Source organism: Eleginops maclovinus, chromosome 10, assembly GCF_036324505.1.
Source record: "Eleginops maclovinus isolate JMC-PN-2008 ecotype Puerto Natales chromosome 10, JC_Emac_rtc_rv5, whole genome shotgun sequence".
Lineage (NCBI taxonomy): Eukaryota > Metazoa > Chordata > Actinopteri > Perciformes > Eleginopidae > Eleginops > Eleginops maclovinus.
The window spans coordinates 13,457,337-13,529,425 of record NC_086358.1 but is presented as its reverse complement, the minus strand read 5'-3'; the positions used below and the strand labels follow the sequence as shown (position 1 = coordinate 13,529,425).

Sequence of the window (72,089 nt, the reverse complement as noted above, 5' to 3'; positions counted from 1 at the left end):
TCTCTTTTGTGTATGGATTAAAAATCATGAATTAGTTTTGGAGCATATTGTTGAACTTTGTTAAACCAGGCTAGCCGTTTCCCCCTGCTTCCAGTCTTTATGCTAAGCTAAGCTATTCACCCCTGACTCGGGCACTACACTTCAAGCCTAAACATGAGAGTTTCTTTAAAGCTTTAACTTATTGTTTTCCTTAAGTTTGCTTTATTCCCTCTGTGAGTCCATTAAACAGCCAGTCTGTGTGACAGTGAGAAAGAGTGTGATGCTTTTGGAAAGCCCCTGCTTGCCTAATGTTTGGATTAATTAGAGAATCTCATCCCCTGACGTCCTCTAGGAGGACACACTTTATCACTCTAGTCTGTGTCTGTTTACCAAAGGAGACTAAGCTACCCCGAGCTGACAAAATGTCCTCTCCTTCCCTCCTTCCTTCGCGTTCCACTGGAGTAATTGAGCAATTAAGCGTGATTGATTGATCGAGGAGAGTGAGAAGAGGGAAATCTGCCCGGGGACATCCAAGGAATCTATACAGTAGCTTTAAATTAGCGCGAGAAATGGCAGCCAGACATTTGAGTGCAGTGTGGCTCGGGAGTCCACAGCTTAGAAGACAGATAAGCAAAATGAGACAGTGTGTTTAACACTGTGTGGATGTGTGTGTGTGTGTGTGTGTGTGTGTGTGTGTGTGTGTGTGTGTGTGTGTGTGTGTGTGTGTGTGTGTGTGTGTGTGTGTGTGTGTGTGTGTGTGTGTGTGTGTGTGTGTGTGTGTATGTGTGTGTGTACTGCCCATGAGAGCGAAGACCGATGTGTGGTTTGGCAGGGAGAAAAGAGGAAAGGGGATCCAAAGTGTAATTAGTCTCTGAGCGATAGCAAAGCAGGGTCCTGTCCTCATCATGTTTTCCCAGGAATATTCCAAACATAACGTGCATTTCAGGCAGATACCACTGTTTTATGTTAAATTCATGTGATATCAGATGGCAGGACGATTTTTTCTTCCCGCATAGACGACCTTAGGCTGTCATCCCGACTCTAGCGGACCTTTTGAGGTCATAACTGACGAAAAGCGACAGAAGATTTACAGTTCCATTTGTTTTTTATTCAACACTTCCATTTTTTCCCCCATATCTGTAACGGAATGTAGTCTACACATGTCAGATTACATGGAATTTTCATTACCATAAACACAGTTGAGGTATCGAAAGCATATCCATTAAATGGGATCTTGTCTTCAATATAATCTCATTATTTTTGCCTGTTTGGTGAAAGGTAGTAATAAAAAATCATATGAGGAGTTTAGTGGCGTCATGTGGTGCAGTCATGTTTGGTATTTTACTGTTGCCCCAAAGAGAGCCCACTACTAGTAAATGGGCTTTTAAATGTACACAAGATTATCTTTAGGGATCATTCTGAGCCCCTTCCTGCACATATGGCTCCTTCCTGTTCTTTTCCAGCCAATTATTGATATATGAGGGTATTAAATATGACACCTGTGTCACAGACAAATCCCCCGTACTAGGGTTCAACCATCGTTTAACCGGCGCTAGTTTATCCGCCGCTGGTGGCAGCTGCGTGACAGAGATTACCTCCAGGTCTTCAGCCCACCCAAGCAGAACAATATCTATACATTAGCTGTGCCTCCATGGCTGCAGCTACACACACATGCACACATGAAGACAAATGGCAACACCATCATTTTGTTCTTAAAAATCTCCTTTTTTGAAATGAAGCCAAGACTCATTTTTTTGTAGGATTTACCTCAAAAATCTATCTTCAACAAGACATTAACAGTGGGGAGGAAGGCTAGAGGATGAGTTATTTTACATGAAAACGTTCCTGCACTCATGGAAACACACACAGGCACTTACACAAAACCAATTATATCTATTATAGCATGATTCCAATAAGCCAGCAGAAAGAGCGAAGCTGACAGAGTTGTTTTGTAACGATCGCACTTGCAGCAACAATTCATTTTCTCTCAAAGTGGTAATAAAATGGTTATAAAAGCAGTGGACAGTTGGCGTTAAGCATGTGTCAACATCTTTTCTGAGACTGAATTAAACATGAGAAAAGGGGCTGAGTTATTCATGAGCTGGATGGAATAACCGAGGCATGGTTCAGACTCATCGGCGTGAGGATGTGCTCGTGTGAGTGTTTTAGCATGCATGCGATGTCTATAGAGCATAATCAATATATGACACAGTCAGCTCCAACACGGATGCACGAATCCTGGGTAGACTATGTCCTCCCCTTTACATTACATGTGATACATGATCAAATATTTATACAAAGATATTGTGCATTGAAGTTTGATATGAAACATTTTAATGAAATCAAGAAAACATCCCATTTGTTTGATTGCCTATCAAAGTGTTGGACATTTTTAGGTACAGACTGTATATATATATGTGTGTTTTTATTAATAGTTTTTTACACTCATATTAAACACAGCTGCTTTGTCTGAAAGCACAGCATAAATGTAATTACTTTTGCACAAAAGTTAAATAATAAAACATTTTTAAAAAAAAGGAATTATAGTATGTTAACATAGAGAAAAAATAAATAGAAATACCTTAAAAGTAATAGTTTTGTCAAAATCCAATCAGTAGAGCACAATCACATTGGTAACTAAAATAAACATCACATCGGTTTGATCATAGCCTGTTTTAAAATGAAGTTTTGCTGCATTTTTAGCTTTATATTACCATTGGCTAAAACAAATTTTCACTGCAAAGAAAACCTAACATTTTTGGCTTTCCCAATCCAAGACATAAGCAGGTATCATGCACTCTACATGAGACAGGAAATCTAAATTGGCACAAGTTTCGAATAGCCATCCAGGCCTTGTCAATATTATACTTTCAAGTACATTTCCTCCCTAAAGGCAATAACACTTTGTGCAAGCAAGGTACCAGCGTGGGAGGGGTTCTGTTAACAACTCCTTAAAACACTGTCATTCCTGCCTTAAACATAACTGTCTCCCAAACCCCTTGTTTCCTTACCTAAACCTCTCCCATCCTCCTTTTGAACGTGATTCAAAACCACTGGCTGACTCCTCCAGCACCTGATGACGGAAGTGTGTAGGGACTGGCTGGAATTCCAGCTGCAGTGAAAGAGTGCACTGCCTAATTAAAAATACTCAGCTGCTCCAATGATACCCAATCATGAAGAAGTTTACCCCAAGTTAAACATTGACGTTCTTTCCATTATTGCTCCCAAACACACTGCTAAGTTTGTCCAAAATGTCCATAAAAGGAGATTAAGTGACCATACATAATGTCCTCTTGCTTTGTCCTCAACGCAGAGAGGTGTGACCTTTAGATCTTATTTAATTGAGTTTTGCTTGAATAACTTCCAGTAAACACTTTGTTTTTGGAAAACGACTCCAGCAATGTTAACTCCCTTATGACAGGAAATGTTGCAAAGGCTGACCATCTGAAAGATAAACAGTTGACTCACCATCTATCTCTTAGAAACAAGCAAATATGTTAACATGTATACAAAAGTTTAAATGACAGAATGGGTTAATAAAAGCATCACCCCCTGTTTCCCCTCCAAAGAAAAACACCACCCATGGGAAAAACAAATCAACGTGTTCTCATACATCTGCTGCTGAAAAAGCAGCGGTGCTCTGGGTGAAATTAGAAACACTTGTCTTGAGGGAATAAAATCCTTCATGTGTCTTGACGGACATTCCTCACACTTAGCAGCAGAGGTCAACGCACATCTTAACAAAAAATATGAACCACTGTCTGTGGTTTCCTCTTTTACTCCCACAGGGGTTGTGTACAGGCCAGTAAAGGTCCTCAGGGCCAAATTTTCCCACCCAGAGGCATGCTGTTGGTGCGTCGCAGGAGGGAATACATTCACACTGCGCATTCATTTTGATGATGTAGATATGGAGAAATCAAATTTAGTTAGCGAGATGGCTAATTAAATTTTGTAGAGGGAAATCTAGGCTTTAATTAAATTAAGTGACTAAACGTGGGTTCTACCAGCCAAGGAGGCATTTTATTTAGCTTATTTTGGATTCACAACCTCTTTCAAGCTATGTGCAAGCAGGACCATCCTATTCGTTCAGTGTTCGAAGATTTTACATCATTTATCTGTTTTTAGGGAAAAGCCTGCAGCAAAGATTAAGACAAATGATTCGACGTTATTCTTCCTCAGATCTTAATGATACCACATTTACCAGAGCACAATATCTCATTCAGATGAAGGAATGCAAAAGAGGAATTTTTCATAAATTCAAGCATCATATTTTCTCATTAACTTGGCAGCAGGAAACTACTGTGAGCGCAGGTGTTTTCAACCTGCCGGCAATTCTTTAAAAGAAAACTTTTCACAATCAGTACAAAGAGTAACGAAAGCCCCAGACTATCAAAAGTGTCTGCATCGTGCTTAAAGGTATCCAGCTGGTGACAATGTGGCACAGGGGAAATACACACACACGCACGAACGCACACTCACACACACACACACACACACACATGGAAAGATGGCTTCTCAACCTGGCTACCACATCTAGCACACAGCTGTTTTTCATTGTGAGGTCAAAACATGTTTTCCATTTTAGTTTAAATCAAATTAGTCCTACAGTATTTATGGGCCCTTCAAAGTACGCACACACCTGAATCCTGACAACAGAAATGTTAACTACAACACATGCACACACACACACACACACACACACCACCCACACACACACACACACACACACACACACACACACACACACACACACACACACACACACACACACACACACACACACACACACACACACACACACACACTTTCTATCCCACACAGGGTACTTTTGAAGGTTGACTCACTTTTAAATAGACTATTGTGTTATGTACATTCTGCTGTGTCGACATTCTTGGGGTACGTTCTTCTCTCCCCATCTGGAATTGTAGACATCCTTTTCACATCCCTCACTTAATTCACAACTCCAGGACAGCATGTATTTCTGAGTGTTGTTTTTCCAGGAATGCTGAAGGTTTAACTTATATTTGTGGCGCATGAGACCCTCACAACAGCTCCAAAGTCCTATAAAATATCCCGGGATTCCTGAGTACGGAATGTTCATCTATTCCTCTTGATTTCCTCCCACCTCAAGAAACAGTCCTGCGAATGCCATGTAATGACTATTCCACCTGGCACAAATGTTCTCAAAAGAAACAGAATGAAGTTGGGAAAGAAAAAAAATAAATCAGCGTGATTAGTTGCGCTGAGGCTGATATAGCATATACCCGTATTGGGAAATTCCTCTGGATTTTCTCTAAGTTTGAATTGACGTTTTTGACTCATCCAATAAGGGAAATTTTGGGAAGGATAGAGAAAAACAAGATGACAGAGTCTTTATTTTCTGTTGCAAGCTGCAGGCGTTTGACTGACACCGTATGGGCAACACACCGTCAGTGTTTTCCTCGCCCTTCACAGAAAGACCTGTTTAATATTCTAAAGTGGCCAAGTAAATATTTGACATAAGGAAGCACTTGATTCGGGCAGGACGATTTAAGTCAGACACCGGATGGGAAGGGGACATGAAAGAGGCCCTTCATGAATCCAACTGGCCCCGGGGTCAAGTTTCAAACAACCCGTCCCGTCATCCAACTAACTCACACACTCTCTTGGGTGTGTGCGCACGCATTGGATGCACAACAAGCACATTCACACACTGACAAGCATGTGTAAAATGTTTAGTGTGGGGACATGTACCTCATAACGCCCGGCGATTGGTAGTTTATTGAAAAAACTCAGGAATTCAGCCTAATGAAAGCTTTAATGCTCTGTAAACGAGGTGACATGAAGCCAGAGGTCTTTTGAAAGACAAAGACCTTACCATCACACACAAAGCCTTACAGACAACAATTTACCTGGGGATGGAAACTCTTTTCTTTTAATTAACACCTAGATATATAAGAGGTGCACTGCTGGAATTCAGTGATGCTGCTTAACCAGAAGAGATAAGCAAATGTTCAGAACATGTTTATCGTAAGCTTGTATGGGTTTGCTTACTGGAATTGTTTCCCATTGGGATGAGAATATGGAACATTGAGCTTAAAGCTTCCTCAAGCTGCAGTCACGGAACCATTGCTGGGTCTCTTTTAAATTCAGTCCTCAACAAAATTCTACCTGCTAATAAGTCCAGCATATATTGCAACAAAGTCAGCTTAATTTGATCCAATTTACAACTGATTGATCTGTTGCTGTTGGTCAGCTCCACAGTATGACATCATTACTTAATTAGAAAATGGGCTTTTGTCTCTTTTATTGCCCCCAAGGGTTGGTTGAGAGACACCTGTTATATGTACAGTCTTGGTGTCGCTGCCCTGCTATTTAATATAATAAGAGAAGAAAAATGAGAAGGAGAAAGTTGATTTTACCCACCTGTATTCCAAATTGCCTTTCCGAGTTCTCTTTCAGCGCCACATACTGCACAGATAATTCCTTCTTATGAAATGTTTTTGGTTGAAAAGACATTATTGACCACAGATCAGAGAAATGTGGCACCATGCAGGAAATACAGAGGAGTGGCGAGGGCATGGTTTAAATGAGAAAAGCAAAATGAATTATGCAAGTCTCTCACACATCCACCTTCTTCCTCATTATGTGGAGCCATCTGAGTGGTAATTAAATTCATGCCCTGATAGGATTTCCTCGTTTTCTGCCACCATGCTTTTCTTCCACACTTTGTCATTCTGGCACTTTCCAAAAAGGGTAGGCGAGGTGAATGTAACCATTTACGGAACAGGCTTTTGGTCATATTATTTTTCTTACTTTCAAGATGTGATTTTTTGAAAACAGTTTAAGGTTCAGCAATACTGGAATAATCTTTTCTTGGTCTTTGTAATACGGGCAGATTGGGCCAATAGAAAATTTGCATAAACCCTTGTTCCAATGCATTTAAGTTGTTGTGATTTATAATTTGGTTATAACATTTTTATAATTTAAATGTTGTCATCATTATACATTGGATTATGATAACTGTAATTGGAGAGTGTAATCCCTAACCCAATACTGTAAGTGTTGGTGGGTGGTAGGGGGGACCACCTCCGCAGAACAGGCGGCCCAGGCTTTCATGATAATGTTAGGAACAGCTTTGTCCCTATAGATAAGAGCAGCATCCCGGAATGTTCCATATTCTTCTGCCTTACAAGACCCTTTAGAGCGCAGCTGCCAAGACTCTGTCATACAAGCAGCCATGCACACTGACCGGCAGTCAAGAAGGTCCTCCTCTGGCCTCGAGGATATCACACGGTTTGTAAAACTTACTGGTTCCTGCTTAGAATAAAACATTTTCTCAAAGAATAAGGGACGGTTCATGTTCATTACAGAAAGAATGTGATGGGGATATAAAAGGTTAAAAATTCTGTAGGTTCAAGCCAATTTATATGGCAGAAAGGCTGTTATAGGACTTTACATGGAACTCAGAATCTACAACAGGCTAGAACGATCTTGCTACGAAGATTTCAGCTGGATTCTATCTATCAGAGTCAATTATTTTCAAGATGTTTTAAGATTTGGTTTTACTTTGTTTTGTTTGTTTAACAACCAGTTTTTGTTTCAAAAATGTACACTGGAGTTGCAGCGAATGCAATAGTATAGCAGGACTGGGTTAGGGTTTATGATTAGGTCAATCGGAAATTATTTCCCACTCATACCAATAAATGTCAGACAGACTGGGGACAATTCTCAATAGATTTTATGGTATTGTTTGTTTTGGTATCCATAGATCCACCATCTGCCAGTTAGATTCAGTTATTCTTCATAAAAGCAGTTGCCATAAAATGAAGAATAAAGAATCAGACCATTAAAACATTTTAGTTTAAAAATGCAAGCATTGTTTATCTAGGGTGGTCATGTTTTCCCATTCACTCACAGACTTCTGACTACAGGAACCATGCGGCGAATCTGCATATGATGGTAAAAAGTGCCTAGAAACCCAGAATTATTTCAGCAGGGAGGAAGAGACAGTCCATTTCGTAAATTGACTCCTTCACGAGATTGCGGTCTTGCAATATCCCACCTCCCCCATGTCCTCCTCTGTTGGGACATACAAACCAAGCAGGAAACAGATCCTGTGAAGACAGCCATGGATTTATGATGCGGAGGCAAGTGCGACTGAACAAGGCCTATTCCCATCTGGGCTGGGAGCCACTGCTGTACTTGGGGATTTATGACAAGGATGACACAGCTGATTACTCTCGGTTACTGAAGAGAATTGGACATGGACAGGCTCCAAGAGAGTTTAGTGTGTGTATTTGTGTTTATGAAATGGAAAATGGAAGCACAGTAACCCAGTTTTCTTTGACCTGTTCTTCATTAAACCTCAATGACCTCCATCACCAAAGTTTCCCATGGACAAGCGTAAACTGCAAAATGACTTGCGGTAAATCAATGATTGAATGAAGGGAAAGAAGAATAAAGAATCAATAAATAACCCACCCAGACTGATGGAAAAAACACACCGAGTGTTGCATATGCCGTTCCTGGATGTGAAGAAATGTGGAGACTTTGCTCGACCCCGTAAACCGCATGTGATGTGGACATTTCCTTATTCCTCTTGACAAATTTGTGGGCTTGGCGTTACGCTGCGGCCAAATCCTGGACTTTGAGAGTTCAGCCAAACTAAATACTTGCTGTACATTGGCTGAGGAGTAGTTATGACCCCTTTAACCCTGTCTGGAGCATGCTTCTGGAATATGGTCCCAGACACACTTTACCAGCAAGTGTCACCTTGACCGATGCCAAATGAAATGGCTCACCGCCCATTTGCCAGCCGCTGCCACCAAACCGAGATACAGTAATAAAGTCGAAGGAAAGAAACGCTCTCATTTTCACCCGCTCAATAAAACCCCATGAGGTCAAGTTCAAGTGAAAACAGCAAATAAGAAACAAAGTGAAGCCAGATGTTTGTCTGTTTTTCTTGAACTAACTTTTGACAAATGTAATAAGATTCAATTTAGATCAGCATGTATGCCAGTCTGGGCATCTTGGGTATTATTAAAAAAGAACCACATGTTCCACGACTCCATCATAAACCGGGGTGACACATCTATATTTCCTCTCGGTTTAATGTTAGGGGGAAGTGGTTGAAGCATGTCAGCGGAGACAAAGGACAGACGCATACATTGCTCTACATCAACTTGGAATAAGTGTGGTTTTCTCACAAACCTCTTGCCCCTCCCAAAGCCTACTTTTAGGCCTTTGGGACGCATAGAGACCATTCCATGGGTCCCATTTCTCTTAGCTGTTTGGATGAGACTTTGGGTGAAAGGGGTTGCTCTGTGTGATTGATGAGCCATGGCCAATTAGAGGCTTAGCCTTGGAGGCCCACAAAGACAACCGTGATCTCAGACATAAACATTGGCAGCCATAGGGCTTGAGGATACCTGTTGTCCATAGAAAGAGGGCAGGACAACAAGTTCTTCTGGAGGTTTTGAATGCTTCCCCGCTTAAAATATCTTTTAAAAGAAGTCAGCTTTTATAAGAGAGCAACAGTCTGTCCCAAAGGGAAATTCCAAGGGTGATGTAAGTAGCATGGTGCCATCCCAGTGGGGGTAAGTGTGGTGGGGGGCTGCTCCATCTGACACCCCGTGTCTGACGAGCAACAGGGCGCCAGCCAGGGGCTCATTAGACAAACTGTGACAACAAGATGTTGCCCTTGAAAATCAATTATAAACAGAAGAGCGTCTCTGCATCTGTTTCTGCTTGGAGTTATGCGGCACTGTCTGCCTCTTTCTGTTTTGTTAGAAGGCCTGACTCCACTGCCGTTCAGATGGTCATCCCTGTGGTATTAGGGATGGCACTAAAGCCTGTGGGACAGTGCTTGTAAATCACAGCAGATGAACTGGGGCGATGACAGGTCTGGGAGGCCTCTGTTATTCGACCACCATTTATTGGGGCTTCTTTGGAGGGGGGGTGTCTCATTATATGTTCTTAGTTCGTTCCCCAGCATGAGGCGTGTAAAAGTAGCTTTAAAAATGATTTTTGCAAGGGCCATATGTGGGTTGTTTGCATGGCGTAATAGGGCCTTTGCTTATTAATGTCTATTAATGACCCTTCAGCACTTTGCTTACACAACCTGGGGCCCGTGCTACCTTCAATTGATTCAACATGTCACCTTTTCACCACTAAGTGCCAGGGAGCTGTGTTTTAAATAGAAAACTGCGTAATTCCTGGACCCTTGAAATTGCTAGAGAGACCCGTTTTCCTCTCGGCAGACCAACTTCACAGTAAACTTTATAACCAGAGATCCTAACACTGTGTATGCCCATCAATCTTACTGCCATCTGCTTACCACTTTCCAATGATTTGTCTTTGCTCTCTATGAAAGTAAAATATGTGATTATGAATCAATTTAGCTAAGATAACAAATCATTTAAGCGTTCATTTGTTATTTTGTAGAAAAAAAAGATATACTTTACAGCAGTCTTCATTTGTAAGAACTACCAGCCCTAATATATTAAATGTTGACTATTCTTCACACCACGTCATATTTACTATAACTCAAAACAAAAAACACAAGTCTACCATTGTCTGGCTGACATCAGAATGCTTTTACTCTGATAAACTCCATGTCGTCACCATCTCACAACACAAGGCTCCTCTTCTTTTGTGTCTCTTTGTTTCTCTCTAGAGAGGAAGTTTACAGCCATTTCATTTTTTTCCAAGATGCAGTGAAAGGAGCGTGATAAAACGCCCACATGCTGAGACCACCACCAGTGGTAGGATAACTGTGAAGTTCTTTGAAAAGAGCGCTTTGGGTCAAACAGGCCTGGCAAACTCCTCCTATTTTTACTGGGCCATTCCTCTCCATTTTGTCCATCTGTTATTCAGGTCCTGTCTTTTGATCCACCTTATGGACAGAAGGCCTTAAAAGCCAATGTGCCTTTGTATTTACTCACTGGACTGCACCATGCAATTGTGTCCACACAAGTACAGCTTCCTGACTTTAGGAACACCTTTAACTCAAATATGTACTAGTAAGGAACACACAAGTCAACACAACATTATATAGCGGAAATGCATTAGCTCCAATTGCCAGACTATCGGCCAGTCAGAGTGATACGGATGGTACCACGGAATTAATTCCCCAGAGCAAGTCCAACTCACACTCATTGGCTGGGGCTAGACTATTCCTTGATGCAATAAACAAATATTATTCCATTCCAGTCTAGAGGCGTAGTGGCAGCTGCACACTTATGAATGAGCCTGTCTGTTATTGTGAGGCCCTGACATTCTGTAAAGGATGTCAGTCATCTGTAGTGGTAGCTTACAGATTGCTATACAAAAGATTATGGTTTGACGCAGTGCCCTGTATAGCCATAAACTTGGCAGCTTTGATCCTACACTCAGAGACTGTATTTCTGCGGCCTTGGAGAAGCAAATTGAACAAAAACACGTAACACTGAAACACTACCGGGGAAATAAATAATATAGTGTGAAACCAAGCAATAAACTTTCTTTTTCAGCACTCACATTATAACCAAAGCTAAAGCGGTTGACCGGGTCATGGCGGAATGAAATCTTGCACACAATGGTTATCTCCTGTAATAAAGGTGCTCTTGTGCTGGATCTCGGATGGCCTCGTCTGTATTGTTGGCATTCACTATCCCCTGCATCTTGATGGTGCATGGAGATTACACCATGTAATCTTAGCAGGGGAGGAGGAGCTGGCAGTGGAAGGGAATGAACAAGATGAATCAGGAGAATTGGATGCTACTACAGTGGATATGAGCACTATGACCATAAAACAAACAATATATGTTGTTTGATTCTGTGTGTTTGGAATACCGCACAATGAACCACATGGCAATTGCTAAATGAGATTACCTGTGTATTTTTTTTCCCGTATATAAAATATGGCCTTTACAAACAGAGCAGCCAAATAATTGTCTTCCTGCATCTGTTAAATGTTATTGTTTGAGGAAATGAAACACTGACAATCATAATGTTTCATTATCTTTGTTTGAATAAAGCCATGCAAAGTGAAAGCAGTGGAGAGGATATTAATCAGAGGGTTTCCATCTTGTTGACCATGGCAGCCAGGGCCAACAAGATGATCATACACATAAATAACAGGCCGAGCAGCGGGGCTGGTCAGAGGACGTACAAGGGCAGGAGGCAAAAGGCCAGACATTGAATTAGACCGCAGCTTTGAGTTAAAGGAATCCTGTCTTCAACTCAGATTTACTGGATAGTGAAAGAGGTTTACTGGTAACCTGACTTCTGAAAAAAATGTATAACTTTAAGCGGTGTTTCTTATAAATAAACAGGAATTTTTACTTTGACTGAGCTGAACAGATCAATGTTCCTTTAAAGGATCCTTGCTGGAAATACAGTGGCTTTGTCTTGAAACTAAAGTAGGTCAAGGTATCACTACAATAAGATGCAGACACAATTGTCTTTTCCCACTGTTAGGGCCATGTTGACTTAATTCAGTTTATTTTCTGAAGTAAAAGTATCAATTGCACACCATTAACATACTGTTACAAGTAAAAGGTCTTGCATTGAAAATGTTACTTCAAGTATTAAAGGTTAAGGTAGTAAGATGGTCCCTGTGACCGCTATACTATTACATGAATATAATTTGATTATAATCACTTATGCATAATGTGCATTTTTTAATCCTCTAATAGGTTGAGGTTAAGTTTATTTTGAACTATTTTGTATCATACGGATTTTTTTCAGTTATGCATTATTTTGCTGATTTAAATTATCATGAGGGATATTTAGCAGATCTTCAAAGTGTACAGGCATTACAATCTTTAAATCTTTAAAGGTGGGAGAAAGTATATGTTAATTAAATTGAACTTACATAAAATCAACTAAAATAACAATGAAACAATAAACAGCGGCAAGTATATGGAATAACTACAGTATAAAGAACACTTCAGTTGGCTATTCCTGCTTCAGAATAAGTGGAATATCATCAAAATGCATCTTTATATATAAGTCTGTGACATTACACATATTATATTTTCTTAGGGAAAAATGTGTTTTTTCTTGGCTATTGTATGTCTTTAAAATTATTTTAATGAAATCTACTAATGTATTATTCATTATTTTTTAAGCAGTACACGTATCTTAATTTTACAAAAGTGTATATTATTAACACACAGTCTTAAAAAATGATTAATTTACATATTATTATCATTTTAATGGTTCTTTTTTGAATAGTTTTCTGCCTGTTGAAAGTGCATATGCAGCGCAGAACGTACAGCACGCGACTGTTGACGTTTCGTTCCCCGGAAGTGTTTCTCTTTATCCAACGAGGTCATAATGGCGACTCGGTGCATGTGAAAGGGTCGAAACAAGAGCCGGCTTAATGAGAGAAGAACATGTATAAAACGCCATGTTGCAGACTGTCAGGTAACACAAGAGGCAATGTGATATTTCGGTTTACATACAGCTGAATTTCGAAGTTATATTAGTTTGCGTCTGCTGAAGGCAACCTTTGAAACTAGGGCGGAAGCAAAATGCTAACTAGCACCTAGCTATCCGGATAGCACCTAAGATGTTTGGCAACATGCTAACAGTGACCTTAAATAGAAGTCAACTGTATCTGTACACCTGCATTTGCTAATGACTGACTGGCTTGATAACGACAACATTTCGGCTATTTTATATTCAAAAGTGAAAAGCTAAGGTACATAGCAATATTGATGTTATAACCTAACGATATGATAAGAAACATGGTGTATTTATCCTGTATTATTAGCTGTATCTATACTTATGAAGTCACAATCGGAAGAGTAGAGCTTTATTGATACTGAATTGATCAAATCTGACAGACAGAAACTGGGTATAATGCACTGTAGTCGTTTTTTTTGTTGGTATGATCATTCTCTGATTTACACAGTTTTGTGTGCTGCTTATAGTTAAAGTCGTATACATTATTTTTGTCTTTCTGTATCCAGTGTTTGTATTCTTACCATGCACTACCTTTACTTGATTTGATACTGTACATGCATATTTATAATGTTACCCAACCTAGATTAGTCAGTTATTTGTTTACATACATTTTTATGATTCATAATGTTTTAATATATTTTATACTTATGGATTTGCACCTTATTTGCATTCTATTGTTATCTGGGACTTGTATGTTTTGACCCTTTCCACTCTTCGTTGCAATCGCTGCTAGGCAGTTCCCTTAACCTCTCTCCAAAAGTTTTATCTTACTTACTTGGATCTGTGTTTTTGTCTTGTTTCTTTGTTTATGTGCGTTGGTTTTATTGAGTTAAACTAATCAGCACTATTTATTTTAGTGACTAAACATTGAATTTCACTTACCTTTTTTTAGGTTTGGTTGGTCTAAGCGTGAAACGGAAGTTAGTCCTAAATGTTCCTCAATGTAACCAGACTGCTCGCAACCTCATTCAGCTGCACAGAAGGGATCCATCAAACTGGCTGACATATCAGCACCTGATCTTCCTGAAACGCCAGGTATTTTGCACTGGACACAATATATAATTAGAATTTTCTTTACCATTTATCTGAATATATTATCCCATACAGCATCTTGTGCATTTGGTTTTCCTTTCAGTATGTAACAAAGAACAACAGTGAGCTTCACCAACGTGCCATCCTGAAACACACCCCCGCCCTGACCCTAGTGGATGAGCAGGATGACACCATTGAAAGACAGGTGCAGAGAATACCAACTATTGATCCTGTGGACAGACATACTGTGTCACAGCCAGAGGATGTCAACAGTGAAGCACAGCCTGGGATATCCACGCTGAAGCCCATCACAGAAGATGCAGCAGAACAGAGAGATTCTGTGTCCATTACAGTTGGGATGTCACATGAGACTCCCCATGTCCAGGTGGAGACGGATCAAGCAAAGGAGGCACGTCTAGACAGGCAGTGGAGGCAGATGAAGGTCAATGTGGCTGACTTGCCTGATGTCTACGCCAAGCTAGCCAAAATCAAACTCACAGGTAAATGATCTTATAAAAGGAACTGTTTACATTTGGAGGCTGATGCAAGCAATAACCCGAAATGCATCGAGTTCTTCATTACTACATATACAGACAAACCTTCTTATTTATCATGTACAGATTAAAACTGTGCGACAGGGTTTATTCTTTGTAATAACAAGTACAGGATGTGCTGGGAATCGCACACTAATTCACTGCATACTATATACTCAATCAGATTGTACTGCATATTTAAGTAGCAATTAAGTATTCCATTACCATCACTGTAATAAACTCATGCGGTACAGATTATCTGCATTACATCACAACCACTGTCCAAGCTACCATTCATGACCTATTTTTGAATCACCCTTCCAACTCAATATAATATTTTCCAATGGCTAATTATGAAATCATGTGCCTCAGGTTCCGTCATTAAACAGTCTGAAAGCTGCAGTGCATTCTGGGGCAGTTATGTGTAGTCTAGTAAGATACTCATACTGAGTAATTCTTGTTTATGTATCCAGAGATGTCTTTATAACTCAAACCACATGCAGTTGGACCACACTTCCAACTCCATTTTACATGACACCTACTATCAATAGCATATTAGTGTGCGATATTTGGAGAGACCTTTGTTGTCCGAGGCTTTGGGCATCGTCACTGGAGAGGAGACCTGCAACACATGGGACATCTGTCACGCAGTGGTTTAAGGATCATCAGATCAGGGGACAAGGGAAGCACAGCTTCAATCCCACCTCGACCGCCACTGCAGTCAACTGATGTTGTATCCTTTGGCAAGACACTTCTCCCTAAACGGCTCCTGTTGGTATTGAATCAGAAATCCTTTATTAGTTCCACAGTGGGGAAATTTACATTTGTTACAGCAAAAGTGGCATACCAGGTAAAAAAAGTCATGCAATAAGTAAGGGATAGTGTGCAGCGAGGCGGTCATTATGGGGAAAAGAACACCCGACAGGCTGATCAGGGGAAAAAATCCTCTGTTCCACGGCGCACCAACAGCTGAAACTGCAACAACAGCTTTACGGCAGCACTGATACTTCCTGTCTGTCTTCTGGTGATTTATCTGACGTCCAGCGCTCCTTCTTGTAATATCTTTTCCTTTCTCTTTCATGATCCTCCTTAACAACGGTAAATAAGTCTTTTATAGAGCGTTCTTTACTACTGGATTAACAACGTGTAACATGTTCTGAATTGACCAATCAGAATTGAGTATTCAACTAAGCCATGTAATAACACGGAATTAGCTAACATTGCCCTCAGTATTCAATGTATTACATGGATAATATATGCATAGAGATGCACTTCATGCTCAGTAAACAACCTGATTTTGAAATAAACTGAGAAATATGCTTCTTTCAATTGAGTTTTGCTGGGAACAAACAGATAAATAGTACATTTTATGGATATATCAGGGTAGTGTTGTTTATTTAATTGAGTGCTTGCTATTGTGTTGTAGGGGTTGCACGCAGTCAATAGTTCAAAACGACTTAACTTGCACTAAAACAGATGATATTCTGCTAGCTTCTCCTGTTTATATATAATTAGGCTCCTACAAAAACAAAGCATAGCACTGTGTTCTTTTTTTACTTTAGGAAGTAATCCTGCTTTTTACTGCTGGTTTAATTTGCTGCTTGCTCTGTGTTTTCAGCGCTGGTGGTGACGAGTGCAGCGGCCGGCTTCGCAATGGCTCCAGTGCCATTTGACCCTCTCCTCTTCTTCGTGTCTTCTCTGGGAATAGGCCTCGCCTCTTGCACTGCCAACTCAATAAACCAGGTCAGTTACCATCCGAAAGAGGTCACACAAGGCCATGCATGTTTATTTCGGTATACAAGTGTTTGTTTTGTTTTGGCTCTTTGCACACCAGGGGTAGACCTGAAAACAACACAGGTCCTTGATAACGTGTTGAATATCACTTACTTTTCACAGTTTGACTTTGAAGTTTAATAAAGGGCTCTTACACACACTGTCATGGATAAGTTTCAGAAGGATGGGACCTACTGCAGGAGTATCTAATAAACTGGTAATAGTGTACACAATAAAACAAAAGCGTGCCTTGGGTAATTGTTTCAAGAATCACAGTAAATAGTACAGATGTTTCTGCTCAATAATCTGTTTATTTTTAAAGCACCAATTTCCTTTTCGGAAGAAAGTAATGGAGAATTGTCTCAGAGCTGGCAAGATATCTGATGCTCTTTATAATGTGTAATCGATTTTTTTTGACATGTTATACAAACAAGAAAAGTGCTTGTTGACAGACACACATGTGCAGTGTTCCTCATAGTAATGCCTCTGTTCTGGAAAACCAGCACCAGCACATCCCCCTTTTTGACCCGTTTTACATTCCTCTTGTGCTACGCATCCTTAAAATGCATCGAGCAGACTGTAATGCTATTATTATTTCCTCGCTGAAAGCTTTTTTTCGAAGCTATAAACAAAGGTGAGCTAGTGTGCAGAGACACTTAGAATGCCTGGAATAAGTAGAGCCGAGGGTTGACGTTGTAGATAGGAATTTGCTCCGTGACTCAGGAATATTAGTATAATGGGCGACCTCTCGCTCAGCCTTGGATTGAACTCTTCTTAATAGTGTTTCAGTCTATAATTTAGCAAGGGCCTTTATTACACTGCAGGTTCCTGCCCTTAGGGCCCAAGCCCCGCCTCCCCCTTACCCTCAACGGCAACTGCGGCAGCAGCTACTAAATGCCTAAGCAAGTCTTAGTTTAGTAGTGACACTGATCACCATGGATTCTGTAACACAACTACAATCTGACACCCCCTGCTACTGGAGTTTGGATATGAATGTGCAAATGTTTACAGAGTTCAGTTTTTGTTTCACCCTGAATAGTGTCAATCAGGCTGTCGCTCGGGTTAAAGTTGTTTTGTTTCTTCGGTGGCCTGAACCAGAGCCGCGCTCCAACTCCTCTGTGCTCCTCTACCTCCCACTGAGCAGGTGTGTAAATACCCTTCAGGTATTTGAAAAATGTTCCCCTCTCCTCATGCTGCCTCGTAGACTCCAACTCTAAGACATTGAGAGCGCTGAGTGATGTAAGAGGGGGCTGCCTCTGACCGGACCCTGGGTGTCCCTTTATCTGCGGGCCCACGCTCACATCAGTACTGTCAGTCTTCATTTTCTCCAGCCAGAGGTTAGGATACGACACAGCTTCGTATTTCATTGGAACATTGTTGTTTGCCTTTCAGTGCCTCTCTCTCGGCCTCCTTCCGGTCAGGTTCAGTTTCAAACCTACAGTGAAGGTGAATTTTAGAGCCCAAATTCTAGTTGCAAATTAGATAAGGAAATGCTTACTCAGGGCGCCTATCAATTTGGAAATCAACAGTTTCTATCTTCTCCAGGCCTTTTGTAAAAGCCACATTTTTTTAAAGTCAGTTTTATCAATTTAATTTGAAGCGGAATTTGGATAAATAAAACAAATCTCGCAGGCTTTAATTGTTGTTTTCACCTTCTTGCTGTGTCACATTTCCAGTTCTATTTTAAATAATAATATGTCTTTATTTATACAACCTGAATGCTCCAGTAATAATTCTTTAGTAGGAAGTCATGAAAAGTTAATGTGTTTGTATAAATGTCAAAGGGTCTACATGAGAAGGTTATGGATGGCAAACACTTTACTTCATTTTTGCAATATGTGTAAAAAAAAAAAAGATCTCTCTTCAACAATTGTGTTAGCACAAATGGCCTTGTGTATGCATTAGCCAGACATTCATCAGTGCCTATTCTGTTTGAGGCCGAGAACTCCTACTTTTTGTGTGCCTACCCTGGTACGATTCACTCAGCTTCCTTATCCCTGATTCTATAGGGACATTTAGCGTGTCATGAGACTCTTAATTGCCAAGACTAGGAGATGGGATTATTGTTTCAGAGATATAAGCCACCTGTCTTTCAGTGCGGCCGACTTTGAAGCATGTTAGTCATGCGAGGGCACATTTGAATTTTATTTGAAGGTGTTTACGGTTAGGATGAACATCATTAGGAAAGTAAACTTACTTGTATTTGGTAGTGTCTCCATTTGCTTGTCTGGTATGAAAAGTATGTGCCTTTTGTACATACGAAGCAGTGGTTATTGGTGTTTTGTATTGTAGTCATTTTCAGCAGTGTAATTATACACACAGAGGCCCAGGGGATGTCATGTGTGACAGATAATTGCCACTGTGGTGGCACTTTGCAATGGGTTAACACACTCTGTCGGCTCTTGTGTCAAAGACACACCCTCACCTGTGTGTAACAGTTATCATGACTTTGGTTATCTGTTTGTTTTTCATCATCCTGAAAAGAAAAAGTAGAATGGAGAAGACAAACATCATCCCTATGGATCCGCTGCCAAGGGTTTTTTAATTAATTTTCTTTGCATTCCCTTTCATCTTATAAAACTAGGCCTTCACCATTAGCGTGGTTAGTTGTGATCAAAGCTGTATGTTTGTTTTAATGAAATATACACCAGCTTGATAATCAAAGTACAGAAAGACCCTCCTGAAAAACACGTCCTTTGGATTCTACTGCTCCGGTCTCCTATCCCTTAATTCCCGGGCATCTAAAGAGGCAGAGGACACTGCACGTATGTGACCACACAACTGCCAAATTACCTTGAGGGTGGAAGAAAAACAGATTAAGGGAGAGGAAAATGCTTTGGCTTATGGAAGTGACAGTCGAGACCATCTGTGGAGCTGTCAAAAGCCAAGGCTGCTCTTTGTCCCACTGGAAAGTTCCCGTAGGGCAAACAGAAATGTTGTGGTTTCCCTTTAAAAATGTAACTCTATTTAGGAAACTGACGGAAGGGTGTAAGCACTTGGAGGCACGTAACAATGGCATTTCACCGTCTCGAGTTTCGTACCACAGACAAAATACTTAATGCTGTCATGTCTGTCCAACAATCACAGACGAGTCAGCTCCAGCACACCGGGATGTAATTATCTGAGCTTCCAGTTCAAGTATCTCTCATGGGTTGGCAATTATAAACTTTTCCTGCCATGTTTTTGTTTTGCTTACAACTCTTGTGCTTGGACTGCCTGTGAGGGTGCTCAAAATACTAAGACTGTAGAAGGGCTTCAATTTATAATCTTATTTATTATGAATCAATCTGCGGATTGTTATCTAGATTATTTGGATAATCGTTTTGTCTATAAAATGTCAGAAAAATAATTCTATCCTAGTTTTTATAAGTTCAAAGACATTCAGTTTAATTATATAAAACAGAAAAGCAGGAAACTTCCAAATCTGAGATGTTGAAAACAGCATTTTCAGATATTTTTCTAATAAAATGATGAAAGATTCTAAAAATATAACTTGCATATTTCTGTCGATCAAGAAATCCATTAGTGATCTATTTCTTTTGACTCGACCTACTCTGAGAGAAAACAGCTCAACGGTCTCAAAGTATTACCAAAGGTTTTGCTACTGTGTTCCTTCTGTTACTGCTGGATAGAATCCCGGCTAGTTTTAATGTAAAAAACTGCTGATCGGGTCTTCGCGACCCACACCACGCCTCCGCAGGTGTTCCAGCCGTCATCACCTCCCAGTCTGGCCACTACTTCAGCTAATTGGATAATTGAGCCAGACCAGAGTTTCTGGCTTGAGCCTAAAAGACTAAAAGACCTCAGGGAAGTCTCAGGTCCCCAGAAATGTAAACAAGACCTGATACTGCCTTTTGCTGTCAAACACAAACAGCTCGCTTGTTTTGACAGCGGCTTTAGTGTAAGTCACACCAAGTCAGCGCGCGTGTGTTTGTTTTGATGAAAATCCAAGACGGCTCGTTTTGTGGCTGCCTAGTGTCACCGCTTCATTCGTGACCGTGACACTGAGTCTTCTTTTGTGTCTGTGTCTCTCCTGTGGTGAGCTGTCTGAGGCTGGCACGCATAAGCTAGCCCCCAGCCTATCCACTCCACGCCCTTCTCTCTCTGTCCTGTGCAGGCATGCATTATTTACCCTCCTGCATGCCGCCTCCTGCGCGCGTCTTGGTCAGCTCCTCGGTGTATAGGTGCACGACTGAACATAGAGATGGAAATGTGTTTTAATGAACTCATTCAACCTTTTTAAAAGATGAATGTATCAAGATAAAATGTTTGGTTCTCTAAACTCAGTTGTTTGTTGGGAGCATGGTAGGAGAATAACCACTTTTTGCAGTACACCAAAGCTCTATAAAAACATTTTATTCATGATTTCTGAATTATGTAAAATATTTTACTCGGAATCATGGAACAGGTCTAAATTTGCCAGGACTAAGATAATAATCGTCTCTTTAGACACAATGCAAAGCCATCATATAATGCCACGGTATCTAATGGAACATCATGCCTTATACTACCCTGTTCAAGTTCCTCACAACCTAATGATACCACAGCATACTATTTCAAGGACATGCTTTTACAAAGCTGGCTGACACATTTGGAGGTCAGATTGGTGAGCTGACACCTGAAATGTGATGTTAATTGAGCCTGGAAATTCCCTCCTGTTGTTTTAATGGCTGTCAGAGTTAATGAGATGGCGACATGCTAACCCAAGTCTGTTTTTGTGCCACAATTCTTTCTGCACATTAAACAAGCTGCAGTACTCTATTTTGTATCCCTGTTACGGCTACATTGTGGGCAACAACATTGTTTTGATATCAGCAGAAGCCGAGCTAGTCGAAGTTGTCCGTTGTTTGTTGGTATTAATGTGTCCCTTCATGGGAGGATAGTTTTGGGTGAGAAAGTACAGTTTTTTAAGGGGACTTTATTTCAACAATATCAAATGGATATTAGAAAGGGAATTATGACCTCTCTAAAACCTTTGTCCACTTCTGTCGATAAAAAGTATGAACTATCGAGGGTACTTCTTGAGGGAGGTAAAGCACATGTAGTGTAAAACATGAATCTGTTTTTTGGTTTAATTAGGTGAAATCAAGAAAGGAAAAATGTGTTTTTATAATGCAGTCAGAAAGTGTTAGGACGATCACAAATGTTTTATAGTTTTTGGTCTTTAGACGTCGACATCTGCAGCTAATATCATTTGAAATAAGAAAAGACTCATTAATAACCCTAAAGCTGACTGTCAGCTTTTGTTTTAAACCATTTACATTCATATAAAATGAACAATGTTTGAATTATAGCTCATTTTTACACAGTTTCTTTAGTATCCACGAAGTAATCAAACATCAACTTAAAAAAACTCAACTTTTTAAAACCCCTTCTTGTAGAATGATCAATGCAATTATAACATCCCTGAAATGATTGTGATGTCATACATGTTATCAACAAATGGCCAAGATTCGAGTATAGATAATAAAAGTATAACACCAATCACATATTTCTTTAAATCCGATATTAAGACCGATATGTGTTTTGACTGATTTGGACAGACTCCAGATGTACATATTCGTCCATCAGCAGCGCAGTAGGTGGTAGCAGTCCCCCTCAGGCTGGGTTGGCGGCAGAATTGCTGCGCCCCAACAGTCAAGGCTGCCACACCAATTTTCCAGGATGGGGCTCCTCTCATTGTAGTTTAAGGCACCTCACATAACATGGTACCTCTTTAGAGGATCATTAGTTGTAACAAGACCTCATAGCTTCTAAAACCCCAGCAACCATTGTGCCCTTCGAAGAAAATGAAACCCTTCCACCACTGGATTTGTGTCTGTTCCCTGCTGGGAAGTAGCGACAGAAGATATGCTTTCAAACGGTTGCTACAGAATACCTCCAGCATGATGACATTGCCATCCTTTTTTAGGCAATTTATTTTCATTCTTCTTGAGAATTACCCCCCCCAACATTCTCATACCAGAGTCTATTTGATGAGTTGCATTGGATACCTTCAAAACAAACCCTTTATTGTGGGTGTAGCCTACTGTGTTTGTTTTTCTTGTGTGGAAAGCTTCAAAGGTATCATGAGACAGATGAAGTTGTAAAAGTATCAGTGCTTGTCATATTAGTTCTGCTGGCTATGTACAGTAATTGATTGTTCGAAAATGCGTTTGTCTTTCAAAGGATTATGTTTTGGCCGTTTTTTTTCAAGGACGCTTTCTAGAGTTAACGGTCAAACTCATCAGAGGCTTAGCCAAATCGGCAATTAAACAAAAAAGAGGTCCCTTCCTTAGCGCAGATGCTGCTCTTAAGATCTTGTTTTCCGACAGCTTACTTAAAACAAAAGAGCAAGCTGAACTTTGACATGGATAGTTTAGAGTTTTTTTGTTTTGAGTGGCCTCCTCCAAGCTGTTGGTTCTGCCTGGGAGAAGGAATGGAAATTCCTTTTTTAATTGCCTTAGCAAGATGGCACGAAGGGGACACGATGGGTGTCTCTGTGCTGGATTAAAATGAATATTTAACTAGACAGTCCTGTTTAATAGTTAATTTCTTTAAAGGCTTTTGTCTTTGTCAACCATGGGGTGCCAATCCATTTCAAACTGTACAAATGGTTCTCTTTCAGCGTCCGACAGCAGACAGATGCTTTCCTCTGATAGTCATGAAGGGTAAATCCATCTATTGTATACCCCCAAGATAAAGCCTGAGGGAGCAGATACTGTTGCCAGGCAAAGTGTTAGTTAAGCATAGATAAAAAGATATGGATATGCTGGTTTCCAATTGGGTCTTATATTTAATGGGTGTTTTTAATGTACTTTCCTTTTTTTTTTTTATTGGCTGCAACTGAAAACAGTTGTTTATCTTTTATCACTTTATTTTGATTTTGGCTAATTCTGTTCTTTAAACAAGTGAAATGTGTTAGAAACAGTTTAATAAAAAAACAAAAACTTACAGTTGTCTCATAATAGACTTATAAAATATATAAAACTATGAACTAAAGCTCAGTATTTAAAGACTGCAAAGTTAGACCTTGAATACCATAATATTGTACTATTTATAAGGACGTATCATTCTGAAATTAAAGTGTATTGGTTGTCATCCCCTGACAAGTAAATCAGAAATAGCAGTGCATCAAAGCAAGTTCTGGTTGTAAATATTTTATTGTTATTCCATGAAAATAGTGATGGTCCCCCACTTAAATTTTCCCCTTCCTCTTCATTGGGCACATAAGATAACTTTAGCTAGCCTCAACGATACAAAAGGCAATACTACAAATGGATTGGCACAGTCTTCGTTTTTGTTTACGTGTCTTAGAGAGTATTAAACGAGTACAAGATGTATAACATGTATTGCTTTAAAAACACTATCATTTGTACATACCATTATCACTACTATCTTTTTCTCTATCCTAGCTCACTCAAGTCTTTGCATACACACACAGGGAGTCCTTAATTCAAAAGAAGAGGAAACGTGGCTTCTAATTGGAGTTGTCCACAACATGTCGTCATCTTTTTTGAAGCGTACACTTATTACTCACACGCAAAGGTTTTCTCTGAGCTTTCAATGCCACAGCTTGTTTGGGAAAACACACGTCGCCACAATAGAGCTGCCGTGACCCGAGGGCTTGAACATGACTGACTGATGGGCAGGTGGAGCCACTCCTCTCCACCTCCCTGATTAGCCTTTAGTTTTTCACAAAACACTGTGATTATGGGCTTCAACAAGGCAACCTGCAGACACCTTTGAGACTTGAGTCACAGGTGTGGGGGGGGGAAACCACCCACCCACTTCAGCACTGTCTGGCACCAATGAACCTTTCTACACCTCACGCTGCATTTGGCAATGGCTGACCTCACACAAGCTGAGTAAATGTTGTTACATAAACTGGAACACTCCACTTGGTGTATTTTCTTCTCTCGTACTTGTTCATGCTTGCGGCAGTCGTTTCTGCAAGTTAAAAGTGGAGTGTGAATATTTACGGTAAACAGGTGAGGACCTTATATTTTAGAATTTGTCTTAGAAAAACGTTTCTTAACTACCTGTAGTGAAAGCCGCTTCTGTGGGTGCTGTCAGTGTCTGTGTCAGTTTCCTTAGACCATTCTGGACCTGCGCTCCCACTGAAACAGATAGAGGCATTTCAGCACCTCCAGCATGCATTGTGGAGGTATCAGTGAATGGAGACAGTCAGAGTAGAGGCCCCTGTGTGTCTAGAGGACAAACGGTTCTTCTGAGAGTACTTTCACAAAAACATTAAGGATCCCAAATCTTTGGAAAGCTCACTTTGATTTAAAGGGCTGTGATGCATGTATTAAGTATTGACCATCTTGCATTGCTTATTCCTTTTACATGTATTTTTCCTCACTGTTTGACTATGGATTTTGAGTGATGATCCCTGATAATCATAAACAGATTAATTGACTTCCATTATTTACTATTAATACAACACAAGTGACACATATTTAGAAGCATCTTGCATGGGTTTCCCTTTAACTTCATAGAAGTCAAACTGCTTCCATGTGCTAGATTTTAAGCCAAAGAGCACCAGTCTGACTGTATCGTGAACACAGAGCACATGTTTACCTCCGTTGCATTTCACCCTCCAATCTGTTGAGCCATAAGGAAAGTACCGCCTTACAAAACAGGTTACTAGCAATCCTAATGTGGAGCATTGGGTTTTACATTTCTGATCGTTGACTTCCGTGGAAATAGACGTCAAATCTCAAGAGTACACTGCGATGTATCTTAAGAAATAAATGTTTTCCTCGCACCCCTATTGCGTTGCTTCAGATGCACTCTTTTTAGAAATGTCCCTTACTGCTTCCCATCAATCCTTTGCAACTGCTGAACATTAGCAGACTGGGGCCAGAGGTTTGAATGCCTGTTCAGTAGATGTAATAACGCTGGGTATTGCCAACCATTACTCCAAATGGTTTTGGTTTAGTCCATCAGCTCAAAATTACCCATTATGAACCAAAAAGTATTATGACCAAAAAAGCAATGATGCAGAATGTCTTTTGTGAAGCTGATCCTAGGCAGATGAATACATACTGTGTTTTCATATGCGTCACAGATTTTAATGCAATGCAGTACCAGAGAGTAGAATAAAATGACCTGCCTTTGTTCCGCTGAGCTGAAAGCTAATATTTATTTGGCCTTATTCGGCTTTGTTGCTAAAGAGATAATTGCACATGAAATACATAAATGAACTAATAAACTTTCCTTGAGAGTATTTAACCTCCCAAAGCTTTTTTTTTTTTTTTTTTTGTAGCTAAACAATGAACAAATAGAAATGTTTATTCTGCAAGGCTGACGGAGTTAAAGCAGGAAAGGACTTGTATTAAGGGGCATCACGTTTATGTATTGGTTTACGATCTACCGTTTTTCCCCCCTGAAAACTTAAGTTTGCCCTCTATCTGAAGGTAACTTAGCCAAAGGCAAGTAGGAACACTCTTTGTAATGCTGAGATCCGTGGATAATTAACAAAAGCAGCCCTGTTTATGGCGTGCCCGTGAGCCAACACTGAATGCTAATTTGATTCAAACCGAGAAGCTTTTGGGGCAAGGGCATCTTTGCTGGAAAACAAAATGGTTACCGACATGCACCAAGTCTTTCCCTAAGCCTTGGGTGCGTCTCAAATTCTCCAAAACTCGGGTTTAAAAGTCAAGTGTAATTATTTAGCTGAAAATCACATGGTTTTGCTATAGAGCTCTACAATCTCTGGAGTATGTGACTGTCCTTTTCTTTAATACAACTGATTAAACGCTTAATGGCACATGTAGGGCAAATGGAATTTTCCATGGCTGAGAAAAGCATGTAAATGTTACTAGTGACTGTTAGTTAAACCTAGATTAGCATGTATGTGGTCTTTACGCATCTTATAAAGGAAAAAAAGTAAAGTGTTGTTGGTTATTTCCAATTATTTGACTGATTTATATACTTTTAGTCTCCATCGCTTTTGGTTCGTTAGTCTAAAAAAGTCAAATCTGAGCTCCTTTTGCTACACTATTGCAAAGTGCTGTTTATTGCCTTAGCATTATGAAGACAACCCATCTTGACCATGTACGCCCAGTAGTTTGAGAATTGCTTTCAGCTTGTGCTCTCATAACTTGAAATTATAAGAAGGGCTCTAGCCTGGTCTTCAATGACTGTTATTCAGACTGAATTTCCTGAATCTGAAGTGCCTTCCCAGTCCTCAATCCTTCATTATGTAATCACACAGCATGCGCTCAACAGTTGCAAAAAGCCATAGGTGATATTTAGCAGACAGAAACGGTAGTGTTTTGTACGCCTTTCCTCATAATAGTCACATTTTCAGGCAGAGATAGTCTAAGTCTAACTATTGTCACCATGTCAAGGCTGTTCAGTGTTGGAGCCAGAGGATGCATATATATAATGGTTTTGAAAGCTTTTCCATTATAATGTAGCAAAACGTTTACTGCAGTATATGAATCAATGTCAATATGTCATTGAAATGGTGATTTAATACATGGGAACTCTTGGAATCTAATCGGCTACAGCTTTTTAGAGGTAAACCAGCCACTGTATCACGTCCTGTTACTGGTGTAATCTACCCTTTAATGCATATGCATACAGGATAAAGGTGTGTATGAAACGGGTGCACCTGAGGTGATTAGATAAAGCACTGCCTGGACAGTATGCATGTTTCATTAAACATGCTCCAGGTAACAAGAGCAGATGGTACGGTCCGGCTTATCAAGACTGGAAAGGTAAAAGGACAGTCACTGCCCTACTTTTATTCAGTTTCAACTTATATTTGTTGAATATATTTGGGTGGCTTATCAAAACTCCCTTTATGTGCAGACTCCTGCCTTTTTGAACATCCCTTTTTAAAGTTTTCCAGCAATGCACATCCATTGCCCTTTTTAAATTGTTAGGCGGCACTACAGAGCGCAAACGGCTTAAGAAGTCTGCCTTTCTGTCTCTTCTTCTGATGCTCTAACAGCATGTTGTTCCACCTGTTCTCCTCCGCCCGCTCACCTGAGGAACACATCCTGCTGGGTTGGGTGTGGACCTTTTGTCTGCCTCTGTGTCACTGCGGAGGGTTAAAAGGATCTTCAGCGTTATGATGACATGGCAGTCTGCGAGACTCAGTCATGTAGTAACTGTTGATTACCGCTGACAGACCAAAGTGTGTGTCTGTGGGGGTGTGCAGACTGAACACACTTACTAACTCTGCTTCTGATGCCTGGCTCAACCTATCTACTCTTTATATGAGGCAGTGATTTTTTTGCTTTGCGGCTAACCCCACCTGAGGATCACAGAGGGATTGTAAAACCACACTCTTTTTATCTATATTTGTTTATGTCTGCTGCATAACATTACTTTACTCCTCTATGCGGAGCGTCTTAATTACTATTTTCTCCTACCTTTAAGCCAGCTTTTAGAAGCGCTGCTGCATTGTCAGCCCACAAACAAAGGTGACGCAGCTTTTGTAAGTGTGGCTATTTAACTTGACTCCGCTTTGAAGTGGCCTCTGTCATTAAGTCTGTGCTATTTTACAGTTACTCTCAGCCCCTTTTTGAGTCATAACTACTGAAAATAATCAGATTGGAGTCCACAAGTTTATTTGTAAGCTTTTTTTCTACAACCATCTTGGAATGATCTTGCGACGCCCGGTTGAGAGCCACTGTCCTTCACAAGTTCTGTCTAAAACTGCATACTTTGTTGTCCTCTTCATGAGCATATTTTACCGAGTGATAAAGCAGACCTTGTATAATTATTCAGGTCCAATTCATGTCGCACTCATCCTCTGTGGCATTATCTACCCGCCCACACACCTCCATCACAACAGCCATGAACATGAACACACAAAAAAGGGCCTTGAAAGGCAACACGTGTTTCACTCTGAACACCATTAATGTCACCATACAGTCATTTATACAAGCAGGAGGAAGTAACCACTGCCGCGTCCCCTTTCATTGTACACCCACACAACTGTAATCAGTTTGAGGATGATAGACATCGGGGTGCGTGCGTGCGTGCGTGTGTGTGTGTGTGTGTGTGTGTTACTTTGAAAGTCTTTGTTTCAGTTATCCAGATCCTGGGTATTAAAACATTTCCGCTGTGCAATTGTAGTGGTACTAGGGGAGGAGAAAGAGTGGGGGGGTCTTTCTTCTGCTTGTAGACCTTTTATCTGAATGCTTCTCTTGCAGTAATTGCCTATGAGGAGACAGGCCGGGTAAGGAAAGAGTGGCTCCAATTTCAACGGACAACCATTTTTAATGCCTCTTTACCACTTCCTGATATCTGTCTTGGTTACATCCTTTATACAATGTGCTGTACATGGATATATTTATTAATATACTTAGCATTAGGGAGGCAGAAAGAATCTTGCCTAGAAGCAAATGCTAGAATACTGACTCGTTGTCAGGCTCCTAGACCTTTAAAAATGTTTTTAAAAAAGTTTGAACTAGACTGCAAAAGTTACAGTTTCAGATATTTATATATATGCACATTTCTTTTAAATGAATAGCCTGACCTGCTATTATTTGTATAATATATTCATGTAGTGACCTGCTTATTCCAAATTGTTTGCCAATTTTCTTTCCTAAAATGAAACTAAACACAATCATTTTTTAAAACTTTCCTTTGAACTGTATTTCAATATTAAAACATTAAATAACATATATTTTCTTCAAACTGCAGCAACTACACCTTCTCTCTCAAACAAACCTCAAAATAATAGTGCTCCAGGTTATTAGACAAAGGCATTTCAACGGGAAATACATTGCAGTATCTCCCACTTTATCTCACATTTCCTGGCGGCTCAGCGGTTACTGGTGCCAAATTAATCAGTGCATATGCAATATTTGTTGAGAAGATTTCACTGTTGTCCTTCAGTTTTCTGTGATTTATTTAGAGTAAAGTAGTGTCTCTCCCCCGTTCAGACACACTTGAAGCTGGGTCACGCCACATCCTGACAGGAAGAGTTTCTGTTACATTCACAGGACAGATGGTTGACAGCTCACTTCTGGAACCCGTTGAGAAACTAACTGGTTGCCTTTCCACATGAGGGGAGAGTGAGAGTAGATGGTGCAGAGAATATTGCAGAGAGAAGGATGGGTCTCCGGGGTGGGCAAAGCTCTGGCAGTAGAGGAACTTCACACAGTCTCCTCCCATTTGTTCCAGCAAACAAGATTTCAACTCATGGATAAATTATTTACTCCTGCTTCTTTTTGCCACTATTTACTCGCTGTGCACTTGCCTTGAGTGTAGCATTTGTTCAACCTACATATTAAAATAGTTTGATATTTTCCTTTGTGTTTTGTGTCACTCACCAATGTGAAACTATAAAGAAGGAAGAAGAATATACCCTTAATCGTCCCACACAGGGAACATTTACATTCTACATTTGACCCATCCTAGTGTTAGGAGCAGGGGGCTGCCATTATGTATGGCGCCCGGGAAGAAGTGTAGGGAACGGTGCCTTGCTCAGGGACACCTCGGCAGCACTTGGTCTTTTGGGGATTTGAACCGTTGACCTTCTAGTGACCAAGCCAAGCCCTACAGAGTTCACCACCATCGCTCAGAAGTCTGCACATTGCAAAGATGTCTTAAAATAAGCTTATAGACTCAACCTCCACTCCTTTGTTTAGTTTTTTAACATAGTGACATCACTATGTAACAAACTCACGTTTCTATTGGTTAGCGCTCCAACATATTGTGTGTGATTGGCTAAGGGGCGGGACGTATCTAAGCGGTTGATCAATCGCAACAGCCGGTCAGCTAACCAATCAGGCAGGCGGTATGAGAGAAATTAAAGATTATTTTTTACATTGAAGCATGTAAACATGTCCCAATAGAAGCACAAAATACTAATGTCAACCTGAAAATGAGTAAAATAGAGCCACTTTAACTTTATATTTAATGACATCATATTATCCATACGGTTTTGTGCGATTTCAAAAATAATAATAACAAAATGCTAGCAAATGTGTGGTTTAATATAGGGGTGGTACCAATCACACTCCAATATTTACAAGGAAATGTATTTTTATAAATATAAGTGTTACTTCACCGCAGACCCCGTAGAGACAAAGCTACCAAAACAAAATGTCTTTGCACGTAGGGAGAATAATATAATCTTATTGGGCTTCATGTGTGTTATCAGATGTCTAGTTTACACAGCATGCTGGTGAGGAGAAAGGAAGAGAGAACAATGATCCTGATTGAACAACGTGAAGCCTGTCACTTTTTGTTCACTCTCTTGGACCTGCAGGATATTTCCAGGAGCAACCTGTGACCCATGTCCCAGCATGCTTACCAAAGGCCAGAGATTCAAATGGATAAAACTAACGAACAGAAAGGATAAAAATAAGTTTAGTCTTAGTAGACCTAGAGTATGGCAAAGGTACATAGATAATGCATTTCCGAGTTTGAGGGATGAAATGTTTGGTAATCCAATTAGATTTTCTCCTAATGGACCGGGTGTCTCGTATCAAATTTGGAGTTATTGCAATAAAATAAAACATTACCTGTAAAGGGCTAAATTGTCTTATTTGTTCTTTACTGAGGTAACAAATCCATGGAAAAACAAAAAAGGGAATTTAAAGAAATAATTCTAACATATAAGGTTATCTGCTAAGACTGTATTTGCCACATCACATGCAGATTCAATAAAAACAAAACATTTGATCACATCTTGAGCGGACACAATTGTAAAACCCTTGAGTATAGAATCAACTATTTAGATCAATTTAATGGATCTCCAAAATGTTTGTGTTTTTTTCTCAGAAGTGCGTATCCTCTTTTGAGACTTCTTTCATTTCAAATAGTGAGTTTACCCCAAAACAAGTTAAATATTTATAGTACGATTTATTGAATTGAACCCTTTGCGACCCTTCTTTTTACGATGCATATAGTCTTGACTGCCATCATGTCGTTTTCTTAACAATGTAGCTTATCAACAGCTTTTTTTAATGACAAGTTGACTTGTTTTATTGGTAGGTATTTGAACTTTATCCCAATTGTATATTCTATATCCCTAAAAGGTAAAGCTATGGATAAGTTGGAAAAACTTAGGCTACACAAGGAGTCCTTTACCTCAGTATGTGTCGTCTTCTGAGGCCCTCATTTTGATTTGAAAGGCTTGTTGAATGAACCCGTCCAGATGAAGGGGTGCATTTTGCCACGGGTCACTGCCGCAAATACAAATCTGTCAGAGGTGCTGATGGCTGCTGTCATGTGTGAGAACAGTGAGGGCCTTCATACGTATCCACTCCTTATCACTTCTTATTTCTATTGAACGCATTTTCACCAAGATTTTCAGGACCAACGGTGTCTGAACAGTACACACACACACACACACACACACACACACACACACACACACACACACACACACACACACACACACACACACACACACACATATATACATCTTCACACTCGTTCCAGTGTCCTTATCGTCAGACACAGCTGCGGAACAAAAATCTAAACACTCAAGTTCTCTCAAACATACACACCGTCATGCACATGCCTCTTTTTCAACTTCACCCCAACTGTCAAGATCCTGTCAGTCACATCCTCACAGTTATTTGCAAATGCCCAGCGATGGCGGAAAGGACTGTTTATGTCTGTTCAAACAAATGACCACACACACAATACATAGTCCTATGTATTGACCTTTTACTGATATGTTTTCCCACAGTATGCGGGAATGAATAGAAGGCAGTCAAGTGTGTGCAAAGTAATCAGGAACTGGAGTGAAAAGCCCTCATTAGTAAGAACGTTAACTTATCTCCCTCAGACTACAGATATGGCCCGCCAGCACTCCAACAAAGGAATTTATCTTGTTTGCACAGTCGATATGTTTACAGTAGAGGGGAAATGTTTGTGCCAGCCAGCATGGCCCAAACCACTTTATACAAATGAAGATTAATACTGACACTCAAAGTGGCAAATCGATGGATTTAAGGTTAGTTGACCATAAGTGGTAAGTGCACTTTCAGTGACTTTAAACAAACATACCTTCATATGAAAAATCTCTCCATAAGATCTTAAAGATTTGCTGCCAACCACCAAGAGTTTGGCTTGGATTCCAAGTCCTCCTTCACACTAGTACGCACTATGACCTGGTCACTACGTAGCGTGAAGGATGGACATAGGGATATGATCCAATACACAAGGCAGTCTACTGAACTACGGCATCACTTTTAAAAACTAGGAGCATATTCCCCCAGGTCTTAAAGCGCCAGTGAGTTAAAACTGTCGTCTCCAACGGACATAAATAGATTCCTACACCTTTAGTTGCGCTCTGCCTTTGATCAGAAGAGTTTTAAGAAAAATCCTCTACTTCTACCATGTCAAGCTTCATCTTTCTTTCCCCCCTGCTCCCTCCGTCTCTACACGGCCAGGCAATGTGGGTTTATCATGCCTCTGCTGCCCTAATCCTGCACGTATCTTCACAGAAAAAGGGGCAGAGGCAATGGTGGTTCGCTCAGCATTAATAAGCTGATTAACATGAGGACAGTTTAGCACTTCACTGTCCCGCACTCGGACCATCAATCAGGAGAGACGCTGTGCCAGGTGGAGCGCTGCCAACGGCTCTAAACAGATCATTGTAAAGAGAGGAAGACTCTCAGACTCCATCCACCGTTTGGTCTCACAGAGAAGTGCCGTCTTTACAGTTCTGCCTTGAAAAACAGCAATGTAGATTTACCTTGGTTAGTTGCTGCTTTTGAAAGTCTGAAGCAAAATATCTATTGATTCTGTACAGTACACAAACCGTAGTCACTCGCAGACATTAACATGCAGGCCTTTGCCAACAATTTACATGCACAAAAGCCTAAAACACCCTATAGGAAAGGAAAAACCCCAAAACACATAATGGGGCCCCTTAAAGCAATTTCTTTACTTTTAAAAATGATTCCCTTGAATCAAACTGTGCGAACGATTAGAGCTTTTCATGTCTAGTCACACCAGCAGATCCAGCCCTATCATTTCATCACATCAAAGGATCACAGAGGGCGAGGAACCCCGAAAAACATCTGCCAGCTGTCCTCATGCAGCATTCCAGACACAGACACATGTCTCCTGTTTTTATCTTTCACCTCCACCACAGATAGTGTAAACTAAATATTGCTAGGCTCTCCGTAACAGAAATGAAGTGATGGAGATGTCGTCAGTGCTGTTATTACTGGAGCTTTACTGCCAACATCCAGTTTCTAGGTTCATTTCTGTATGATGACCTGAATGTATTTTGTATTCACTCTATTTTTAGCAACCATATGGTCTTGCCTAGGTCATTTCACCTTCATGTTTTTAGCATAAGGGGTTCACGGTTAGGTGCACAAGTTAAACATATTTTAGCTTTTTTACATGTCGTCTCTCTTACGTGTTCTATATATATATATATTTTGTTTTACCTTTTTCCAGATCAAAAACCTTAAACTGACACGCACGCAGGTTCATGCTAACAGTTTAAAGTACTTTGGAGGTGTTTTACAGGTTCTTCAGGGGTAGCAGTATAAAATCAAAGCATTGTTCACATAGCTCCAAGACTGTTCGTTTGACTCTGGAGACATCAGAAACATTTGAGGCAGAACAGTCCCACTGCTACCATAAAGACAGCTCAACATGACCTTAATGGCAGCGTTTCTTAGTGTTGTTACTAGTCAGGTTGCGTGGCTCGTCTGTTTTGTTCCATTTCTTTTCTTTCATTTGACATCAAATCGTTCTGCCAGAAGCATTGAATTGACTTCTGAGGAAAGCTTAATCTATGTAAATCTTTGACTGCTTGTTTGTCAAGTGCTTGATCAGAGACAGTTCACCGTTGCTGTTGAAGAGGGGCTTTGAGAGCTCTCGTGCTCTTTTGAGCAGAGTTGGCACTCATCAGGGGCACCACCCTCACCCTCACCCCCACCCCTGCGGATGTTTGAGTGTGCCATTCAACTCCAGTGTGCAAACAGGTGACGTTCTGACAGGTGATGATTTGGTCCTATTGTTGTGTTTAGCCCGTGCACCTGGGTTTCTGTCGGCAGAGCGAGAGAGACGTGCTGTTTAGGCCAGCTGATGTTCCTGTGAGCCAAAGCCAAACAGCTGCTCTGCTGTGTGTGTTCCTGTGTTGAGGCACACTCCGGACTCTCCAGTAAACACAACAAATGTGTAGTTACCGTGTCGCTCCTCTCAGAACTTCTCTGCACTTCCTATTGTTGTTTTAGCTACAGTTAGGTGTGGGGTTTTCATTGTATTCTATAAACTACTGACAACATCTCTCTTTGTTGGAATTCAACTGCCACTGGAATGGCTGCCATACAGGTAGAGATAAAGATTTAACAAAAATGTGGAGTGGTCTCTTCATTTTTTCCGGAGCTGTATATGCACACTTTAAAGTAAGTAAAGAAGAGTAATAGTTTTTATTAAATGTGTTTAAATGGATCAACTTTAATGATGGCAAGCAAACATCTATAATCATTTTATTGCCAGGCACGTTCACACCAGGGGTGTCCAAACTAAGGCCCTCAGCAAATTCTAAAAGTGTAATGGAATATATCTTGAAACTTGTGCTTGTCTTATTATGTACTTCTTAAATATGTATGTGAAGATATACTACACAGTAGCATTCATGTTAGTAAGCCCACTTTTCAAATACATTCCGTAATTTAAAGTGAAAACATTTTTAACAAATCTTAGTTGAGTAAAAAAGCCCAATAACTTATTTGCTTAACAAGCTTGAAATAGAGCTTTCATCTTTCTCCTTATTATAAGCAATCTGAGGCTTCTGTGCTCAGGGATGAGCTGCCAACTAAATAAATTCAACTCCATGGGAAGCTGTGATGTAAGCTGTTTCAAGCATCAAGTATCAAGCATAATTTACTTACATTTGTCAGATTGTACTTACTTATAACTTAGATTATGAGGCAATATTGTTATATCAGTTGTAAAAGAAGATAAAACGTATAACAATTATGAAAATAGAAACATCTAACAAATAAAAAAAACACTAATCAACCTTAAAGAGAATAAATACTGAAACCGCCAAATATAAATATACAAAACAAAACTAGTTGAAGGAATATATGACACATGGCTTGAGAGTTGGGATAGGAGCTCCTTGCAATTATTCAATTTTTTATATTTCCATTTGTATAATGAGTATTTATATGATGTGTCGTCACAAAAAGTATAAATCTGTCAAATCCTCAGTCTTGTTTAATCTTCTTAATGTTCAGTGGTTATACAAGCCAATTTCATAAAGTTTTTACACTTTTTCTCGAAATTACACAAACCCTTAATGTGTCGCCATAAATCATATCATGACACAAAGCCAAGTTGTCCTCCATAGATTCTACACAAGGAAGAAAGGAAATGCCTGCCTGTTATCAATTGAGCCCTGGTGGTTGGCGGAGGCTCACGTTCTGTCTTTGATAGCTCGGAGGATCTGGCAACCGTATACGCCCCCGCTCCTCTGCTTCTCACTTTGGTCTCGCCTGTTTTCCATCCTCATCTGGTGGATAATTGTCCCTACAGTTGTGTGTGTGTGTGTGTGTGTTCATAATTGATAGCAGCAGCCAGACTCTCCATAACTTCCGGTTCCGTCCCCCAGCTGCCTCTGTGTACATGAAGGTCGCTTTAGTCAGATATATCATGGTCTGTCAGTGAGCTTTAGGAGCAGACACATTGGGTTACAGACAAACAAACAACTGTCTGATTGCAAGGACATTGTGCATGTGTCATCACAATGAAAACTAAACTCAAGCATTGGTATATTGTAAAATATACACTGACACTCCTCTCTTTTATTATTCGATACAAAATACTATTTTTTTATTTCATTTTAAACTTTTGTTTTAATTCAAATTTACAAACAAAGCAACATTTATATTTATTTGGGGCTTTTGCAAACTTTTAAAATGTGCATCTGTATTATAAAGTTAAAACAAAAATCTCTAATTTCTTTACATTTTTTGTAGTCTTTGTTGATATAATGTAAATGTTGTTATTAATTATCATACTTACCATTTAATATTGTAGTATTTTATTACAATTTGATGATAATACCATTGAGTAATGCATTGTTAATGTACATACGTCAGCAGAGCCCTACTGGAGATGCTTGAGCCTGATGCTTTATGCTATAAACTCCAAATGTTTTGACAGCTAGTGAAGTTACCTCGACTCATTGCAGGTGAAGACGTGTCAATTTAAAACATTTAACAGACCTACCTGTAGCAACGCACGTGCATGTACACAAAAACACAAATGGCCTAATTATGAGTGCCCTCACTGTAACACATGGCAGCGCCGGGCGGAAATAATGACACGGGCTGAGAGGGCCGCTGATGCAAACCAGATGAGGCACTCCGACTTAAAAGGCAAAGAGGGAGGAACGAGAGCAGAGCTGGACTAACTGTGAAATGACAGCGGCAAACGCAGTAGGGGGGTGGGGGCTGAGTGACATTCTTATTAAATCATCCGAATAAACACGCAGCATCTTCACTCTGAACTTGTGTTTAGACATCCTTTGGACACTCTTCAAATTCTGTAATTGTTCCTTTAATTACCTTACAGGTGCCTTTATACGCCTGTGGGGCACAATACAAAGGGAACACTTTTTTTTTTTACTTATGGGATGATGTTATTAAACTAAATGGATCCTTTTATGTGAGCGTTGCTGCGGGGAGTTTGGCCCCGGGCTGGCCCCCGAGGCCTGCTGCAGCACCGCTCTGCTCTGGCCACAATGTGCATTTTTCTCTCATGCGGCCCCTGACCTCTTGACGCATTTCCTGACCCAGGAAATAGAATTAACACCTCAGCCCGGGCCTCGGGGTCCCACAGCCACGTACACAGCTGTCCGTTCACTCGGTCCAGTCCAGTCAGAGTCCGGCTAGCTAAGTGCTAACACTAAAACTGAGCCAAAAGGCAGAAAAGGGAAGAAAGTTTATTGTTTTTGGTGCGTATGGGAAGAGCTTATTTTACTGCTACCTTTGAATTTATTTGGGAGCTTGGAGGGTTTAAGTGCCACCTCAATAAAAACATTAACTGAACCAAATGAGGAGATGTGTTTACCAACTGTGGACTATCAAAGGCTCGGTTTGTCATATTGCACATACTAATGTATCTCTTTAAAATATGTTTGAAATGTGAAATGATGGCTGTACTTTCTCGCTGTTATCGACTTCTGGCAAGGAATCCAACCCAGAAAAGGGCAACATGAAATGCAAAGACGGAGTAGGTTGGAAGTATTTATCCCACTCTGCTCTGAGAGGTTCAGTGTCCCTCTGAAAACCACATCTAAAAGAGCACATTTCTACTAAAGATGTTTGATCTTTCCGTTGCTGATTCATATTTAGATCCTAACTCCAAGCCTCAGTCACCCTTAATGGTGCAGCCCTCTCCATAATGTTCGTTATAAATAAAAATCTATACATGCATTGCCATTCCACCCAAGGTTTTTCAATAATATTGTGGCTTTCCGATGTCACGAGCGCAGTAAATCTGGAGACTTGGGTTGAAGAAGAGAAAAGTGGATTATCTGTTTATTACATATTTTATGCGGGCCATATTTCCATAGAGATGGTTCTCGATACTCCGTACTCCTAAGTGCTTTATCTGTTTTCTTCATTAGTCAAAGGCTCTCTTATGCGGGCGAGCAAACACACGCTCGCACACACTCACTCGCACACACACAGATTAGCTAGTTCCTGCGTTTAAGCACCCCATGTGTTTGCATTTTAGTCACACATTGCCAATCTCATGGGAGCACTTTGAAGCATACTCCTCCAGAGCAGATCATAAAACAGGAGTATAAGTAGTTTTTCACATAGTTGTGTCCCAGAGCAACCCCACCCTCCCCCAACCCACACCTCGGTCTCCACCTTCCACCTCCATCCGTTGACTCTCTACGTGCAGGGCGAGCCTCTGCTACAACCGGCTCCCCTCACATTGTTCCTCTCCAGATGTTGCAAAGAACTCGCACAGGCAGCCCCGGCGGAAGTCCTGTGATCGTTATAAAGTTGATTTACATTTCTGTGGACGTTAACACGGCCGACATCGGAAGGAAATGCATCATTTATCACAGCGGCTGCTTTTCTTCCATTCACACCTTTTATCCATGTTTGCATCTGCAGAATGATTGCGCTATAAATCTTTGCTGTATTGTTACTCAGCTAAAAAAAAAGGTAGAATTTAGACATAAATGCAGTGTAACAACCAAAGCAACCCAGCTGCCTGAAGTAGTTCATATTCTGTGTGTCCATCAGTGTCTATGTGTGGGTCTCTGTCATTAACCCACATGTATTTCTGTCTCCGCAGTACTTCGAGGTGCCCTTCGACTCCAACATGAATCGTACCAAGAACCGTCCGCTCGTCAGAGGACAAGTCAGGTACAGTTTGTCCTTATTGAAGAGACCTAGCCTTCTGTGTGCTACATTCTGCTAAACATCCCCATCTGCACTTTTGATTACTTCAAGAGAGTGAGTCAAGTAGAGGAAGAGAGCATGAGTTGGACTTCAGTATGGAGTCAACACTGCATGACAGCCACTAAGCCCCCAGCCTCATTTATTTTTGTATTAATACACAAGGCTGCTCCTGTTTCCTTCCTCTCTGACTTTATCTTTTTCTAGGTTTGCTGAGGGACACTTTTCCGGGGGCTTGTTATGTTGATGGATCATTTTCTGGCTATGTTCGGCTGACCACACCTTTTTATAGAAACAGTAGCACCGAGCACACAGTCCTTATTTTTGTTTGTTTCTCCTTTAGCTGAGTCAAGGTGCTAAATCAGACAAGTAGCTGTGTATGTAGAGTAGCAGCAGCCACAGAGCGTAACTGGCAATTACAACCCTCTGCTGTACTCCTCCACTGTCAGGTGTAATGCAAGCTTATGATCAGGTTGGGAAGGAGGAGGGTAGAGGCGGAGGTTAGGCTGTAGTTACCTGACACCTTAACTTTTGCTTCCTCCGCAGTTGAGATGTCTGATAACCTCTGTATTATTGCTCAGTGAACTGCATTTATGCCCATGCTCTTCTACTGTATGACTGGATAGGCTGTCTTTCCTTTCTCTTTTGGAGGCTTCCACCCTCAAGCAGCAGGCAGACAAAGAAATGCACTGATGCAGAAAACCAAAAAACCAACCACATGTCCTCCTCACCTATTGTCAGTGCCAGGAAACTGCCTTTATTGCATTGAAATCGTACAGGGATGGAGCTTTATCCCTCATTTTTATTCAGGAAGAACCAAAGCAAACAACCTGTTTACACAAGAGGATAAAACTTGGGAAATCAATATAACTTGAGGGACTCACTGGAAAATGCTTGTTTGGTTCTGAGTTATATAATTACATTATAGAAACTACAGGACAAATAAACCCTAAACCCTCATATGACAGATTTCCTATTGATTTATTGATTTATTTGTATTATTATTGTAATTAATATGAATTAATTTGAAGGTTATTTTTTATACTTTTTTTATTTCAAAGACGTAAAATAATTCAAATACATAAGGACAAGGACAATGCACACACATATTACAAACAGAACAGGACAATAACATGAGGGGTTGGGGGGGTTAAGGGGGTTACAGTGTCAGTTTGATTTTACGCATGCACATGGCGTTGTATTAACATGATTTACTTCATAACATGGATATACCTTCATGATTAATAAATAAACAAATGTATATATTTATTTTTTCTCTGGTTTCACTTTTTACATATTTTTCTGAATATTTAAAATTCATTTTTTAATGTGTATCATTGCAACTGTGTATTTATATATTTGTATAGACATATTTCAAATATGAAATTCAACAAATGTAGGATATTTATGTGTGACCAGGAGTGTAGGGAAGATGTACTGATTGTTGTCTGACATTAACCCATGTACCTAAGGAGTGAAAAAATACATTCATCAAAATAGGACAATCTTAACAGTCCTGTCCACATGAAGCTAACGAGTACAAGCTGAAAGTCACTGTTTTCTCCAGATGTGTGCAGCATCATAGTCCAGCTGTGACTGAAACAGCCTGTTGGTACTACAACTGCACCCTGACCCACAGCTCTTCCCAGTCTCAGGAATTCTCCTTTGACACGCTGTTTAAAAGTGAACCCTCATGCTGTTGAGCTGCTGATTGAAGATGCTCTCTCACTATCTAAACACATCCTCTCCCCTGGCTTTTAGCCGGTCGCTGACCAGAGGAGGTGTGTTTCTGAGACGCAGAGATTGTGTAGAGACAGCGAGCATATGGGAGGCCGGAGTGTCCTGTCAAACAATCCACCAGTAGGCTGCATTTTACACATTTCCCATATTGTCTTGAAGGCTTTCAAACACAAAGATGTCCCTCCTCTACATCTGTCCTCCTGCGGAAATCTGTCTGCCAGAGTGATGTGAGCATCAGCAATACTTTGACCTCTCATGTCTAGACTATAGTCGAGTCTCATCTTCCCCACCTTTCATTGTTCTTCTGTAGAATGCGGATGACAGTCCCCCAGCCTTTGTAGTGGCTTCGCAGAGTCTGAGGCATCCACATGTGGTGATGCTGAAGAGCTGTCAGCTGGGCAGGAGAAGGAAGACAGAATATGAGCTTTAGTTTCATCAAGGTGGTTACTCACAGTGCAGCTTTTCAGCCTGGAGACAGTTTTGATTTGGGCTGCTCTGCACCAGCAAATAGAGTTTGCTTTGTTAAATTAACTTGACTACCACTTTACATTATGTACAAAAAAGAACAAAAAACGTGTTTGATTATTTTGCGAGACAGCATTGGGAATGCTAGAATAATGCACAGGAAAGATATTATATATTTTTTGCTGCTTTATGTACAGCTTGTTGATTGTTGTTTTCTTGTTATGCTGCATCAGAATTGCCCTTTTGAGACAATAAAGCTTTTTGAATTAAATTAAACTTATATTTCAAGTGGAGTTGATGGCGAAACATGTATAGCAACTGTTAAAGGCATACTCTGCATATATTCTCTTCATTTTACTTTCTTGTGCCTCTACTTTGATGTGCTTTATGGTTCAAAAAGGTCTTTATTTTTCTCATGCTGCCTGTGCTGCAGCACCTCTTTTCACCCTCTGTCTGAAACCAGAGCCCAGTCTGCTCTGATTTGTTCGCTGGCCGGCTCCGTTGTGATTGGTCAACCGCTTAGAGATGTCCCGCTCCATAGCCTATCCGGTACAAAGTACTCCAATGGACAGAACTGTAGGATTTTAGCCTTTGCAGACCATTTACATGCACACAAACCTATACCTAACACAATACAGGAAAGGGAAAACCCCCAAAGCAGAATAGGGCCTCTTTAATGTTACAGTGTGCTTGAAGTTGTTTTATCATTCAGTTAATTTTGTTCTTATTCCAGAACCACGTCAGCTGAAGTCCACTTCATTATTATTCATGCACAGTTTAGCATCTTCAACAGAACTAGCTTGTCTTTGCCTTTTCTGCAGAAGTTGCAGCATAAGCTTAGCAAGCCATACCTTTAAAAAAAAATGGTCATCCACTTCTGTTTTTGCACAGAGCACAAGATAACTCTTGCAGGATTAGCCTTTTTCTAGTCTTCTCAGTCTTTAAACTCAATATTGGCTCCTCTCTGGCTGTCAATACTTTAAAATATCTGGCTATTTTTGTGGAAATAAACATAGTAAAACGTGGGCGAAAGGTTTCAGTGATCTGTAGTCTGTTCTCAGTTGGCACCAGTCCCGGAAGTGTTTTGTAGGCAAAGGCTTACAGATTTAGAAAGATCAGAATAGTTGTTTTCCACAGTTTACTTTCCCTCTCCGACCACTTGAATATAAAACACGTGACTCGCGTTAAAAGTGGAATCATCCTGTTTCTTTAAGGTAACATTTAAATCCCTTATGTTTTACTTTTGGATCCCTGGCCTTGGTTGTGGTGTAACCAGACGTCCACATCTCTGGCTCTCTGTTGACTTTCCCCACCTGACGTTATGACTGCGGCTGTGACGGACTGTAAGCAGAGGACAGTAAAAGCAGCTCAAACCATGTGATGAAACCCCCCCCCCCACCCCTCAACTGCCCCCCATGGAGCCAGCCTGCATGTCCCCACCTCAGCCCACATAAAACAGACATAACACCACTAATCACATTAATGTAGCCATCTCCCACCAAAATAAAAGCCCTGTTTGCTTTTTGAAGAAACGCGCCTGCTTTCGGTCAAGATTTTAATCTACCCTCTCTTTAATTTATGGAGCATTTACTGGTGAATTTGAACCAGACCTCGCCATCACTGCTTTCAATAAAAGACGAGGGGAGGAGGAGGAGGAGGAAGTCTTCATCCGGCTAAAAGCCTGAGCCGCCGTGGTTTTCCTTCAGCTAGTTTTGATCTCTGGCGTGTGCACATGCTCTTCATCTTGCGGGGCTACTTTTATCCCTGACAAACTCTTATCAGATGAGCTTCCTCTAAGCCTCCCGTTTTGAGACTCAGCCATGCAGGGCTGCTGACGGTTAGTGTGTGGCCCCCATGGGTCTCAGTGTGTGTTGACATGTGGCGCTATCATTGTCTTATCTTGTGTCTGCACAAGCCCACTAAACGTTATCATCCTATAGTTCTCGTGGTGGTGTCAGGCTTTTGTTGCGTTTTATTTTAAAAAATCATCTTGAAACTCGTGTTTTTAATTTGGCATTTTTATTTTTCTTGCAGATTTCCTTCCAAATGTAACTTTCTCTCCCTCTGTTTCTCTCTCTTTTTGTCCCTTCCTTACATCAGCCCCCTCCACGCGGTGTCCTTTGCTCTGGCCTGTGGAATTCCCGGAGTGGCCCTGCTCACGCTGGCCGTAAACCCTCTGACGGGCTTCCTGGGGGCCCTCAACATCTTCCTCTACACCTGTTGCTACACACCGCTCAAGAGGCTCAGCATCAGCAACACCTGGGTGGGAGCGGTGGTGGGAGCCTTACCCCCCGCCATGGGCTGGACGGCTGCTACAGGATGTCTGGGGCAAGGTACGAAATATTAAGATATCTTCTACCTGAAGTCGTTTCACAAGCACAGATGCAAGACAAGCACTGCATCGAACCTCCTCAAATATGTAACTAAATAAATCTTTGACTTTCTGCCTTTTGATGGGACAGTAAGCTATTTGAAAACCTGTTGGGATGTACCGGTCAATTACAGTCAGGTCCAAGTTGTGTATTATTGAGAATCTGCCACGAGTACAGATTCAGCACAGTGCGGACTTCACAGTAAAGTTCTTAAAGTCAATCTCAAATATATACTAGATAATGTAATAGATCCTCATCACATTATAAATGAACAGAGGTGGGAGAAGTACTCAGATCTTGTACTTAAAGTTAAAGTAGAAGTACCAGAGTGTAGGAAAAGTCCTGCAGTCAAAATGTTACTCAAATAAAAGTATTAGCATCAAAGTATACTTAAAGTACCAAAAGTAAAAGTACTCATTCTGCAGATTGGTCCATTGCAGAATAATATATATGATATGTTTTATAATTATAGATCATTAAAGTGTTCTCAAAGCTGGTAAAGGTGCAGCTAGTGTAATTACTTTGTATACTGCAGGGTAAAATGTGAATACTCCAGGTGTAACCAAAGTCTGATTCAAGTGTTGATTATATTTCACATCATTAATCCAAATCTGTAAAGTAACTAATGGTATTAAATGTAAGAAGTAAAAGTACACCACTAACCTCTGAATCGTAGTGGGGTAGAAGTACAAAGTAGCATAAAACGGAAATACTCAAGTAAAGTGCAAGTACTTAAAAATTGTACTCAAGTACAGTATTTGAGTAAATGTACTTAGTTACTTCCCACCTCTGTAAATGAGTCATGTTGCCATTGTGATTGTGGTTGGTCATGCTCTCCAAAAGCACCAGGCTCTCACACTGAGCTGAAACGAAAACAAATACACAGCAATTAGGTAAAGAACAAATCTGGATGTTTTTCTGTCATTTATGGTGTGGTGTTTCACCCCCCCCCCCCCCGATCTTACACACACACACACACACACACACACGCACACACACCCTGGCATATTGGACAATTTCAACAGCTATTTGAAAAGTCCTGACTGTTTGGCAAAAATGTTCTGTTTGAGATAAAAGAAGTTATTTGAAATAATGATATTAATTGATGAATTAATAATTCATGCTTTAGTTACAGGCCTAGTTAAATCCCTTTGCAGTGTTTTCCTGTAGGGAGCTGGCTGGGTGACTGCTCTTCTCTGGATCCTCAGGATCCCCTGATCTCATAAAGCTTTATTTACAAACGGCCCAGAATCCCTGCAGCGCTCATAGTGCTCTTGTTCCTGGGGAGTTTGAATGCCCTTATTGTAAGTCTTTTTGCACAAAAGCAGCTGCCAAATGAATGTAACATTAGGTTAGCAAAGGGACGCAGACTTTGGGGGGGCTTAAGCAGCTTGTTTGGGGGACACATTCAGTGTTCTGTTATGGCAACTGCGTGATTTGTGTTTCATCGTGTTGCCACCATTTCCCTTACGCAAGTTTATATTAATGCTCCAAATATTTGGATGGCTCTTTCAACGTAATGTTTAATGAATTTAATTGTTTTCATATCTAATGAATGTGGTTCTTTTTCCATTCAAGTACTTATAATTCCCTAACAATCCAAGCCTGTACTGTGGCTCAGAGTGAATGAGATGAAATTGCTCTTTGAATTAACCGGTCTTATAAACAGTATTACGCCTAATGTTCTCTGAATGTCCCCTCAAAGCAGAGTCCACTATCAGCATCAAACCCAATCATAATACTGTTTTCAGACCGGTGTTAACATGTTTCCTGAAAGCAAGACAAAAGTAAACCAGTATTAGACGCTCTCTATTTGTGTGTCATGTTGTTTCACTGAGATTAGTACTTGTCAGTCTGTTTGTCGCACTCACGCAAAGTGAAACACAATATCCTGAAAAACAAAGTGTGTGCTTGCTGTCAGTCTATACAGGTGTTCTTCGTTTTAGACTAAATGTAACACATATGATTTCATAACTGGGTAATGCTTTCAAGAACAGCTAGTAGTAGGAATAGTCGGCACACACACAAAATAACAGATATATACTTCTTGCCTCGGAGGGAAAACATTCACAGATTTAGAACTGGCTATAGTCATTAAGGCTGCACAAAGCATCATTAAATGAACATAATGACAGCATTATTGATGTTTGTGGAAAACTCTGCTTCATATTAAGTCAAAAGCTTCCTTAACTAATATCCAGCTACTATGGGGGGGGGGTTAGGGTTATTAAGGAATGTAGCTACTGCTGTGAGGAGCAGAAGGAGAAATAATACAGAAAACGCTGCATTTTCCTGAAGAAAAACCTTATTTTACGGCTGATTTGATTTGTCCATTAGCAGGATTACAGCACAATGTTAACGTAAAAAGCAGCGCTCTCTCTATGTACATTTTAAATGACATTTTCTTTGTCCATAAAGTCATATAGCACTGCGTTTTCCACAAAATAATGATAGAAATGTGGCCATAGTGCAGCACTAATAGTCATTAACCAACGCAGCGTTTTATCCGCATCATTCACTCTGTGGTTATGACTCGCAAAACATAGCGGTCTGATTATTATGGTTTTTATTTTTAAATGTATTGGTAACCTCTGGCTAAAAATGCATCTTCTAAATATTTTATATTTTAGTAATACTAAAGAAAGTTTTGTGCTGAGCTGTTTGTGGTGTGACACTGTTCAAATACTTCATCATCAATCAATCACACCCAAAATCCGAACATAAAACATGTATTTCCGGCTGATGTTTGGCATGCTGAACACATTACAGTCCCCCAGTTTCCCCTCCCTCATTCTTGTATTTCTCCCTCTGTCTCCCCCCCAGGTGCTTTGTTGATGGGTGGTTTCCTGTACTGCTGGCAGTTCCCTCACTTCAACGCCCTCAGCTGGAACTTAAGGGAGGACTACTCCCGCGGCGGCTACCGCATGATGTCCGTCACCCACCCCTGGCATGTGCAAGCGTGTGGCCCTGCGCCACAGCCTGGGGCTCATCGGCCTCTCCACCTTAGCGCCGGTGCTGGACGTCACCACCTGGACCTTCCCCGTTATCTCCCTTCCCATCAACCTGTACATCAGCTACCTGGCCTTCCGCTTCTACCGCAAGGGCGACCGCAGCAGCGCCCGTAAGCTGTTCTTCTGCAGCCTGTGGCACCTGCCCATGCTGCTGCTGTTGGCGTTCACGTGCAAGAAGCCCCGGAGGGATCCGGAGGAGCCAGCACCACCTGCAGCTTCTTTAGCCCTCGCTCTGCAAAGCTAACTGGCTTCCTAAACACTTCCTAGACCTCTGAGAGCTTTTATTTTTACTGAGACGCTGCCTCAGTGTCTTTAACCACTCGTGCTCTGAGGGGTCTGCATAATGGACGCATTATTTTATCCGTGTGCTTTAAGGTGTTCACTGCAGATCAGGAAATGAGCTGGAAATGATTTGGATCAAAAATATCTGATTTACAGAAAACACACATCAGGTTGTTGTCATTTCAATGTGTGTGTGTACTGTATATATTCTGTATTTATTAATATTGGGGCCTTGCTGTTCCTCTCCATGTTGTACATGACTGATGTTAAATTTCTAGTACAGTGACTGTAAATCGCTCCTATGGATCCACACAGGGTTCACTGTCTGCTTTGCATGAATGCAAAATAGAAGAAGAGGATATTTAAAGGACATGAAGACATCGTGGTGATCACAAGATTTCTGTTGGAGTTTTCAGTCAATGTTTAAAAATAGGATGAATATAAACTATATGAAGCAGCTATGACAATGCACCTGATAACTATTCATTGTTTTCACTTCCTGCTCCTTCTTTGAGATGCCTCTTTGTATTTTGCTTCTCAGCAAAAGCACTGACGCGTCTTCATTTTCTGTCATTATGGTTTGATTAAAAAACGAAGGGAAAATATAACCCCTGTACCAAACACAAGGGTAATGTTCTCTTACAATAAATGCCTCATGATTGTTGTTCTATCTTTTGTCATCATTCCACTTCATTTAAATCTTGTAAATTGTGTACCTGAAGTCGAGGCCTTGTACACCACGCCTTGTTAGGTGGTGCTGACTCCACATAATGTATGGATTTAAGTTTCAATTACAGCCTTAGTGGATATGCTACAAAATCACCATCCCTCCAATGAGCTCTATTTAGCAGGCCACCTCTGCACCTGTCAGTCAGCATGTGCTCCCCTTCCGCCCTTTACCCCTAGTTTTGGTATTCGGTTACAATTCCATCACCGCACTCGGAGAAACGAGCGTCCCCTTCCCCTCGCTGCCATCCTCCCTCCATAAAAGGGGGCTGTGGGATTTAGCCAAGGCCGGGAGACCTGAAACGGCTCGACATCCTCGTAAAGTGTCCGACCGGATACAGAGTTTCATATCAGAGGGTGGGAGGGGAGCGATCGAGCCAGCTGTTACAGTTAAGAGAAAAGTGGGGACAACACACACACACACAACCAACCTGTGTGCGTATTGAATATCAACCTCCAGCGCTCAGGGTGACGGCCTGTCATGGTTTACAATGTCCGCTCTTATAGATGTGGAGAGCTGCTGCTGTCTTGTCCTTTCAGCCAGGAGAACTGTAAGATACTTCTGATGCTGCTCTGAATTATATTCCTATCAGGTTTTCAACTGTTGGATCGATTTATTCGCCACAACCACCAGAAGCATTCCTCCTCATACTATACAAGAGATGACTTTGAGCTGCTATTCTGATGCAAGGTAAATTCATCCATTCTCACAAAAAGCGTCAGGCTAGTTTATTTAGTCTCAGATTTAGACATGGGAGTTATTCAATAACATTATGAACTTTACTTATACCAACAAGTGCTCACTGAAATGGTTCTTTGTAACTTATCTCGGATGTTTTAGCTTCCCTTATGATATATATATGCTGTTTTTAAATCCATCTACACTCTCCTTAAATCTGACTTCACAGCGTCCATAATTATTATTTTGTGACCTCACAGCCCGTGTGGGAACAATTCAGGGTCAGCACAACTGACACAAGGGGGATTTGGAAACTTGAAACCTCCAGTGTGCATACATCGAGAACGAACGTTACCAGATCGAATGTAGAAAATTTTTTGCATAATCATAGTTTCTGAGTTTTTCCTTAATGGAATCGTCCTTTTAATGTGGTAAGTTGACTTTGTTTGAAATCACCAGTCACTCAATCATTATGTGAAGTATATAATAATTTATATTTATGATCATTTTACACTATCTGTGAATGGGATTTTGACATTTTTGCATTTAAGATTTTGTCACTTTTAAAAACTATATTTTCAGAAGCCATCTATATTTCATATTCTTTTTTTTACAAACATACAAGCTTCTCACCTTCTCATTGCTGATACAAGTCATTAAACCATTCATGTTATTTATGTAGATTTTCTTTTCATAGTCAACCAAACTAAAGGGCAAAATATTCATCTGTAAACAGTGAAGGTCCCGAAACAGGCATCTGAAGTCTTCCCAGTGCAGCAGCTTTAACATCCAGAGGGGAAAACACTGTAAAGGCAACAGGATTCAAACCAGCAGTGAAATCTCAGGATGACGGATGACCTCTGGCCTCTCTTCAAAGGTTGGTGTTGCAACATAGAATCCAAAGCTCTGCAATAAACTATAAAGCAGCGTTTGGACAGAAACTAAAACCCATAATGTAAAACTATCTCTTTAAGTCCCTGTAGGAATATCAGAGGGATAAATGATTGATTCCGTGGAAAATAAACGATAAACTTGCCTCACACGCAACAGGTCATCCTACCAATGTTTTTATATGAGGAAAATATAAATAAAAAACGTCTCTCCTGCTGAATATATATATATATATATTTATATTTATTTTGTTGTATTTGATCCGATTATCTCTTCATTTGTTTCTAAAAAGACCGATGCCGTTATTTCGACGTGGTTTTGACTGTGAATTGCAGCCCAAACTAAAAAATAAAAGCCCTATGTTCATATGCAAAAAAACACATCTAAGTAGATGTCGTACACATTCAGCCAATCTGTTCGTTCGTTTTAAAAGATGAAAACAGTCTGTCAGTGGGTCCATTTCATAACTCGGCCGAAGTTCCCGGGGTTTATATTACAGATCTGTTTTGACTCATCTCCAGTCTCAGATGAAAAATAGTCGCTGAAACTTTCTTCTTCTTCTCTCAGTAAATTAAGTGCATATTCCCACTGTTGGGGTTTTTATTCAATACAGGGCTCTTCAAGTGTTCCCAGATATAAATGTTAAGCCTACTTTCCGAACATGACTGAATTACGTCCAAAAGAAAACTCCTAAAAATAAATGTGATTCATAATGTCCATATGTATGGTTGCATTTTTCATTTACATACTGTCTTTGCTATTCTGATATATTTTATATTAAACCTACATTTCATTTTTTTAAAGAAGTTGCCTAATAATAAAATAATTGTTAGTTGGCATCTTATGCCTGACTTCTCAAAGTGGCCTTTATGTCACGAATAAGGCAATAGTTAAACAACAAAGCCGTTATTAATTATTGTGTTGTTAAAATTAGTAGAGATTCGCTGTGCAACCTGTTGAATGAGGGAATTTAGCTTCTTAAAACAGTCTTCTACTTGTTCAAACCGTGAATTGACATGCTGTTGGTAGCGTAGCCTAATATTCAGAGACGTAATTAAAGTACTATAATGCGAAAAGGAGTAACCTAATGTTAAGCAAAAATGAGTGTTTTAAATACATAAGTTGTTCTTGCTAATACTTATTTGCCATACATGTCTTTACACAGTATTCGTTTTTATGTATTGTTTCAATTTCTCTCGGGGTAAATGAAGTTTATCTTATCATATACTATTTTATTCATTAGTTTCTTCACGCATAACTGTTCAGATTAACGAGACGTGGACATATTAAATTATCAGTAATTATGTAATGAATTATATAATTAAAACCACACATTTTTTTGTTGTTTTTAACGATCTGTTTGAATGTTTATAGATAAAGGCATTAACTGAAACTATATGACCCCTACATTCTCATTCACTGTGAGTAAAAGTCAATCTATTTCATTTAGCGTGTGTGTTTAGGATAAATGGATCATTCACTTGTGTTGATGTTACTTTTTGCAAAGCTGTCCCTTATTTTCAAAGCGTCTGCTGAAATTGAAATTGAAGTTTATTTTGTTTATTGTCTGGCACAAAGGGGTTGTCAGAATAAACCTGCTGGAAACATTTAAAGTTGTCTGAATTCATTTGAACATTATGTCCGCTTACATGAGAAACAACAATTTTCTTGGGAGTTAATTGGTTTCTATGCCCAGTAAGAAAGTTTTCCAAACTCTCAGCAGCGTCCCGCACACACGCTTCATCTCCGTAGCGAGGCTCCCACGGATGGCCCCGCCCTTACCCCTCCCTGATTGGTCCGCCCATATAAACAAAGGCTGCATATGTATCTCCTCTGCATCTATTGGCTGTCGCTGCTGTCAATCACCTATTCGTTCCTGTATAAGGTCTCGTGCTCCAGCAGCAGCTTTAACAAACCTGAGATGAGCCTAGAGCAGTAGAGCGCTGCGTCTGACAGATCCACAATCTCACATAGTGTAGCCAGAACTATGATTACAAATTCCTCAATGCGTATTAATTCCAGGATGTACCATTATCTACGACTGCACTAAGAATTTTTTTCATTTGATAGTTTTATTTATGTTTAGTTATAAGTGCGTAATTTTGCTAGGATTTCCAAGGTGCCACCGGGAGTGAGTTGGGCAATATGCGCCGCTGGGATATGATTTTCAACCGAAAGGCTTATGGAATATAGCCTGGTTTGTCACAGCCTGTATGCCCTCTGGTCCAGCCCCGTGAAGAAGAAACTAATACTGCTCAGCATCATGTTTTTAATCTGGGTATACCTGCTGTACTCCTGCGTGGGCTACTGCTCCACGATGCCAAGTTTGGTGGTGGACAGTTACCGGGGCAAGGAGACTTTGTCGGTGGTTGGAAAGAGGACAGAGAGCGGCAGGACGGACCTGGTGTCCCGACTGCTGGCCAAGCCGCAGCCATGGGAGGATATAGAGAGCGACTACGAGGAGCCGTCCATCAGGACTGCCTCGTCCAGAGACCTGCTCGATAACGAGCTGGAGATGGACAGAGCCGAGGACTGGGACGAGATGCAGGGAGAGCAGCAAAGAGCCCCGGAGCCCAGCGCCATGTCCAGCTTCTCCAACGGCTCCGGGAGCAAGAAGTTGCCGCAGGCGATCATCATCGGGGTGAAGAAAGGAGGAACCCGGGCTCTGCTGGAGTTTCTCCGGGTTCATCCGGACATCAGAGCCGTGGGAGCGGAGCCACACTTCTTCGACCGCAACTATGACAACGGACTGGAGTGGTACAGGTAAAACTCATTTTATACTTCTGTGTGTGGATTTTGTGTGTGTGCAAAAAACGAAATATGAAAGATGGAAGCATTTTTACATGATTGTATAACTCCGTGAAATTGATTTATAGGGTAGCCTAATTGTCAACGCAGTGCTGCGAAAACTCATGCTTATATTGATAGACAACAGACAAATATATATTTTATCAAATGTTTTCACAAGTTTTGTCTCATAGACAATTATAAATGTGTTTAGGTCATTTCTACCAAAAACACACAGCACAGTAGTTGCAGCCTGCTAAGCTAATTAATTGCGGAGTGGTTTGCAATGCAATTCATTTTGACCTCATTAAAGTACATCAAATTAATGTATTTTTTCACAATTATCCAACACGTTTTACTCGTTTACGTTTACTCCAAACTCAGGTATTAATTGGAACACGGAGACATACTTTGGTTGTGTCTCTTGCTTTTTGAAAGTCCATTTACGCGTCATGTTGCTGGCACGTACATTATTATGCCATATTAATTCCATTTGCTAAATTGTTTGCAGACTTGTTTCTATCGTGTATGTTATTTAACTAAATATTGACTCTGTGTGATATTATGCTGGGGGATTCTACTCAGCCTGGCCTGTTTGTGCGATGTGCAGTGATCTCTATTGGACACAGTGCAACACTGCACCTTCACGGGGACGAGTCTAAGGGCTTTTCCGTCGAGTTAAAATGTGAAATTAGTGTTTTTGTGTGTGTATTGTTACGACTATGGTGGTTTTTCAAAAATATATATAGCATCTCAATTGTTTGTAGCAGAGTTTGGCATTTTAGCACAGTTAATCTCTCTGTATTGTTACATTTGTGTAAGCACGCACATGTATGACAAAAAGCGACCCCACAGACATTTCATAGCATAATTTAAGCTACTATTGGAATATTAGGGGTTAACGGGAAAGGCACATTTTGCACAAATCTGACTGACGATCAAAATCAATTCCCTTGACGTCTTGGATAAATTCACGGATTTTAAAAGTTACAATATTAAAGTGTTTGTTCTTGTAGAATATTTAACCTAAACATGTTTTAAGAGCTGAACGCATGTGTATCATTTTGACCACCAATAGGCTCCACAGCCAAATAGCTCAGTTTGCATTCAAGCAGAAAACACATATGCAAGACAAAGTGAGAACAAAAGCGCTAAACATCTTCAGAGGACGACAAACTAACATTATCCTTTTCATTTACATCACAAAGTGCTAATATAACGAGCTGAGGGTCTGTCGAGCGTAATAACTGAAGCCCATCCAGCTGCTCATAATGAAGAGAAATAAGCTAGTTACGTTTTTAATTCTTCCACCAATTTGGATTTGCCCTTAATTATATCTGGATAACGTTAAATAAGATGATAGGCCTACTGTCAATTTTTATATTTATTATATTAACAAATAAACAAGGTTATGGCTAATAAATCGTGGCCAAATCAATACATTGATTGTGTATTGGAATTCCGCTAAACATCCTCAAATTATTTTCTGCCTTTTGCGACTTTCATTTTGGATAAGCTTTGAAGCTTCCAGTATTTTGCCTCTGGGTTTTTTTTTTTTTATCAAAGTTGTATCTGATATTAAAATATGGAAAGCTAATCTGACAAATTGATAAAAGCTTTGGGATTTCGTGGCTTGAATGCCTGGATTTGGTCCGTACACGTTAAATATGCAAGACCTCGAAGGGGGCCCCTGCAATGTTGGACATAATGAAAAAAGAAGAGCCAAATGGGGAAGCAAGTTTTGGCAGCATTCAAAATAAAGACACCTTTCCTAGATTTGTGCAAAGAAAGCAGATTAACTCTTGCTTTGAGATTGGAGTAAAGCTGTTATTTAATTTCCACATGCAGCTACTTTTCAGGGAGGGAATTGTGGAAAAGTGCTGTCTGCTAGTTTTGAAAGCCATGAAATCTAATACTTTTTAAGCCATGTAAAGAAGTCATGACTCCAGGTTTTCTGTTGAGGTGGAATAGAAGCATATCGTCCTGAGCTAAATCTAATTTCAGTCAATGTACTCTCCTGTTGGTGCCAAAAAAATATGCCAATATGCTCACTCAGAAATACACAGAGATAGAATGTATTTTTCTTTCTGCATTTAAAACAAAACATATGCAAAAACACTTTTTCGAACATTTCATTTCGAACATTTCATGCAGCAACCAGATAGCCATACAAAATCCACTAAGTTGTTTAGCCCTCTCAACCTGAGTTTTAAAACAGTAAAATGTGTCTTTTAAGGAAAAACTGCAGTAAAAAAACGCCCATTTTAGTGAGACAGCTGGTGTAAGCAGTAGTAGAAGGAGGGGGAAAACAAAGTTTTAGTGTTTCTATTTTTCAAGCGAGGATGGACCTAGAAAGGAAATCATACTTGACTCATTGCTGTGTCTCCAAAGTTTCCCATTAGGACCAGATACTGGAGATGACTTGGGAAAGCGCAGGGATGTTCCACACAGAGGCAAAATTGTGTGGCATTGAAATATATTTTGTGGGAATATGATCTGATCTCGGCAAGGGTCATTTACGGAGGCGACTGTGTGTGTACGAGTTGTGTAATTCACCTTGTTTGTTCATTTGCACAATCTCTCTGCTGTGCACTATTGTATTCAGCTTGCACCATCCCTGCCGTCCCCTAATGGACACGCATTCAGTATTCCTCGAAGTAAATGCAGCCATAGAAGAAGTAGAAAGACTCGGAAGTTACAAAATGAATGGAGGTGGCAATAACAAGTCTTATTGTTGATTTCTGATGTACTTTGACAGTTTTTATTTGTGCCAAAGACAAACACATGATTCATGCTTTTGACCGAGGGGTCCTTGCATCAGGAGGTACACATTTTCACAGTGAGGTCATGCATGAACTGGCCCCAAGGAACACACACACACACACACACACACACACACACACACACACACACACACACACACACACACACACACACACACACACACACACACACACACACACACACACACACACACACACACAGAAAGAGATCCAGAGCTCAACAGGCCAGTGTGACTGAGTGTGAACAGGAACGTTGGGTCATTATTTCTCATTTTCTATTTGCACCTGTTCACTCAAAGTTGAATGGTGTTATCTGATAGCAATATATAAATAATGCAGTTATCTGCAGCACATACATTAACGGCAAATTCTGTGACCTTATTCATGGGAAGATTAAAACTCATACATTGTGTACAATAGATCTCAGGTTCGGCAGTCTACATTTTCTATTATGTATTTAAATTTGCTGCAATGTTAATGAGGAATTACAGTACACTAATTTTTGCACTTTTCAAAACATGGTAGAACAAAACAAGTAGGTGAGAGAATACAAGTTATCTAAACAAAGAGACAAAGTGTATAAACCTTACAATATTAAGTTATAAAACCATGAAAAACCCAAAGAAGAAATGTAGGATTGTTAAGAATTTGCTGTGATGTTGTGTCTTTGAGACTGTGAAGGCGGTTGTACCAAAGGTAGTTTAGTTTAAGTCTAACAGTTGTATATGGTACGATTCTCCATCCTACAGTATATATTTATTTCTGCATATACAGTTTGTTTCAGGGTTTTTGTCACTTTGAATAAACTTTGCCCCCGTGATAGTTTAAAGTTGACTCTTTCCACGCTGTTCAACTTCTCTTTAAGGAGCAGTATCTTATTTACTCTTAACTCTTGTTGACTGCAGCCCTCCTCTCTCTCTGTCAGCCTGTGGTGCATGTCGCTCTCTTCATATTCCATTTAGCCCTATTGGCTATGAAGGGTCTTTGAAATATAATTACTATACTGTGGTTTTGCTGTTGTGTCACGGGCTCTGCTCTTATAGCTTGCTGTCAGGGCCCCGGCAACTGTTGACGCTGTTGCTCCTCCCTTGGAGTTGCTATAGCATTAAACATGAGTCTGTTGAAGAGAGTTTAGTCATACAGTTTATGGGTAGGATATGGTGTTGGAATGTCACATTTTAAAGGTTACATTTTGGGAAATTCAAGTTGTGATCTGTCTTATTTAGGGTTAGGGTTAGACCTGGAGCCCACACACTGAAATACACAATCCTCAGTCTTTGTGTGATGTGGTTTGTAATCAAAGCTTTCGGTTGAGACTGCTGGTATTGAACCAGGCGCCATCCCCGAGCAGGATGCTCCCCTGGTCAACCTTTGTATCTGTGATAAAACACGGTGGAGGTAAACAAACATACAAAGCACTGTCAGTTAAAAGCTACTTGTAGTCCCACACAAAAAAAGCACAAGTGGTGCATTGTTGAAAAGGAGGCTCACGTTCCGCTATCAGACCTTGGGCTGCTTGCGGAAGTCTGCGCTGTTTGAAAGGCGTTATCTGAAAAAAAGGTCGGTCCACCCCCACTGGTGGCTGTTGAGCCTTGAGTCAGACTGCAGCTCCTGTCCATGTAAAGGACAGTTCTGGATGGGTGCACACCCTTTTATCTGCTCGCCACAGGGGTGCTCCTATTTCCATGTAGGTGACCCGTCCACTCTCTGTTGCCACTGACCTCGCCCTCTTTCCTTCCTCTCTATGGCCAACAAGAGGCCACCTGCTTCTATTGAGCCCCAGTGAAGGGCAACAGTGTTCACAAAACATCTTGAGCTGATGTTTGCATACACGGGATGTTATGTAGAAAGCCAATAGGTTTTCAAAAGTGTTGTGCATGGTTGGCTCAGCTGTGAAGTCACTAATAATTTCCATCTCCTGTCACAAGAGAATGAAAACACTCAGACAGAAATGTCAGCATGGCGTGGCTCCTCAGGGATTGCCGGTATTGATCGGTCAGGCCTGATTGGAGGTAATGGGCAGAGCTGGGTTAAGGGCCTTTGACTGGGGTCAGTCCCACGTCTGTTTGCTGACAGGCTCTGTGTGTTGACCATCTGCAGGGCTACAGAAAGCGGCTGGAACCTACAAGCCCCACTGGGGATTTTATAGCTTGAAGAAAACAATGGTATGGCCGTTTTTAAGCCTCCTGTGCATGTACACTGAGGTATTTGACAGAATCAATGAGAACTTTAAGTGGCTCCAAACCAGTTCTAGAGAAGACAAAGATGAATTTAGATGATTAGATACTTTGACACTCTGGTTGTTTCCTGATTCCTGGATACTTTGCAGCTCTTCGGGGATAGAGCTCCCGGCCAGCCAACCGTACAGCTGACAGCAGAACCACTCATATGCTCTCCACATAAAAAAAACAGGCAGTTTGAAACTTCGCCTCTGTGTTGGTTAAACTTCCACCTCGTGCTCCCAAATGAGAGGGTTATTTGTTTATAGTACCAGTTGTATCCCTCCCCCAAACATTACCCACCAATCCCTCCCTTATGGACTGCTTTCTCTCCGCTCTCCAGCTGTGCACTTGCTCTGCTGCTGTGTTAAGAATAGTGTTGCACGTCATTCTCGGCTAGTCCAATCCTGGGCGGAGTTGCTGCAGGCCTCACTGACCCATCGTGGAGAGGACAGAGGCCCTCGCTCCTCTCCGCCTAAGCTAGTATGCCTCATCCCAGAATGGAGAGTGACCAGGGGGTGGAGAAACAGAGAAAAGGCAGCTTTCAACCCCAAATTACAAGCGGTTAATTGTGAAAGGGGAGACCTGTGGAGAGGGGAGTGGCAGCGCTGCAGTGTGGTTGCCTTCCCCCCAACACCCCCGTCCACCCGCTGATGATGTCCAGTAAGCACACCAGAATGGTGGAGACAATATGGCCGCCAAGGACAGGAACCTCCTGCTGGAGTGGAGGACAAAGGCCACAAAGCAACATGCTTGATGCAAACAGAAAAGCAGAAAGTCTTAGCTTTCCTATGCAAAATGGTGTCAACAACAATGAAAAATACCAACAAAGAAGGGTAATGAAGTACTGGAGGAAGTGTACAAACCCTCCCTCTGTGCTATGTGTGATTTAGGCCCTTTTTTTAACAAGGTGATAATTTGAATGTTGTTGCACGTGTCAGAACAGAAACATACATTCTCCCTCCAGAGTTAATGGCCATTCATCGCTGCTAAATAAACACTAATTTACACATTAGAAAAGTTCCCTAGGGGGGTGGGGGTAAAACTCTAATACGGTTCTGTTAATCATTCACTCTTAAAGATTAGTAGGGGAACTCCTCCCAGAACTAAATAATGAAAAAGTAGTTAAGGAGAAGTTGTAGGAAGAGGAAAAAGTGATGACTGTAAAGCTTCACTTGTCCCAGGTATTAAGTCCCAGAGGTAGCCATTAGGGTGCTGGAGAGTGTGCCTGCCTCTGGGAAGATAGGACACACACACACACACACACCAACACACACACACACACACACACACACACACACACACACACACACACACACACACACACACACACACACACACACACACACACACACACACACACACACACACACACACACACACACACACACACACACACACCCAGAAAGAGAAAGAGTGGCTAAGGTCTCCTGAGGTTTCCATTAGCCTGGCAGTAAAAGAGCAGAGCTCATTAGAAGCCCAGAGTTGTCTCCCTGCACCGAGGCTTCTCGACACTCGTCACTCTCTCCATTTAAGATGTACTCCCAGAGCTGTTGGGCTCTCTCTCAAGAGCTGTAACACCACTTCAGCTCAACTCCAAGACAACCTGGCCAAACCCAACCAACTTCCAATTATTTTCCACCACGAGGAGTTTTTCTCTCCCTTGTTTAACTGATTGGAATCAGATGGGGGCCATGGAGGGACAACACGCTGTGTCTTTTGGAGGCAGCAAAGACTATGACACCATATCAAACAGCTACATTTCTGCTCTGACTTTTTTTTTTATTACATTTTACAAAAACAGAAAAGTCTTGAGTTTCGTATGGTTTGTCTGGAGTCCGTTTTTTTCAGTCCTTACTTACTTAAATGGAAAAAAAATCTGGCACATTTACCCCATGATTTTATTCTCTATACGTATGCTTCAATCCAAATGAGATTGAAAATGTGTTCCAAAAAAGGTTTGTACGTTTTTGGCACAGCAAATATGCAAATGCTATCTAATTCTGGTTGTGGATAAGAAGAAGAAAGAAAGCTATTATGCTCTTGAAAACAAACATACTCTGAAGTATTCTGTCTGAGGACCGACATATAGCATTAAGCTAGCATTTCTCAAACATTTCTTACCAATTTTTTGGACACACTCACTTCACAAAATAGCTTCCTGGCACAGAGTGAGCGCAGATCCTGTTTCACTTCTAACCAAGAGGCTTACTGATAGAGATATAGCGGAGGGGTGATAACATTTGTCATCGTGCTCTACAACCGCCTCTTGAAAGAAACCCTAAAACTGAGCTCTGATGTCTGCTGTTGGCAGCACTTTGTAGCAGAAATGGTTAAGACAGAACCTGATGTGTTTAACAGTAATTACCTTGTCTTCAGGGTGCTCGGAGATACTGCAGGAGACTACATCTAGGCTCAAGTCCAAAGAAAACTGACAGATTGCCTGAGGATTGTTTTTTCCACACCTCTGAAAGGAGCAGGTTAATTGTCTTGACTGGTGCTATCGTTACCCAATTTAGCTAATTATACGTTAGCTGTCTTCAGGAATTTGTAAACCATTAACTTGCAACAGCTGCACTGTACGGAAACAAAAATAATAGTCTAAATCACACAGGAAGATGGTTTTCTACTGAGTGACATACAGTAGAGAGAAATCCCCTCTTTCTGGCACACACTTTGTAGTTCACCTGTCTTCAAAAAGGTATGCAGGCAGTTACGGGTGACAGCCAATTCAAACAGGATGCAAAGTAGTTTGCTCGCTCACTCTGTCTCTCGGTGTGTGTGTGTGTGTGTGTGTGTGTGTGTGTGTGTGTGTGTGTGTGTGTGTGTGTGTGTGTGTGTGTGTGTGTGTGTGTGTGTGTGTGTGTGTGTGTGTGACTGTGTGTGTGACTGTGTGTGTGACTGAGTGTGAGTCTAGGGAGTGGGGGTGGTGTCATGTATGTTCTTCTCGAGTCTGTTTCATCTTTTATTCATCTTTGCTGTAGCTAGATCAAGGAGTCATGTGCCTCTTGGTGCATGTCAAGTGTCAGGAAATCAGTCAGAATGGCTGATTCTTGGCTGCACAGCCACACAAAAAAACCCAGAAATCCACACACACTCACACACAAGCTGAGTCTTCACCTGCAGTCCTTCATTGTTGTTTTCCCTGTTGTTTTTTATCCTTTCACGGTTCATCAGTTTATTTGGAACGAGCTGTCATTCAGTCGCGCCCTTATCCTGATGGAGCGGTGGAATGTGTGACTATAGCTTCAGGATAACACCTTCAGCAAACACTCGGGGCAAACACACTGATTAGTGAGGATTACGCGCGCTAAACAAATTCTGCGTAATAATGCCAAGTGGTGGATTTCAAAGAGTGCGTGTGAGTGTGTGTGTTGTGGTATTTTTGCCATTGAAGCACATACAAAGAGTAGCCCGATCGCTGCAGCAATGTCCGATAACTCTTCTCGTATTGCCTGTCAAACTAAGCGTTAAGATGTTAAGTGTTACTAAAAACGACGCAATATTTTACTACTGTTATTCCAGTAAGATTTGGGCATCATCTTTGAAAAGCAGAAGGAAAAAAAACCACTTTGGCAAGCACACATTTTCACATTCATGAGAGAAGGGAGGAGGTTTTTTATACATTCTCCTCTCCGCCATCCCTTTCACCAACTCCTCTGTTTTATTTATACCACACGGCGGGCTCCTTCGCTTCACTGCAGGGTTATTAACACTCGATAATTCCATGCAGCCAATGTGGTTTCAGGCCTGAAAAAACATTATGGCCTCACACATTCCTTTTTTTTGTTTTCCAAAGGTGCCAAATAGCAACAAATATACTTAAATACAGATTTTCCTAGTGGGAAAAATGATAGTTACGTGTTGAATTGAATAATTTGTGCCTGTCACGCCTGTGCGATGCTGCCCATCAAAAGGCGACCACAATGGTATAAGAGAAGAATGTCTCAGCCTCACTTAAATATTTTCAGAACGGAACAGAGGGGGGTATCTGAGGCTGCGGCCGGGGGTAATATGCTGTTGGGGTGTCTGACCCCATGTAGTCCGTGACTTTATATGTGGTGGTTAGTACTCTATTTATTCATTCTACTACTAGTGTCTGATGTTGCCTCCAAAACCAGGCTGGGTACGAGCCCGAAACCATGGATGGTCTGTGACCGCAAATCCAGACTCCCCTTCTTTCTGTCTTTTTCTCCCTTTTTTAACTCACATTCCCTCTGTCATTCACTCTTCCTCTCCTACACACTCTTTTTACACACACACACACACACACACACACACACACACACACACACACACACACACACACACACACACACACACACACACACACACACACACACACACACACACACACACACACACACACACACACACACAGGCTGTAAGAGACACTACGATAAAAAATGCTTCTGTCTTTGGCGAAAGCATTACTCCCTGATTCCAGTGAAAAATGATGGATGTACGGGTTGCATCGGTCGAGTTAACTGCTTTGTTTACGCGGCGGGTCAGTAGATTCCCAGGCTTCTCTGACATAGTGCAACTTCTTGATGGAGCTAAGGGGTCTGGGAGTTGCATTTATCAACCACATCAAGACTGCAGCACAGATTTGGGTGTCAAAGTGTCACTGAGCAAGAAATGAGATGAAGGCTTCTACCAGTTTGGCCGTTGCACTCATTATGTTTTTCTGGGAAAGCTTAAAATGGAAGCAGCTTGATTATATTTTGACCTTGGATGCTGTTGTGCAGCCACTTAGACTCCTTTATTTTCCTCATTAGTAGAAATGTCCTTGTAATTTTGAAACCAAAACCAATATGTGTGTTTTTATTCTTCCAATTTGGATTGAAGTGTTTCCAACCCTTTAGGCTGTGACCATTAATAGCAAGTAATGTTTACTCATATCTCTTTTAGAAAAGCTATGTTGCATAAATGGCTTTCCTAATGCTTATCTTGTCAATTATCTTACAACTATTCTCTTGACATGGGAACCATTGGTTAAATCCACATTTAGTTACTTATCGTTTTGAATGTAAGCCGATCTTGGGCTTTGTTTTAATATTTTAAGAATAGCAGGATTTACAGCAATTTGGATCCTTTTCATCCCCGGTTGTATGTAGTGGTGTTAACATTGTCTGATATCTATCAGAAATCTGATACCAGCATTGGAGTTTTTGCTACATAGATCGACACCCATCAATCCAAACTAAATACTTGAGCTTATAATTTGTGCACATGTACCTCCAACAGTATCTTGAAAATAATGCTGGCACCACAACAAGGAATAGTCAACCAAATGAAAGAAAGCCTGAGTTGGCACTTAATACTAATACCAGAGGACAGTGGCCCCAGTAACGTTCCCTCAACCTGAAGGTGGAATTTATCTTTCGAACTGCTCTCTTTCTAACAGCTCTTTTAGCCCCACCATCCCTTGCAGGACCCCCGACATCCAGGTCTGAGTTTGTAATACTAGGGCAGCCTGCATTATTAATCCTTTTAGCCGACAGATGATTCGGAGGGTCTTCCACTCAGCCACCTTGCTGAGTTTCCAGTGACACCATTACTCAGTGAGGCCTGTTAATTTGAAACCCCAGGCCGGGGAGGAGCACTGACTGTTGACTCTGATCAGGATGATGAAGCTGTAGCGTCACTAAGAAGTATCAAGTTACAAGGAGATATATGCATCATTTTTGGTATACAAAACGGAGACGTATAAGATACAGACCCACTTCAGCATACACTCCTGCAAGGTCTCAAGTTTAAAGCAGAGATGTCTGGCTCTGCTCAACTAGGAAGTGATCCGTCAAAAAGCCATAAGTGGCCACATAGTAACACCTGCACTCCACTCGAAGTGCTTGAAAGAAAGAGCAGATGAAGCTTCTGTATCTGCAGCCGGAACTCTTCCCCCCTCTCTGCGTTGGAGTGTCCCTGGCCCCCATAAACCATCTTCTCTATTCTTTTAATTTAAAGCCAAAGCCATGCTCTGTGGTTAAATATAATGTCAGACTCCAGGCACAGTGGAGTGTGTTTTTCTAAATGTCTGGCCTCTGTATGTGCTTAAATGCTACTTTGAAAATGTTCGGTGATCCAGCAGAGTTCCTCATGCGTTCCTCCTTCTGTAGTAACCAAAATGTGTATGTATGTGTGTGTTACATAAACATTTTGCTCCATTCAGTTCCATTTCATAGCATGTAGGCTTTCCCTACTGTGAGCTTTAAACAGGAGGGCTGGTTACGAACCCTGCTTTTATTTACCAGTGAGTCCTCCATGAACTTGTGCAATGAGTAGAAACGATTAAATGTATAACTGTGAACAAGACGTGCCCAGGCTCACATCATCCAATGAGGAATAAAGATGTTTCTTTGTATTTCCTGAAAATGCTTGTAAGTCCACCAACACATTGGTTCAAGTGAAGGGCTCAGGCAAGAGGCCCTTGGAAAAGAAAGGGACCCTTTCAGTCCTTCTTCCCTCATTTCCTCCCTCTCCATCTTCCCACTTGTGAAGTGTCACTTTGCTATCGGACCTCGAGGCCCTGATTGTCAGGGGTCGGGGGAACCTCTGGGATCAATGGAAAAGAGAGCAGGGTGAAGAGTGGAGACTTGGGAGTGTAAAGAAAACTTCTGATTTCTGCACGTAGAAGGGAATTGTTTATATCTGTATGTATTGCTGAAAGTAACTGATGTGTTAGATTATTTTATTCTGGTTAATTCAGCCTCTACTTACAGCAATGTTAAGTGTATGCTGTGTTCCAGGTCGGTGTAAACTCCCATGAGGAGATAACATTAGCTCAAGGGTCTTAAAGCCATGGAAACCTTAGCTCTAAATGCCTGTAAGAGCAAAGCCGCACCCTCCCTTCACTGCTGGATACAAAGTGCCCTCTGATTTGTCTGTATTCAAATAAACAAACCCTAATTTGAGATTCAAATGCTTTCAACATCCAGACACGTGAGACAATTGAAAACCTTTTGTATCGAACTGAAAATCGACAGACACACATGCCAAATAGGTTTTTCCTTTTGTCTTTGAGCAAACCAGTCATTTTGGCAGTGATGCTGTGTCACAGACAGCTCGGTGGCAGCCCGTTATCATCAGATCAAACATGACAGGGGGGAGGCAGCAGAAGCATCAGACAGAAATAACCCTTTTCCTGCCCGCCGTTTATCTCCGCCTGGGATGAGGGCTCTTTTAAACGCAGGCCAAAGGGCCACTCCGCCGGGCCCTCTGTTTGATGCTGTCATGACAAGGGCTTCTGCTTTGTGTCTTATCGCTGTTTTTGGCATCTCTTTTAACTTAGAAATACTCTCAATTGACAAAGGTGCAGAGGCAGAGAGGAAAAAAAAATATATCATGTGAAAGAACAAGCTAAGCAAGAAAAAGGTTCTGCATCATTAAATTAGGATACTTTTACTATACTTACTATTTTTGTATTAATACTACTACATAGATATTTCTACTATTTCTTTGTGGGGTCCTTGGTTTCCATGGGGGACAGGCTGATGTTTGCAGGGCAATTTGGGAACACGTTCCACTCAAGAGCTCTCCAAAAGGCTTCTCTCACTCGAGGTTGAGAAGGACGTGGAAGTGCTCCACTCAGCCCTCGATAAGCAGCCCCCCTCCCTCCCTCCCTCCTTCTCCTCTATCTGCCCCCTCTCCACCCTGCCCCCATCACCGCCCCTGTGCCCTGACCACTGCCCTGTTCACCCCTGCGCTCACGGACAATGGCTCACTTTCAAAGAAAAGCAGGAAAAAAGAGGAGCCCGGTGTCACAGAATTGCCTGTTTGCTGACTGAATCTTTAAAAGCAGAACCTCATAAATCAAAAAGGAGCATAATAGCCATTGTTTCTCCAAGAGCCACTTGTCCCACTAAAATTCCCCTCCTCTCTTCTCTTTTCACTTTTCCTGACTTTTTTTCTTGCCTCTTTGGCAGTGAAAGCGGGTAAAGCCAGAGGTGTTTTTATTTTTTTTACAAGGGGGGGTCACTTCTTGCTACTTTGACGCTTTTTAGGGGCTTCCTCCCGCTTGACCAACCATTTCCTTATTAATGCCTCTCCAACCCCCAACACTTTTTAAAAATGTTGTTATTTTCCAAATCCCTGAGCTAGGATCAGCATAATCTATCACTATGCACATTGTAAAAACTCAGGCCTCCTCCCTATCTCCATGCCGCATTGTCATGTTGAAATCGGATTAGATGGGAAGCCATTTGCCTCCACTGTGTCGGTTCTGGACTCTTTTTGTATGTTAGCACAAGGAATGACAAAAAGCTTGCAGGCAGTATCACCATTGTGCATCAAGAGAATGACTAGTAGCTTGACGCTTGGGTCGAGAATGTTTGGTTGCATTTCCTTGAAGGCATTCAGGTGGGAGCAGTTATAGGTTGTTGGAGGGAATTATTAATGTGTGCTTATAATGGGTTGTATAAAATAATATTGAGGATGATGGACACAGACACGTGACTTGTTTTTAATAAAGGAAACTAAACGAGTCATGATAATGTTAGATTTCTGGCTTGTTTATTTATCATCCCTGGCTTTGAATTAGCTTTTGGAAACAGCTTTGCTTTCCTCCCCGTCTACTGCATCCACACCTCGACGTGTCAGCAATCAAGAAGATATTATCATAATTAGATCACTGGCACTGCATTAGGATTACACAAATCTGCTAACACCATTTCCACCAGGCATTTTATTGCTTACCTGACTCTACCCTGGGTATTTTCTCCCTTCCCTCACCATTCCTTCTTTCTTGCGCACAATTATATGCATAGCTGGAGAGCCGATGTACCATGAATTAGCCATGAGCTGGATGGACGTGAACTAGATTCCAGCTTTTATAATATTTTTTTCTGAGAAACAGCTGAATCTCTGGGGAGAATTCTAGTGTTACAGACTTCTGAGAGTAAAGAATGTGTCCAACGTAGTCTTTTACCTATCTCCTTGTGGAAGTACTCTGTGTAGAATTACATCGAATTTGAATGGGATGGACTACAATGGTACTGTCTACACAATGGTGTATCAGTGGCCTAGCCTTAACAACAAAGGCGAGGCTCAGGGTTCAACAAGCCAGCACTAGTCTTATCTGCGAGAGCGTGTTCACCCTGATAAGCGCCCTTGGTTATCTCGTGCTTCCTTTTGTTTTTTCCTCCTTCAAGGGCCTATTAGCTTTTTTTGCTTTTTTGTGTGTATTTGAACACATTGAATTTGAATTTGATTTACTACTTTATTTATGATTAGTCAGTTTCCAGTACGTAATCCAAACCCCTCCCATCCAGCCAGCCCTAGAAACACATGTAATACAGCGTACATCACACATAGTTTTCTCCTTGGTGTCAGGGCCAAAACATGGAAAAATGATCTGTATTCCAATGTCAGTGAAACCGCTCTTATCGCCTCCACCATAATCTAGACGTTGCGGTTGACCACCAATTGTGAAACCTAATGCTTAGAGAGTAGAGCGTGTTCACTTTCCCTTCAAAAACAGTTGTTCTCAAGTACCTCTTGATTATATGTCTGCATGTAACATATCTTTGTAAAGCCCATCAGCCATCCTTTACCCCAAACCAAACCTACTCTTGTTAAAAAACAGATTCCCTTTCTGAAACAAGCCTCATCATCTTTCAGCACTGTAGCGTTTAAGGCTTTTCTTTTTTGTTGGTCGGCTAAGGGGCTGGGCGTGGAGTCAGCTAGGTGGATTGAGAGTGTATTTTGCCTCCAATAGTAAAAAGAGGAGAGGGTTCATTTTAATTAAGTCCGAACACTTTGGAACACAACATCCAGAAGTGAGGATTAAGTAAAGCTGAGCTCAGGGAAGACCCATTAGATAATTAAATGTACTCATATTCTGAGCTAATTTATTTAAAAAAAATGCATTGTAAGCTTAATTGTAATAAATATTAATAAGGAGTAATAGGTTACAACAAGAACGGGAAAGCTTGAGGAACTGGACTCAGAATCCCTAATATGGTGAAATATATGGTCATGTTTGGAAATTCCTGTAAATGTTTCCTCGTGTTTGTTTATGTACTAAATACGAGTTCTCTGTTTTCAGTCAGTAGTGAGATACTGTATCTTATGAGTGAGTGAGCATGTTGATGTTGGACGGCTGCCTGCACTAATAGGTTTTGGAGCCTTATAATAAGGCTAAACAGGCTCAGTGACTCATTGATTACAGAACAGCACACTCCATCAACTTGATTACATTAGGCAAGACGTTGCTCCACCTTACCCTTCTCCTAACCTCCCTTTTGTGTCTTTTAATCTGCAGGGAGCTGATGCCCAAGACTCTGGAGGGCCAGATAACCATGGAGAAAACCCCCAGCTACTTTGTGACCAGAGAGGCACCGGCCAGGATATCCGCCATGTCCCGGGACACCAAGCTGATTGTGGTGGTGAGGGACCCCGTAACCAGGGCTATCTCGGACTACACACAGACTCTGTCCAAGAAACCAGACATTCCCTCTTTCGAGAGCCTCACCTTCAAAAACAGGACTACGGGGCTCATCGACACCTCGTGGAGCGCCATCCAGATCGGCATCTACGCCAAGCACCTGGACAACTGGCTGCAGTACTTCCCCATGGAGCAGATCCTGTTTGTGAGCGGCGAGCGCCTGATCAGCGACCCGGCCGGAGAGCTGGGCCGCGTGCAGGACTTCCTGGGGCTCAAGAGGATCATCACTGACAAACACTTTTACTTCAACCAGACCAAGGGTTTCCCGTGCCTCAAAAAGGCCGAGGGCAGCAGCAAACCCCACTGCCTAGGCAAAACCAAAGGGCGGACCCACCCCAACATTGACCCTGAGGTGGTGCAGAGGCTACGGGACTTCTACAGGCCCTTCAACATGAAGTTCTACCAGATGACAGGACATAACTTTGGTTGGGATTGATGTGAAAATCATCAAAGACTTTTTTTTGATGAGAAGTTATTTTTTTCCTTCTGTAATTCAATGGCAAGATGTGGAGATATTGCTATATATATGTAAAATGTACAGAAATCTATTTTATAATAATTTATTTTTATTTCTAAGCAATTAATTCACTAAGCTGCCTAACCATATTTGTACATAACATCTGGCCCACATGTTGTTTTTAACATTCCTCATTTTAATTCTACCGCTCCTCCCTCGTGGTCCTGTAAACTCAGCGGATTTATCGGTGCTGCCGTAATGCAGATAATCAGCGACGACTGAAGTAGAAATTAGGGTGGAAAATGTAAAAGCACCATATTACGGGTACAGAGCGCTCACTGAGAAGTGGAGAACACCTATCCCTGTGCATCCTCATTTTATATGCATCATAACTTTACCATCATTTAAAACCTACACTGATTCTGAGTGTGATTCTTCACTGCAACACAGACCTTACCATAAGGTTTTCTTCTATCTAATTTTCCTGCACGGCATTATTTTAAGCTGCAGATCTCATGTCCCTTTCCAGTCAATAACAGTTAGATCAATAAGCCTAATTGATCTTCATTGTGTCACTCATGCTTAAAGTATACAGCTGCCCTTTCATTCTCAGTGCTCCTGCTTTCTGCTCTAATGAATGACCCATCCATCAAACCTTAAGTCCTATCCCGGACCACATAAGGTCCCATGTTAACATTATGCTAATCGGGTAAAGGTAACTGGCAGATCGATGGAGCCTCCGTTCTCTACTTCCCTATTAGAAGCAGTGTTGGCTGAGAGCCATGCTCTTGCCCTATCTGCTCAGTTCAAAGGTCACGCAAAGTCTCAATCAAATTTCCTTGAGAGGCGTTTGATTTGAGGAAAGCGGAGTCGGAGCACCGAGGGTCATTGGGAATGCGTGCCTTGTTTTCACTTTATGATGAAAAAAGTAATTGCGTGAAGCTCAAATGTCAGGAATGGAGCATATAGATAAAAAACATGACAGGCTAACAACAACTCGGATTTGCCTCATCGAAATAGAGCTTCTTCAAAAAGAAGTCCGCCAGGCCCCATGTGAGATCCCACAATAAGGAGATCAAAGAAGGAGGAAAGGGTTTTGTGAAGCACTCTCAGCACAGCAAGAATTGCCTCAGGCAGGGGAGTTCAGTGTCTAACCAATCTAGTGTCATCAAAAAACCTCATGTGCCATCCATGGCCTATATACTTTATGCCTTATTCACTCACGTCATCCTCACACGTCTCACAATCTCAACTTTCTACCAAAAAAACAACAACAACCTTTGGGTTGATATCACGTTTCACACAGCTTGAGTTGCTATCTCTGCTTTTTTCCGCTTCTTAGTTTCTGTCTTTCAACTCGAATTCTTGATATGCAAGAGGGAGAAAAATGTATGGCTATCACTCTTTGATGTGCTGCCCCATCTCTTTGCAGCGGGTTGTACACACTACCATAAGGGCAATGGGAGGTGGCCGTGCTATGCTATGGTGTGCTATGTTACGCTATGCATGCTAAATGTGGTGGCCAATATTTAAATACAGGGATGATGGGAAGGGATTATTATCATCCACAGGAGGGCATCATATGTTTTAAGTAGGGCCAGACTGAATGTACACAGACTATCCTCACACTAAAACACCCTCAAATCAATTTTGAAACGTCAGATTGTGACTCAGTTTTAGTGAAAGGTAACATTTGATTGTCGCTATTTCTTTCTAAAGTTAAGAAAATGTAGTGCCTCTTTAACTATCCAATCCAACCCACTTAGCCTGTTCCTGTCATTACGACAGAGAATTATCCCAATTCAGCTATTTCTACTATTTTCCAGTTGAAACCAACTGCATGGTTTAGCTTCAAACCAATGGTTGGAAGCAGGGGAGATGAAAGCTTGTTACACTGCATTTTCTGTGGTGCTATTTTTTACTTTTACTCTACATGAGCGAGGATTCTTTTAGTCATTTTATGTGGAGAAAGCCTTCATCCCCCCTTCCTTTCTTTGTGCAATGTTTGATTATCAAAAAGCATTTATGATGACCTCTCTCAGCAAGCTGTCACACTCTGGAAGGATAGTCTGACATTTTCCCTGTAATTGATGGAGAACTGCATATGAATTCCGGTCAAGTTTATGTTACTGAGGGAAATCTGAAATAAAACAACAACAACAACGTGCATTCATGGGTTCACTCCATGTTGCTGCATCGGTTATGGTTGAGTTTTATTCAACCTGTTTTTGAAATTTAAAAATGGTAAAAATGTTTGTCTTACCCACATATAATATGTATTTAGAATAGCAGATCTGTATGTACAAAAATGAAAAAGACATGTAAATCAAGTATTTTGTGGTATGTACATCAAAGGAATTAATTTTACACAATGCAAAAGCAAAATGGAACAGATGTTTCTAGATGATTAAATACTGAACATTCAAAAGATTTCTTTGTATGAAGAAATAAATAAAAAAGTATATATTTTACCAAATCTGCTTGTGCTTGACTTTTATTTGCCTGATTCTCATGTGGAGTTTTATTAAAATGGAAAAAACTACCCTTGCATTTTATATATTTACTGTTTAATTCCATGCATCATTCCATCGTCGAGTAATGCAAATATTCAAACTTGATTGAAAAGCTTCACCAAATCTGTCCTTAGAGAGATGCAGAGAAATATAAACACCTGGTAAAGTACCCGCTCCAGAAGGTGTCTCAAAATGCACATTTTGCCATTATGACACACACACATACCATACACACACTTACAAAAGGAAAACAATGTGTCTCTGTCATGGCTGGTAGTATTAAACCATACATCTCTGATATTTTTGTTTTCAACCCAAATAATAATTGGAGGATATCACATCAGATTTGTGGTGGGTGGCCAAATAATAAAAAATAAACTTCAATGGCAACAGCCATTTCCAAAAGTCCTGTTATTTTTTAAATTGTTTCATTAAATAGTAACTCTTAACGATAACATCATGTTCTCCGGGTCTCCTAATGGGGATATATGCTACTGGTTTTGGGGATACATGCTGTAATCATCACAAACAAAGTTATTTTCACCTGCACAGCAAGACAAGTTGATTATATAGCTATCAATCAATTACAAGACAAAATCAAAAGAGCTGTACTCTGTATGAAAAAGAGAAATATCAAGAAACCTGAGTAAATGGAACCATAACTATCCTCTATATGTCTAAACACCAGTTGACGTATAGTGTGTTCTTTTGGTTGGACTGGCCCTTTAATTGAGTGAACAGCTCATTAACGCTGTATCAAACACGCCTTGTGTTGTCCTCACTGCAGTGTAGCAACTGTAGCTATACAACCAGCCAACTCTGATGCAATAAGACGCCGAGTCGTAGTGAGCATTTTTCTTGCTGTTTACTGTGGCTTCCAACATCATCTTACATGACAGAGTGAAAACTGTAACAAAGGAATAAAGTTTGACTGTTTTAGCATAAATCTTGTAATGAAATATACCTGTAAATATGTGTATGTAAAACGTTGTAAGTAAGTGTAGTCTTTCCTTTTTAAACAGTATTTTAACATTAACTTATTAACCTAACAATGAATTTGTACTTACGACATTGCCTCTAGTGCTAACAGTGGACTTCACGTGCATACACTCAGATTGTTTACTTTCCACTCTACCGTTCTAACCCCAAAACCCGGAACCGATTAATGGCAACACACACCTGCTGTAACTAAGATCTAAAGGCCCCGCCCACTCGGTTTTGACGCAGCGTTATACTTACTCTTAACTAATACAGAATTTCATGAGCAAGCTAGCCACTAACAATGGGATTAGATATTTTTCTTTTACCTTTTTTCACATGGCTGTGGGCCACATAGGTACACCTCATGCTGGAAGTAATCCGACCGTGACGTAGCAGTTCAGTGCCAGGAGACTGTCAAAGGAGAAGCATTAAATGAACCTAGGTAAGCTAAATGCTAACTGCTTGTGCTAACATGCATGTTTTGAGTTGGTGTTTTGGTTATGCTTAGTTGTTTGTAAAATAACAGTAGTTCGGCCGCTGGCATGTCATTTCTGATCTTGTGTGTCTAGCATTTAGCTGTGGTATTTGCTGTGAATAAGTTTAGTGGACAAGCTTGTGGTTTGGTTG

General features: G+C 40.9%; 2 protein-coding genes across 2 annotated transcripts; both read left to right on the top strand.

Moving 5' to 3' along the window:
- Window positions 1-13,237: 13,237 nt before the first annotated feature.
- On the top strand, window positions 13,238-47,646 carry LOC134871361 (protoheme IX farnesyltransferase, mitochondrial). The gene is given in 8 exon segments (XM_063894118.1): window positions 13,238-13,371; window positions 14,306-14,448; window positions 14,549-14,945; window positions 16,597-16,721; window positions 39,009-39,079; window positions 43,418-43,650; window positions 46,513-46,631; window positions 46,633-47,646. Coding segments are annotated over 8 exon segments (1,431 nt in total). The 5' UTR covers window positions 13,238-13,340; the 3' UTR covers window positions 46,945-47,646.
- Window positions 47,647-51,204: 3,558 nt separating this feature from the next.
- hs3st3b1b (heparan sulfate (glucosamine) 3-O-sulfotransferase 3B1b) lies at window positions 51,205-70,444 on the top strand. The gene is made up of 2 exons (XM_063893891.1): window positions 51,205-52,041; window positions 67,329-70,444. The coding sequence occupies exons 1-2, from the start codon at window positions 51,461-51,463 to the stop codon at window positions 67,945-67,947; spliced, it is 1,200 nt and encodes a 399-aa protein (XP_063749961.1). The 5' UTR covers window positions 51,205-51,460; the 3' UTR covers window positions 67,948-70,444.
- Window positions 70,445-72,089: the final 1,645 nt, after the last annotated feature.

Coding starts and splice junctions, on each gene's coding strand:
- hs3st3b1b (XM_063893891.1), top strand. CDS start 51,461: ATGGAATATAGCCTGGTTTGTCACAGCCTGTATGCCCTCTGGTCCAGC. Junction 52,042..67,328: donor AACGGACTGGAGTGGTACAG/GTAAAACTCATT, acceptor TTTAATCTGCAG/GGAGCTGATGCCCAAGACTC.